The sequence below is a fragment of the Meriones unguiculatus genome, chromosome 6, assembly GCF_030254825.1.
Source record: "Meriones unguiculatus strain TT.TT164.6M chromosome 6, Bangor_MerUng_6.1, whole genome shotgun sequence".
NCBI lineage: Eukaryota > Metazoa > Chordata > Mammalia > Rodentia > Muridae > Meriones > Meriones unguiculatus.
The window spans coordinates 30,241,838-30,302,785 of record NC_083354.1 but is presented as its reverse complement, the minus strand read 5'-3'; the positions used below and the strand labels follow the sequence as shown (position 1 = coordinate 30,302,785).

At 48.9% G+C, this 60,948-nt stretch overlaps 1 protein-coding gene across 1 annotated transcript; it reads right to left on the bottom strand.

The window, feature by feature from the left end:
* Nucleotides 1–417: 417 nt before the first annotated feature.
* Nucleotides 418–34,012, bottom strand: Cdcp1 (CUB domain containing protein 1). The gene is made up of 9 exons (XM_060384996.1): nucleotides 33,846–34,012; nucleotides 16,995–17,204; nucleotides 13,195–13,557; nucleotides 11,885–12,253; nucleotides 11,139–11,360; nucleotides 9,305–9,685; nucleotides 7,915–8,280; nucleotides 6,196–6,280; nucleotides 418–3,442 (listed from the first exon to the last, which is right to left on the bottom strand). The coding sequence occupies exons 1-9, from the start codon at nucleotides 33,925–33,927 to the stop codon at nucleotides 3,019–3,021; spliced, it is 2,502 nt and encodes an 833-aa protein (XP_060240979.1). The 5' UTR covers nucleotides 33,928–34,012; the 3' UTR covers nucleotides 418–3,018.
* Between the last annotated feature and the right edge of the window lie 26,936 nt (nucleotides 34,013–60,948).

Below are 60,948 nucleotides of genomic sequence, written 5' to 3'. Positions count from 1 at the left end.
TTCCATGTTGAGTGAGCGACCCTGCCTTAAAGAACAACCGCTGCTGTGAGGGCGCCCACTGCCACGGACCTCACAGTGGACAGCAGACTCCGAGACGTTCTTCCTGCGTTGTAGCCCAGGCTAGCAGTGAACTCACGACTCTCCCTCCGTCTCCTAGTGTGGGATTGCCTGTGTGTACTACTGCACCCGGCTAGGTCTCATTTTTATTTCAAACAAACATGTCTGCTCCCCACTGGGCAGCACCAGGTAAAGAGATTGCAGCACAAAGCCCAACTTTCTATGCAGCAAAACCTTGCTGAACGATGGAAAGGGCAGCCTCTTAGCCCATGTGGGGCCTGTCAAAAGAAAGAGCTTTTGAGCAACGGGCCTCCACGGAAACTGAGCAAACAGCAGCATCAAACAACCGATATGCATCTATTTTGTGTATCTCTTTATTTATAAAAGTATAGGAAATTAATGTTACCTAAAGTGTCTCTACGTTAAATAAATTATTTTCATAATATGCATTGCAGGTGCATGGACTGGCCCTCCCACCTGTATTAGGGTCACAGCTGAAGAACTCTGGCCTGTCTGAATGGAAGAGTCAACCTTTCCCTTCCGTGTGCAGTCAGGAGAGCCAGGGTCGAGGCTACTGGGCTGATACACAGTAAGAACCAGCACACAAGACTGTCTCCCAAGGGGCACCTGAAGGCAGAAGCCAACGGAGATGAAGCACAGAGGCCCCTGCCCAGCATGGCGGTGCCAGGTGAAGGAAGGAGCCACAGGTGCTCCTGGCCCTGCATGGGGGGTCCTCAGCACCTTGGGTGGCTGGAGAGGAGACAACCTTCTCTCTTGGAAAGGAGAAAAGCTTTCGGACGGGAAAGGTGCATGAGCAGCACCAAGGTGTGATTAAAGCGTGAACTCTTCTTGTTGGAGAGAACTCAGAGGTCTGGAGTTTGACCCTCCAGGGGACCGGAGTGCCCTGTCTCTGGCAACATGGGCGTGGTAATGAGATACCTTTCCAGGGTCAGTTCCCTGAGCATTATGACACACATTTATTTCCTGAAGGTTTTGCCAGAGATCCTTGAAGCTACAGTACCACTGCTTTCCCTCTGGATCATGCCAGAACTCTGTCTCCTCGCTCTGTGCTTTTCCTACACTTCAGTGTCGATCCAAGCCACAAGCACACAGCCTCGGAGCGGAGGCAGCAGGAAAGATGGGGACTAAGTGGCCCTGGACATTGTATTTGAGGGCCAGAGCCACTGTGGTTCACTTTAGCTGCTGCCTCAGGCTAAGATGTATCCAGCACAGACAGGTCCTGTGAGCTGGATTGTTAGGGGAAATTTTTTTCTTTTTAAACTTTAAACATTTAGCTACAGGCTAAAGCAAAGCTTTTCAGGCTGGGCCATTTTGTATGGTCTCCTGTGAGTAACACAGGAGGGTGGGATGGGCAAGGCAATGTCCTCTCACCCTCGGAGATGCTTACCCCACCAGCCAATGCATGTGGTACCCGAAACACAGTGAAGGGTCTTTTCCAGGTGACAAAGTTAAGGCTTGATATGGGAACTACACTGGATTTGCAAGTGAAAGCAAGAAGCAGCTGAGTAAGTGACCAGCCACACCACGCGAGACAGACTTGCCCAGCCACGGATGCATCCATGCGCTGGGAAGGCCAAGGAAGCTCGAACGCCTGGGAGGCGCAGCTTTGTCAACATCCCGCTCTCAGTTCAGCCAAGCTAGTTTGGGAATCTTATCTCTAGAACTGTATTGAAGCTGCTGTTAAGCCACCAAAGGATGCGCTGCAGTAACCCTGGGAAGCTGATGCAGATGGCCACTTTCTGTAGTATTTTCTCTCTTCGGTTTTTTTGAGAAAAGGGTTTCTCTGTAGCCCTGGCTGTCCTGGAACTCACTCTACAGTCCAGGCTGGCCTTGAACTAGCGAGATCTGCCTGCCTCTGCCTCCCAAGTGCTACCAGAGCCCATATTTATGTATTTTTAAAGGATCAAATTATTCTAAAATTTCAGTTGACATGTCAAAGTATTGCTGCAGCTGGGAGAGCCATACACCACACAGCAGCTCAAGGGAACTTCTAGTATTACCGGGAGTAGGGGATGAGGGGTCTGTGATGGATTCTGCAGGGGGACAGCTGAATGCAGCCGAGGAGGACTGGGAAATTTCTTACTGAGTAATCGAGACACACACATACACATACACACACATACACACACACACACACACACACACACACACGCACACACGCACGCACGCACACACGCGCGGTCTTTTCTGGCTGGGCAGATCATCAATCATCTCCACAGGTGCACATTTATCTAGTGGCCTGAAAAACCAAAACACAGCTGTCCAAACCAGTTTGCATGAGTCAGTACTAGACGGGAGCTGTGCATGTTTTTAAGATCGACCAGGAGGGCCTCCAAATCCCTACATATTTGCTGATGACCCTGAAATTCTGATCCTCCCCTCCCCTAGAGCTAGGATTACAGGTGTGTGCCAGTATGCTGTTGTGTGCAGTGAGGGTGGAGCCCAGAGCTCTGTGTGTGCTAGGCAGGCACTCTACCAACCCAGCTCCACCACCAGCTCCACATCCAGCTTTTAAAAACATGCAGGAACACTAAACAAATACTACCACTGGAAAAGCACCTTGTCATTTTCATCCAGAGGCCTCCAGTGAGAGCAGAGACCTCACGCGGAGCTCCTGGGAATCCACTAAGTCTCAGCTTACCACTGGGAATCCAGTCTCATTGCAGTCCATCTGGGTGGACAATGTCTCTCTCTGTCCCTCAGCCAGCCAACACAAGCTTCGTTCGGGGAGGTCTGAGCTGTTAGGATGGCGTCCCCATCAGAGGCCAGGATGCGCTCATCACTGCAGTGTTCACCGGAAAACCAGGCATTGGTGGCCCTCACAGAAGCTTTCTTCTAGTTGATGGCTCTTCCATGTGACTTCTGGCTGGGACAGTTCTGTCTGTGTGTCTCACCGCCCGGGGCCATGCATCTCAGCAAAGTCTTTGGAATGGAGCCAAATTATTCTTCGGTCTCCACTGGCCCCTGGGTGTCAACTAAGGGGATGTCTGTCTCCCTGAAACCTACTTCCCCCTTGCTGGGGTGTGAGAAAGTGTAGGGTTCGCTCTCAGGCTCAGGAGAGCTCCTAGGGGCTGGCTCATCGGCAGTGAACTTTGCAGTTGGGGTCCTGAAGAACATAGGGGGTGGGGAGGGGGGGCAGTCCCCCACGGGGCCCTGGAAGGGCCGGTAGGTGTCCACCTCTGGCTGGATGGAGGAGCCGCCGGAGTCCTGAAGCAGGTGCCCATAGACCATGGTGTCCTCGATGACGGCATACACGTGGGAATCATTGTCCTTCCGTCTTTTCTGGAACTTTTGCATCTGGGGCACCTGGGTATTGACGTTGCCATTGTAGATGCCCACAGCAGGACCCTTGCTGACCCTCTTCCTGTTTGTAGAGATAAAACAGATGAGTTACACACGGGAGTCTCGGGGCTCTAAGCCCAGCTCACCTAACCCCTTGAAGGCTATTAGCATTTGGAAATGAAACTATCCTAGGGGCTACTTTTATTTATTTATTTATTTATTTATTTATTTATTTATTTATTTTGAGACAGGGTTTCTCTGTGTAGCCTTGGATGTCCTGGACTCATTTTGTAGACTAGGCTGGCCTTGAACTTACATATATCTGCCTTTCTCTGCCTCCCCAAGTTCTGGGATTACAGGCCTGTGCCACCATGCCCAGCAGCTAGGGACACTTTTAAGCAAACAGCCTTATCTCAGGTTTCCAAGGTGGCTACTGAGGGATCAAAAGGAAGATGTGGTTTAAGTGAACTTGTCTTGCCTCTGACAGCCTTCGAGAAACCAACAATGGAGACACCTGCTAACTCCTCCTCCTCCTTCTCCCAGGAATGGGGGTGCACAAGACTTTCAACCACACCAGCCCAGCACGCCCAGGCCAGCCTGCTAGAACAGTTAGTACTCCCCCGTACTGCTGCTGCTCTTGCACAGAGCGAAGCTGATCAGCTAATTCCACGCAGTTAATATCCACTCAGTGGAGAGAAGGGTGCAGACCAGCTAATTTTCTGCTAGAGTTGAGGACAGAACAGCTTGTCATTAGCTGAGTGGCTCTGTCCCATCTGATCAACAGCAGCAGCCACCTGGGAAAAAAGCTAAAGTGCAGACAAAATCCAGGGTTCCACAAGCCGATGTGGACAATTGTTGGCATGTCTGCCCTGGGCACACAGCTTTGCCTTCAGTGAACACAGCAGCAGGGACGTGGACAAGAGCTGACTCAAGCGGAAACTGTCAGTCCAATTAGCATAACAGGCTGTGGAACGCAAAGACTGGCAGCTCACTAATCCTGGACTGTGCTTTCAGGAGGTAAAAATCCATCTGGCGTTGACCAGCTCTACCAGCTCTTGCATGAAGCCTTCAATAGACACCCCACCCCGACCCCTGACCCCTGTCATGTCACAGTGTCTCACTTTTCCTTCTTCCCGTGGATTGTAGAAAAGCCTCTGTTTTCCCTGGTTTATCCCCAGTACATTATCTGGGTCCTAGTGCCAAAGGAGACCCTCAGTAAACAGCCACAGCAGGAACAAGGTCAGTGTCAGTATTTCCCCTTGTTCTTGCACACCCCCCCAACACACACACATCTTGGGGACAGGGGCTTCACACAAGCATGTCGGCCAGCAGCCTCATGCAACTGAAGACCACAGAAAGACCGCCTGTGCTGGCACATCCCAGTTCCATCTGGAACAGTCAGCAGAGGGCGTGCCAGCGAGACTCTTCCTCTCTCAGCTGAATCCAGATCTTCAAGAGGCTCCTGGGGGCTCAGTTGGGACATGCTGGGTACCCCAGACAAGGAGCCAGGCATTTCTCAGCAGACAAAGTCCCACTGCACAGCAGGAATTTGCCCAGGGCCAAAGTGAACTAAGAAAGCTTGGGGACTGAGGAGACAGTTGGTAAAGGACCGAGGTCAGATGCCCAGCATCCATGTGAAAAGCTGGGTTGGTGCATGCATCTGTAATTCCAGTGCAGGGCAGGAGACAGGCACAGAGGGCTCTCTGCTCAGCGAGCTTGATGAGTGACAACTGTGATCCCCAGGACTTACATGGTGGAAAGACAGACAGACAAGACAGACAGACAGACAGACAGACAGACAGACACACACACACACACACACACACACACACGCATAACTAAATGCGATAAAAATCATGAAAGTTTTTTGAAAGTTGAGGACACCTGATGTTGTTCTTCGGCCTCTGTAGCAAGGCCGGGAGGCTTCTCTGATTTTCATCAGACAAAGAAAAATGGATGATGTCTGATGTCCCAGTAGATTTTATTTAAAGCCATTTACCTTTCAAGCAAGCTGCTGGTTGAGGGACAGAAGAAGAGGCAGTTAACCAGAACTCACTTCCTCTTAGCTCTAGGGACACCTTTTGGAATTGGTCTGTAGTCCCACAGATGAGCAAAAAACAGTTTAAGAAACCAAAGGATTCAACCTATAGCACCCACAGAGCAGCTCACAACTGTCTGTAACTCCTGGTCCAGGGAATGGTACCCTTACACAGACATACATGCAACCAAAACACCAATGTAAATAAAATACAAATAAATAAATTGTTAAAAAAAAAAGAAACCAAAGGAGAACAAGCCTGGGCAAAATGCCTGCTTCCCCTCCAGCAGCAGACGGAGTGGCTCCTGCCATGACGGTGTCTAAATCTATCCCATTCTGTCCATCCATCCATCCATCCATCCATGCATCCATCTACCATCCATCCATGCATCCATCTACCATCCATCCATCCATCCATCCATCCATCTACCATCCATCCATCCATCTATCCACCATCCATCCATCCACCATCCATCCATCCACCATCCATCCATCCATCCATCCATCCATCATCCATCCATCCATCCACCCATCCATCCATCCCCCATCCATCTATCCACCATCCATCCATCCATCCATCATCCATCCATCCATCCACCCATCCATCCATCCCCCATCCATCTATCCACCATCCATCCATCTACCATCCATCCATCATCCATCCATCCATCCATCATCCATCATCCATCCATCCATCATCCATCCACCATCCATCCATTCATCATCCATCCACCATCCATCCAGTGTGTGAACTAAGGGGGCATCAATTCAAGGACAGCTGGAGAGAGTCCACCTACTTCTTTCTCACGCAGCAGATGAGGAGGCCCAGGGCAAACAGCAGCAGAGCCCCGCCTCCTGCTGCACCAATGATGACAGCCAAATCTGTGAGCAGAGACAGGAAGGCAAAGGAAGAGACAAGAGGGTCAGCACACGGAAGAACTTGGTATCTCCAGCCCCAGCTTCTCCCGCTTCTGCTGTAACACTGATGTGACTGGGTCAGCCCTGAGCCTGACCTCTACGGGAACTGCCAGCTGGTACATTCTCCAGCCAAAACACACAAGACTATGTGGAAGCCACCATGTTAGGCATGCAGTGCCTCCCGGACATACTCTACTGGGACGAGGGAAAACCAGGGCTGAGGTGCGTGTTCCCAGCTGAACTGTCCCATTTGAGTTGTTCAGGGTATGCACGGGACCACTGTGCTGTCTGAACTTCTGACCCACAAACGAAACAGTGACTGTCTAAGCCAGTGCAGTTTACAGTAGTTTGTATGTAGTAGCACTTAGATACATGCAACAGAAGGGGGAGAGGCACTTACCATAATGACCCACATTATGAGCAAACACGACAGCCAGTGGTTCTCAACCTTCCCAATGCTGAGACCCTTTAATACAGTTCCTCATGTTGTGGTGACCACAACCATAAAATTATTTTGTTGCTACTTAACTATAACTTTTCTACTGTTATGCATCGTAATGTAAACAAGTGATATACAGGATATCTGATATGTGACCCTTAGGGCTGCGACCCACAGGTTGAGAACCACAGGTCTAAACCCATACCCTCTGGAGTAGTTTGTATGCAGCACCTGAGGACATGAAACAGATGTCAGGGCACCTACCATCCACCTAATGGCTACTCCTGGCCTCCACCGGTGTGTTCCCTGGCCACCAGGCTGTCTTAGAGAAGGAAGAGCAGAGGAGCAGAGAGGAGAGCAGGGACTCAAACGTCAGAAGGAGCAAAGCGCCAGGTCATCTCATCTGAGTTTTCTTTTCCCAGACTGTACAATGGAAAAAGAGCACAGGTCTGAGAAGGGGTGCCACAGCACACAAGGATTTAGGGTTCCTTGCTTGCTCGCCAAGAAACAACACGTGAGATTCAGACAACACAAAAGTACATGACAGAAAAGGAAAGTAGAAAAGGAAGAAAGCCAAGTGGTGGCCTCAGAGCTGACAGTTCTCAGTGGTGGCTTTTGGCCAACTCTCTCCAGGTGCTCATATTTGAATCTTCATTACTGAATCCCTACGAGTCTCCATCCCTCATGCTTCATATCATAGGAGTAAAGAGGGATCATATACATGTGTACACACAGACAGAAAGACAGGCAGCAGAGTTCAGGAGTAAATAACTGTGGCAGACGGATCCAGGTGAGTCAAAGGAACATGGCAGATGGGCTGTGTACGCCCTTCTATGCTTCCTGGTCTCAACAGGGCCGGCTGTGCAGGAGAGTCAAGCTGCCTCAGATGATTTGGGCTGGGATCTTTGTGATATCCGTAAGCCGAGATCAGTAAGTCTTACAATCAACCTGTACCAGCTGCAGCTGAGTGAGTGAGCTGATAAGCCCCGCGCACAGACTCGCCCAGTCAATAACAGCGATAACTACCATACAACAGCTCACTGATACGTGGATTGCTGGGACACCATCCGTTTCCTGACTTCCTCCAAAGCTTGTTTCCTGCCCCCCAAGTGCCAATTTTCTTTCCTTCACCATCCTAAGAGACTCTGAAAGTCCTTACCCGCAGTCCTCGGGGTAAGAGTCACCCAGAAGAGCAGATCTAGCTGCTTGCCGTTCATGGGGCTGCAATTGGAGATGTTAACCCAGAAGTTGCGACGATGGAAACTTGGCTTAGGCAGCACTTCCTCCTCCAGGCTGAAGATCTCCTCCGCCCGGCTCTGCTGCTCCTGGATGATCATGAAGGCTCGCCCCGACTGGCAGACCACGCCAGAACGCTCTTTGAAGAAGGTCAGACAAGCCACTTGGTTGCTAGGCACACTGATGTTCCAGGACACGGAGGAGAGGGCGGGCAGGCCTCGATCCCAGTTGGGTGTTCTCAGGTAGACCTTGCTTTTTATGTCTGGGGTCACCGTGAAGATGCCTTCCTCTGCGGGGAAGGGAAGAGACTCAGACAGATGTTTGACTCAACAAAACAGAGAAGAAAAGGACAGTGTAACTAACAGTCTACACCAGCTCCATCCAACAGAGCTTGCTGCCGCAATGGCCACATCCCATGTGGTGCCTGGTAGGACGCCATTATTCATGTGCATCTGTTGAACACTCACTATGTGTGACTGAATGGCGCAGTCAGCATGCGAGCTAACCCTAAAGGCTGTGTGGCACAAGCTCAGCCACTAGTCCTCAGTGCTGTTGGAAGGTGACAGAACCCTTATGGGGGAGGTCAGGTAGAAGGAAATTAAGTCACCAGGGACATACCCTTAAAGGGGCCATCAGGAAGCTGTGATGACTAGGAGGTGAGCAGCCTCTCCTATACATTCCTACCATGATGTAATGCTCCAGCACAGACTCCCAAAGTAACCGTACCTGCCAGGGACAGCCTGTCTGAATCTGTGAGCCAAAATAACCTTTTCCTACATTAAGTTCATTATCTCACAGCAATGGAAAGCCAATACAACAGAGACTCCTAGTTTTCATTTATTAACCTTGATTCTGGTTTACATAATCACATGTGCTTGTTTTGGTCAGTCCAGCACACACACAGCCTGCTAGTCCAGGTGCCCAGGGTATTTTCAAACAAATTTCAGAAAGTTTGCCAAATGAGGGCCATGTTTCCAACATGGCAATCCCCCTGCCCCACTGTGCTGTGGATGAAAAAGGATGATGGCCTACAGACTGTGGTGCCAGCACCTGTCAGTGGAGGCTTGCTGGAGGAAGTGGGTCATAACCCCATTTGCTGACACTCTGCTAAGTGTGTCAGGCTCACACTGCTAGGATTTCTTCACTGTGATGGACTGTATCTGTAAGCCAGAACAAACCCTTCCGTCAGCCGCTTCTTCACATGTTTGATCACGCACCAGGAAAGTAACGAATACAGGTCTATACAAGACGCACTGAACATCCACAAAAATGGCTAAGAGGGGCTGGTGGTATGCGAGCGAGGGAACACCTACCTTTGAAATAGGGTATGAAGGACGCTGTCAGGGCTTGCCTGGAGACTTCATGTTGGAAGCTGGGAGCATACGTTCGCAGTGTCACCGAGCTGTTTTGCTTCACCTGGATCTTCTCGATGGAGCCTCCTGGGCAGAAGGAGCCAAAGTATAGGTCCTGGCTGGGGGTGGTGCTGGCCACAAGGTAGCCAAAGCTGGTGTTACAGGCCCTCTCGCGCGTGTGCTGCTGGAGCTTCTGGCCTGGCACCAGGAGAAGGCTGAGCCTGTCCTTCGGCACCTGCAGCCTCCAGGAGAAGTCGTGCAGCTGCACAGGCAGCTGGAGGATGTCCCGGGGCACCTGCAGGTTGAAGGACTTGCTGTAGCAGTAGCGATGGTCCAGACAGCCTGCAAGAGAAAGGCAGTGGTACCCACGCCCATGGTGGAGAGCACCTCCTGAGCACAGAGGCCGGCCCAAGGCCAGCATCTAGGACCGCCTGCTTCCTTTTCCATTCACGACTTCTCACTTGCTTTCCTGTCCACTCTTCTTACTGCCTACTTGCTCAGCCAAGCTTTGGTGAGCACTCAGGACAGAAACACCCTCTTCTCCTTTGTCTCGGATGCTAAGACACTAGCTTCTACTCCAACATGTCCCCTGTGTCACATTAGAGCTGGCAGTGACGTCATGGCCATCATGGCTTGCACTGCACCCTGTCACTTCCTAATTGGGTGGCTTCATGCCACTCCAGCTCCTGAGACGCTCAGCTTTGTGTCAGCAATCATGGTATCTCAGCAGGAGGTGACTGAGTTTTCTTGTCTGAGATTGAGTCTCTCTATGTTGCTCTGGCTGTCCTGAAACTCCCTATGTAGCACAGGCTGGCCTGGAATGCCCATCTATCTGCCCTTGCCTCCTGAGGGCTGGGATTAAAGGCGCGCTACTACATCTGGCTCAGCTTGTTTGTTTGTTTTGATTTTTTAAGGATTCTCACATAGCTAGGCTGGCCTGGAACTCTATGTAGACAAAGAAGATCTTGAACTTCTGATCCTCCCGCCTTCACTTCCCAAGTGCTAAGATTACAGGGGTACAGGCGTGGTTTACACAGTGCTGGGGGTGGCCCAGGCTGTTACCATGCTAAGAAATCACTGTGCCACTGAACTTAATCTCCAATCTTGAGCCTGAGGTTTGCTGCATGTGATAAAAGACTCTCACAAGCCACAGAAGGAGCCAGGATGAGTCCATTTTGTTTGTTTTACTTGTTTTGTGAGGCCCTCATTTTTCCCAGGCTGGCCTTGAACTTGCACAGTCAAGGAAGCATTCGTTTACGTGGTCTTAAGAATTAAACCCAGGACACAAGCATTCTACCAACCAAATTACACCTCCATGTCCCTGGAGTCTAAGTTCTTGACAGACGAGGCAGGAAGTAGGCACGTGGAGACAGGGATGGGGCAGCAGAGCAAAGGAGACAAGGACTTCCCCAGGGAGAAGCTGGCAGGTTGGGACACAGGGCAGCCGACACGGGCCTAAGGAGGCAGGTCGACACCGGCCTGTTCTCGCTCTTGCCCTCGGTGGCCACTTCAGACCACACCCCACACACCCACCTACCAAGCTCCACTGAGATAAGCAAGAAGGCTTGGTGGATAAAGGCACACGCCACCAAACTGCACAACTGAGGTTTGAGCCTTGGAACCTACATGGCCGGAGAAAACCGATTCCCTTAAGTTGTCCTCTAACCTCCTGCACGTACATGCGCACACACACACACAGGCACACTAAATAAAGTATTTTTTTCTTTTTGAAGAGGCTGATCCAGGGACGGAGAGCTTGGGCAGAGGTGTAGGCAGGACTCTGGTAAGGGCGTACTTAGGGTTTTCTCCACATTCGCCCACAGGCGTGTCAGGTCATCGCACAGGAAGGAAATCTTGTGTTTGGAGCCAGCTGTCAGGGTGACATTGGTACTACAGGTCCGGGACTCCAGACACACAAAGCAGCCAGGGACAAACCTGCGGCCATGTCTGACTGGCCGTGGCTCTATGGTTAGCGACATGGCTCGCTCTTGACTCAGGTCCACCACGTAGGTTTTACCTGAAACCACAAAGGGAAAAAGTGTGAGGCTCGGAGATGCAGCTACCGTGTGAGGTGGCCAAAGTGACAAGTCGCCTCTAGGGATAAGCTTATTCAGACACACACACCTTCAAAACAAAAACCAGTGGGCCTGGAGAGATGGCTCAGAGGTTAAGAGCAGTGCCGTTCTTCCAAAGGTCAAGTTCAATTCCCAGCACCCACATGGTGGCTCATAACCATCTGTAAATGCAGTCCTGTGCCCTCTTCTGGTGTGCAGGCACACATGCACACATGCAGGCAGAATAGTGTAGAAATAATAAATAACTGAATCACTCTTAAAAAGCAAACAAACAGCCTCTGACTCTGAATGCAGGACCATGCTCGCTTCACACTGTGCTAACGCGAAGCGCCTGTTCAGCGTCTCCTGGGAGACTGTCCCCACGCTGGCATGCACTTCCTGACACTCCTGCAGCACCCAGAGTCCACGGCCCGGCTGCTCTGTGTGCGGCTGAGGTACAGCAGGAAGGAGGCTACAGCTTACTCACTGCTTTCGTTCTGTGGGCGTTGGACCAGGACCTGAAAGCGGAGCCGAAGGATTCCTGGGCTTTGGGCATCCTGGTCACAGCCTTGCAGGGAGAGGTTGAAGTTGCCGGCCATGTTCCCGGGCTGCTGGTCCTCCAGCCTGAACACCTCCGGGTTGGTGGTGGACCCGGGGATGTAGTACTCCACCCGCTCCTCCTTCCTCTCACAGTTGGAGACGTTGAAGCTGAGGAAGGAGACGCTGGCCCTCAGGTGCGCAGGGACAACGAACTGCCAGGTCATGAGCTCATCCTCAGGGAAGCCTCCTGGGTAGTTGGCAGACATGAGGGTGGCCGAGCCTTCACCCTCAAACACCGACTCGATGATGCACAGGCCTGTCGGGGCAGATCCGAAACAAAGGGGAGATGCTGGCGCCTGTCCTGGCTGTCCACGGCCAAGGTCAGGGGCACTGAGGCTGCACGTGACAGTTGCACCGAGGGCAGGGATTAGGAACGAAGACCCAGCGTATGAGCAAATGTTAATAACTGACTGGGCTGGAGAAAGCCAATTTGTTCAGTGTACCATCTCTTTGGGCTTAAAGTAGTTAAGGCCTTAGTAGAGCTGAACAGTGATCTGATACTACACACATAGACAGACACACATGCACACACACACACACACACACACATCACTGAGATTATTAGGCAGGCCATAGTAGAATCATGAGGAAGTCATTACATTTGCATCTACCATGATTTACTTAGCTCAAGTTTCCATGATCTTATTTTTTGTGAGATTGGGCGGTTGAACACTGGCTCCGTCAAGATCAGCTCTCACGAGGCATAACAGGTGCACTGAGACGCTTGGAGAAGGCAGAGGCCAGGGTAGCAAAGTCAGGGATGTGCTCTGTGGGTCTATGAAACTGCCTGTGTCATTCTGTGACACAAAACAAACATCATGTGCAAAAGGGAAAAAGAAATAGCCTGGTCGTGCACACTTGTCATAGAAGCACTGGGGCAGGAAGATCAGGAGTTCAAGGCCAATCTGGTTTACACAATGAACCTGTAGCCAGCCTGGGCTACATGAGACTGTCTTAAAAAACAAATAGCTGTTGGGCAGTGGTGGTGTGCACTCAGGAGGCAGACGAAGGCCGATCTCTATGAGTTCAAGGCCTTTGCTTGGTGTACAGAGTAAGTTCCAGGAAAGCCAGGGCTACACTGAGAAACCCTGTTTCAAACAGACAGACAGAGAGACTGCTGGCAGTGAATGCTGAACACTCTGGAACACTCGCACACTCCCACCTGATCACAGAGAAGGAAGGGAGGTGCGTGCTCACGTTTTATCGACGACCGGTTTGCGATACTGAAGCCTGAGATGTTCCTAGAGTGGAACCAGGGCAGGTGCAGGGCCATCTTCACACCCTCCTGCATCTTGATACGGGACACAGTGCCATTACTGCAGAAGGTCCCGATCCTGACCTCGGTGGCATCTATTCGGCCGCTGATGGAGTGAGTGACCCCGTCCTCACAGCCCTCGCCTGGCCCGATCTGCCTCAGGCGAGGGGCTGAGAACTGCAGCTCCAGGCCGATGCGCTTATGCGCCCTGACGTCCCAGATGAAAGTTCTGTTGAGGGCGGGCAGCTCTGCTGTGGTCGGCTGGAGGGGAACCTCCCCAAAAGGACACGGGCCTGACATGCAGTCTGTAACACAGACACAAAAACAACTCCGATCACGGGCAGGCCAGGCCACACGCTACCTCTCCTCCCCAGCCCCTAAGCAGGCTCTTGGGAATTGTGCCCAGGCACTTTACCACCCCAGCTGCTCACTGGTGGCCTCTTTCTGGTCAGCGCCTCAGCTGGGGAGTGATTCTGGATTAGAGCCTGAGAGGCTTGGCTCTGTTCTCGTTCTGATTTGGGCTGCAGGACTGAGAAGCATTGGCCTCATTGCTCCTGACACAACCTGGGGCTGACACTGTGACAGCCCCATTCTTCTGTATGTTTCACCCAGGAAAGGCTGGACTTTAGCAGAAACAACCACCCCGTGTTCAGTTTCCTCCTGGTCCCTCTCCTTCTGGCTGGGCTGCTTCGGGGGCATTGCTTCATGGTGGTTAATCTGGACTGCCAAACTGACAGAACGTAGAATCACCATGGAAACAAGCGGGCATGTCTCTGGGAGACTTTCTAGATTGTATTAGTTTGGGGGGAGGCCCACTTGAATCATCACCTGGGATGGGCCTTGAGCTGACCAGAAAGCAGACTGAGCCCAGCACTGTTCGTCCTCTGCCTCCTGACTGGAGACAGTGTGAGCAGCTGCCTCCTGGGGACTGATGGAAACAAACCCTGCCCTCCTTAAGTTGCTTTCTTCCATTACTTTGTCCAGCACTGAGATAAGCAATAACATGGAGACCTCTCCCCAGTCCACCTTTGGATTGAAAGCATCTAACACCATTTCCCCCGGACTCAGTGCTTGGTATCTGCTTAACTGTCCCCAACCGGCCTTCTGAGCACTACAGGGAGCCTACACCCTGGGCTAACTCCCTTTCTCTATTGGATATTAATGTCATGGTTTCGAGGGCATTCAGCCAGGCTCCACCTTTTAAGCTTCCCTTTCCATCTACATCTCACTAACATACTGGGCATGTTCAGCGCAGTCCCCCTGACTGGCTGATTCTCCAAGCAGTGAGGTGCTGCTCTGAGGCCGCTCAACTCCAGCAGCACTACAGAGGAATCACCTTAAAGCTAGTAACTAATTAATCCTTTGATACTTTTGGTTCCCTAGCCTTTTAAAACAGCATGATTGTTACTATCAAGGAGGCTTTAGCAAAGTCTGAAATAACAGAAAGCAGGCAAAGCCACTTCCCGGCTTTTGTGTTGTGCAGAGAAGGTGTAAGGATGCAACAGCCCTTGGTCTTGCAACAAGAACCTGTGGGTCCTTCCTTGTGCTTCTCTTGGGTGTTTGAAAGCACTTGTTTTCTGAGCATGGGAACCTGAGTTCAAAATGCCAGTACCCCGTAAGAAGCTGGCATGGCAGTGCATCCCTGTACCGAGGAATTCCAATCCCAGTACCCAGGGCAGAGAGACAGGTGACCCAAGCTTTAAAGCCAGTGAGAGATCCTGTCTCAACGCAGCAAGATCAACATGGGAAGACACTGAGTGCCCTGCTCTGGCCTCTGCATGTGCACGCACGGGTCCGTGTATCTGCGCATTCATGTGCATATACCTTGTGCCCACACTCAGAACCTGGCTGAGCCGGTGAGTGCCTGTGAGACCTGAGAGGCAGACGGGAAGCTCCTGGGGTCTTGATGGACAGCCAGCCTTACAAACCGGTGAGCTCCAGTTTCACTGAGAGATCCTGTCTAAAAACTACAGTAGAGGAAGACACTGGACACTGATCTTTGGCTTTCACATTTGTGAGCGTGGACATGACACACATACACACACTGTCAACTCAAACAGAACTAGGAGAACACAAGAGCAGTCTCAGACTTCTGAGATCACCCACATCAAACCTCTCATTACTGCCAAGTAGCCCTGGATGGCTTGTACGCGCCCACTGTAGCTGCAGCTGATCCAGCCCTGAAGCTGGGCTGTCCGCGGCCGACCTGCATTCACGCCAGGGCACTACAGCCAGAGCAGTAAAAGAGAGTCAGATACAGTGGTGACTAATGTGGCTAAAATTAGACTTGTGTGTCAATAAAGAGCGTAGCTATTTTAGGAGCTCACAAACTTCACTGTGTAAGAGTACCTCTTAGCCTTCTACTGTGTGTGTGTGTGTGTGTGTGTGTGTGTGTGCGTGTGTGCATGTGTGTGTGTGCGTGTGTATGTGCGCATGTGTGTGCGTGTGTGTATGTGCGCATGTGTGTGTGTATGTGTGCATGTGTGTGTATGTGTGCGTGTGTGTGTGTGTGCATGTGTGTGTATGTATGTGTGTGTGTGCGTGTGTATGTGCGCATGTGTGTGCATGTGTGTGTGTGCGTGTGTATGTGTGCATGTGTGTGTATGTGTGTGTGTGCATGTGTGTGTGTGTATGTGTGCATGTGTGTGTGTATGTGTGCATGTGTGTGTGCGCGCGCGTGTGTGTGTGTGTGTGTGTGTGTGTGTGTGTGTGCATGTGTGTGTTTCTGGGCATGTGGAGGTCAGAGGACAACTTACAGGAGTTGATCCTCTCCTTCACCATGTGGGTTCCAGGCCAGCCTAGTCTACATAGTGAGGTCCAGGACAGCTAAGGGTTCACCGAAAGACCCTGTATCAAAACACAGAAAGCAAGCCCACTCCAGCCAGTCTCCGGCCGACTACTCTGTTCCTCATGAGCTGTGCTAGCTCAGAAGGCTCCTTCTGGTCTGCCTGGGTTCTCTTGAAGATCAACCATGAGCTCGTGGGAAGCACATGGGCTATGACCGGCCATGGAAGAGGCAGCTTAGAGAGCTGAGACTTCGGGCTGGACCCAGCACCAGACTGTAACGGCACCGTCCAGTGCTTTGTATCTGACTGTTAATTATCTTGCCCCCTGAGGTCTGCAGGCTTTCTTTTACGAGTAGACACTCAGGTACCCCCAAATCACACCTGCAATCCTTGCCTCCAAACTATCCCCGATTGCAGAATAAACACCTACACACCTGGGAAGGGCGGAAATGAGGTGAGCATGGCCAGAGTTCTCGGGCTGTGAGGACAGAAGGATCATGGGAAGGAGGGAGACAGGTGAAGGAGAAGAAGGAAGGAGGACCACCAGGAGTTAGCATGGAGGAAACTGCATGGCCGGGAGGAGCTGACTCTGGATTAGCATGGAGAGATGCAGCCCAGATGGAAAGCATGTGCAAGCATTTATGTGTTGTTGGACGGGAAGTGGCCCAGATAGGAGTGACTAAGGCACACGGCGTGGGATTCAGGGCTGGGGGTAACAGGGTAGTTTGGGGGTCAGTCTCTGCCCAACCCCCGGTGAAATAAGGCGTGTCTCAAGTCTATCAGGTGTCTGTGTCTTTTATTGATTATGATAGCAGGTTAGATAATACCACCATAATAATCAGGCTTTTAATAATAAACATTATTAGCAATTTCTGTTCTCTACAACACCGGAGCCTGGCCCAGCCAGGAGCGGACAGGCCGGGGCTCACACGGCAGCTCAACCAACACTAACTCACCAATACTCTTCTCAATCTTCAAGACAAAGTGCTTCTCCGGATTGCTGCAGCTAAAGGTGAAAGACCTCCTTTCTCCGGGCTTAACCAGCAACTCAGTCATATGCTGTCTAGACATGATGATGTAGCAGGCTTTCACAGGCAGGGCCGGGCTTGCCAGCCTGATGTGCACCGTAATCCCACTTCCATGGGGCAGAGCGATTTCAAATGCTTCTGGAGGAAGGAACAAGAGTGACATGAGCAAGAGATATGACCAGTAAGCCTGCTGTGGTCCCCCTGGCCCGAGAAGGGGCGTGCTGTGAAGGTAGGGATGTGGCCTCTTGCTTGGGCTGTTAATTTTAACACAAACCAAAAGCCTCTCTCAGCACACTGCTGATCTCCCGGGCTCATCTGCATATCCTACACATGCAGCAGCAACGACAGAGACACTATCTCGCCTCTTTACTTTGTGACTGGGGCTGGACATGACACAATGACGCCACACAGATGCCACCTGTCTACAGAGCGGCTGCGGCTGCCGCCTTTTGCCATAAATACTTCACAAGCCACGAGCATGCACTTGACCTACACGGGACCGTACGCCATTCGCTAAAATTAGAGGCAAAGCATTCTGGCCCAGAATAGTGCCTGTAGTTCCAGTACAGATGAACAGACCTATCTCAGGCCCCACAGGGTTGGGAGCGTTATTATTTTTAAAATTAACAAATTAGACTATTAGCTCCCTGGGGATAGGGGATCTGGATGTTCCTGTCAGTTAATTTTAAAAGTTGTTCAAGGCAAGGTCACACTGTATAGCTTTGGTTGGCCTGAACTTTCTTTGTAGACCAGGCTGGCCCTGAACTCACAGAGATCATCCTGCCTCTGGCTCCCAAATACTGGGATTATAGACATATGCCACCATGCCTGGCTTATCAGTAAATTATTTGCATTAAGTGTGGTCCTTGAAATGTGAACCCAGAAAATGTTTGTTGAATAAATATTTTATTTCAAATATTCTGAAAAGCCTAAATTTCTAAAAGACAAATTGCCAAAATTGCTTTGGGTCCTGGCCGTCTTGCAAAAAGGAGCTACCTGAGAGGGCGATTTTGGTGAGCTCAGCTTTGGTCTCCTCTTAATCTGTGTTGGAGGGATTTGAAGTGTTTTCATACACCTTGAAAGAAGATAGCCCCCACAAAAGAGCAAACTGTATTTTAGATGTATTTATGACTTTTTATGAACATGGTTTTAAAAATATATTAAGGTGTAGCAAAATGCCATCACATCTGGGGTAGAGTGAGGGGTCCTGGCATATACAACACAGGCCATCATCGCATGCAGGCAGCGGCTTCTGCAGTCTTCAGAGCCTCCTGGGTCCGCTGGTACCCGGCTCCTCTACTCCAGCCCCACAACTGCTGACCTGGCTGCTAATCAACAGCAACAGTAATTTTCAGTTATGGCTTGGCTAAAAGGTGAAAAAGCCAGAAGAATTAAAGAAGGACGTTGGTAGCCTCACACTTGACGTGGCTGCCCAGGCTGTGAGGGCTGAGAGGATGTACTGCAGGCTTTTTACAGTCACTGCGAAAGACATTTTTACAGGTCTAGAAAAACACAAGTGTTCTATACACAGCTCAGATAAAACAATTCTGAGTGTGGATCTCAACTTCATCTGATGTCTTTAAAAAGTCTGTCTTGGGGCCTGGAGAGATGGCTCAGTGGTTAGGTGTACCTGCTGCTCTTCCAGAGAACCTAGGTTCAATCCCCAGCACCCACATGGCTGCTCACAACTGTCCATAACAGTTCCATGGGGTCTGACACACTCACACAAACATACATGAAAGTAAAACACCATGCACATAAAATTAAAAAAAATATATATTTTTAAAAAGTTTGTCTTGGAATCAAATATCACACTATTTCAGGACAAAGCATTTGAGAAAACACATTTTGCCTCAGAAAAAGCTCTCTCTCTCTCTCTTTCTCTCTCTCTCTCTCTCTCTCTCTCTCTCTCTGTGTGTATGTGTGTGTGTGTGTGTGTGTGTCTTCCCATACTGGCCCAGAATAGTGCTACAGGCACTGGAAGCTCTTTTTAAAAACTATTTTACTTTATGAGTATGGGTGTTTTTCCTGTTTGTATGCCTGCATGTCATGTGTGTGCCAGCAGAAGCCAGACGATGGCTTCACATCCATTCTGGACCTGGAGTTAGAGACAGCTGAGGGCAGCCACGTGGGTACTGGGAACTAAACCTGGGTCCTCTGAAGAACAACCAGTGCTCTCGCCTACTGAACCTGGAAGTTGTCTGTTTGTTTCCCTGCACATCGGGATTCACTTTTAGTTATTTCTTTTTTCATGTGAAAAGGCAACTTCTCCCACGTAGTGAGCCCAAAGCACAGATGTCCCGACCGCTGTGGACATACATACACTCTATCTGGGGTCTAGACAACCTAGATTTTCACTCAAATTCATTATGATCTGATTCCAACCACCCAACCGAGTCCCACCCTCTGGTGCATTCTACCGCCCAGCTGCTGTGTTTTTCTTACATATAAAATGTTCCCAAAGGTCCACATGGCTTGGTTCTGATGAGTACTATTTTGGAAGGTTTTGGAAATGTTAGGGAGTAGGACCTCCCTAACATCTTGTCCCTGGCCCCTCCTGTCTCCATGTGCCTCCTGGCCACCATGAAATGCAGAAGTGCCTCTGCCCATCCTCCTCCTGCTGTGAGGTTCTTCCTACCTAAATACAGATGGCCAAGCAACCATGGGCTGAGCTCTCTGGGACTGTGAGACAAAATAAATCTTTCTTCCCTTAACTCGTTTCAAATGTTTTAGTCACAGCAGTGGGAAAGGGAGACAAAACATTATCTTTCACTGACCCAGACCATTAGATCCTCTGAGTCCTACTCAACTTCCAAAGAAAATACTGAGTTAAATACTTGTGTTCAGCATGGCCAGTTCCCAGACACATCTGCAGCAGAAGGATGGGGCTTAATTCACAGGCTGCTTTCCAGAGTCATAATCAAGGACTCTTCACTCACATGGCTGCCACCTGTCTCTGCTTCCCTCATTCTGAATGATCTGTAATGCAGCAGGAAGGGCAGAGAGGGAAGGCTTCCACCTGGGGCTCAGTGCTCTAGAAGCCATTACTTCACCATAATGAGGGATCATGGGAACAGTATTGGTTGCATTAAATGAATCAGAAACTCACTTGATCACAGATACTTGGAATTTGAAAACATTCTGTTTACATGGTTTTTCCTTGTACCCATTCAACCATTTATCATACCTTGTAATTGGAAAAACCAACACTTGGAAGTAAAACCTCCGCCTTCCCGCCCACTCCTGTTGGGCCTGGCGCAGCAGAGCCCTTGATGAAGGCACTACAGTTTGGAGGAGAGTAAAGAGACTTTCCTTCTGCATTTCTTTCATCTCTGCAGGAGTTATATACATCATTTGTGTAAAGTTTGGGATGCCAGTCCACAGAAATGCAGAAATCAGTCTCAATACTGGTATGATTTATAGGTCTTCTGGGCTGAAAGAAATCCAAGCCAAGCTTCCTGGGAACAGTGAATGAATGCGCAGGCGTGCGGCCCCAAGACAGCTTCTGAGTCACAGCTCTCTTCAGCTCCCTGTGGTCCCAGCTCTCCTTATTAGGACACCTTCACTCATCCCACCTCGCCCGTGCCTGCCAGGCGGGAGTTTCCAATCATCACTCATTATTCACGCATCACGGGATACTTCACAATTGCTCCTGGTTGTTCCCCTGCCCACCGTCCTGTTTTATTGCAATTCTCCACAGCAGCGATTTAAGTGCTAAGGAGCCTTTCTAAGATCGACACACTCACAGTGTGAACACACTTGGTGTGGTCTCCTCTGGGGCTCAGCCCACATTCCCTTTCTCCATCCAACCATGATGCACTAGATAGGGACCAGCCAGGGACAAGCTGAGCCCGGGCACCCTTCAGGCATGTTGCCCTGCAGGAATGTCCAGAAGGGTGAAAGACAGGGAGTGTTCAAAGTGAATCGACCGATCAGTCACAGCTTGTGTGGGAGTCAGAGTCCAAAGCCGGTCCAAGGGAGGATGATGCGTGTGTGCTGCCCCCTCTTAAAAGGTGCCCCAATGTGGACCAACCCTTTACTCAGCGGGTTCACCAGCTGGGGCTTCCTGCTTCAGGGCTTCACATCAAAGATTGGTTGAATACCAGGTAAAGGCGTGATTTGCTTCTAGAACTGGGTTTGCAGAACACAGTTCATTAACGGATAGCTTGCTCAGAAGATAGAGCTCACACTAGGAGGGCCCAGGGGCATGGCTCCAGCCCAGTCCACCACAAAGGAACACTCACACCGGATCCATGTCTTCTCCTACCCTCACCCTGACACCAGGGGATAACTCAGTGTGATCTTAGCTATCAGACCCCATCAGAATCAGCACCTTGAGGCCACCTGCGGATACAGGGTTAGCCAGCAGCTGTCTGAGGGTTCGTGGAGCTCCGGCTTCCCTTGCTGGGACAGGAATGTTTCACAACTGTGTCTTGGAGTGAAGAGAGTAGGTTAGAATTGGGTTGCTCTACTGCTTGTTTGCTGTGTTTGCTTGGGCAAACTGCTTAGGGATAAAAATTGAACTATCTTGAGGCCCAAATGAGTTAAGGGTTTGGGGAGCCGATCAGTACACACCACGTCTCCTGTGGAGAGTGTGAACAATGGAACATTTCACTATCAGTGTTAGTGATGGGGACTAGGGAATGGTGTCCAGTATCGTCCAAAGCACAGAATCCCGACTAGTGGGACAGGGCCTGGTGATGGCACCTTCAGGACAAGCTCTTCGCACACTGTCACCCTGAGGCTGTGCAAATATGCAGAGACTCACACTCTGCCAGCCCCCTGCTCTGTTCACTGCTGTGAAAGTGTTCCCATACCTGCTGACTCACGTGACTCCAGGTCTCCTGGAGACTCAGAGACATGACCTCACTTCCCTCTGGAGTCAGCTGGACAGACACACCTACGTGCCCTGCTCAGGGACCACAAATGAAGTGTCCTCTGCAGGCTGCCAAGCTACCCAGTGAGAGGATACGACTGCCATTCTTAGAGTTTTTGGCTGCTGCCAAGAGGCTGGGGTTACCACCATGACCCATTCTAACAGGACCTGCTTTGGGAGAGAGTGGCCAGTCTCCAGCCCACAGACAGGACTGAAGCTCTTCTCACAAGGAAGTTACCAGGCTCTATGACTAAGAAGAGGCACGGCCAGGCCAACACCAGAGACATGATACCGGAGATCAGGGCGTGCTGAGCGAGTACACACAAAATTATGCCCTACGAACTTCATGCACAGCCAGGAACTTTGTGATGAGAATGCTTCGCTTTCATTAATGGTAAATCAAGGCAGAATGAAACATTTCTGAGACTAGAATTCCCCAGCCAACAGCCCCAGACATTTTGTTTTGTTTGTGGTTGGTTTTTATTTGTTTGTTTTGTTTTTCAAGACAGTGTTTCTCTGTGTAGTCAAGGCAACAGATTTATTTTTAATATGCCAGGCCTCCGGTCTGGCAGGAAATGCTTCTTCCCAGATTAGAGACCCCCATCTCCTGGGTATATGGCCTGTGAAGCCCCTTGTTCACTGGGTGGGGGTCAGACAGGACCTGGCAAGCCATGCTAATCACCCTGCCCTGATCCCCCACATTACTCCCAGGAGTGGTTTGGAGAAAGCAGGACAAACCTCTCATTCTCCTCAAACCACACCATGTGCAGAAGAGAGATCAAAAAATCGCAATGATGGGAGCAGGAAAGTGGGGACCGCAGGTTAAACAACTACTTCATCTCCACAGCCCAAGTGTCACATTCAAAGACCACTGGGCCTGAAGGACAAGAAGTGCCTACGCTCTTGGCAGAGTCCCACAGTTTATGCTGTTTCCTCAGATCACAGACCCTCAGCTATCTTTAAAATACCCTACTATTTCCATGGCCCTTAGAGCGATGGTAGAGCAATGAAGTTCCCCAGTGATACCAGATCCCATGTGGACGCCTCCTCAGGTGACCGACCAGTCCTGTCAGGGAAGCTGTTTATTCCTCTCTTCATCCCTGAACTCTCAGCGAAGGAAATAACAGTCAGTGATGTAAATTATCTACTTTATAAAGTTACTGAACCATCTTGCCTAAGTGGCCAGCTGTGAAAGGGTTTGTGCTTTAATCCATCCCCAAAGTGGTGTCAGGTTTGTGTGGGGCCATCCAGACCCTTCTGTAGTATTTATGGCCAAAGACACAGGGCAAATACGATGGTGATTATGTACTAGAGGAGGCTGGACCAGTCTGCAACAAAGGGACACAGCCATGTCTACTTCTTCTCAGATGTGGCCTTCTTAAGGCTCCTGTGCCCAGCTAAGTCCTCACTGTAGCTCCAGATGGAATCAAACCACATCAGGGGTGAAGAGAGATCAAAGAGGATAACCAAAGTTAAAAGGCTGTGCAATATTAGGACCAGGAAATGGGGACTGCAGCTTAAGTGACAAATACCCCAGCTTCTGACCACTGCCACAGGACAAGTCACCTCAGCACCCCATGAAATGTTAGGAAGACTCACTCGGTCACACCTCGAAGTGGGGGTCATGAAAGCCCCTGGAAGCCACACTGGACAGAAGCCACACTGGACAGGAGCTCAGACATAAATAGCACAGTGAGGAAAAGGCTACTTGTTGAACACACAGCATTTACCCTATCAGGCAATTTGCAGTTCTGATTATTTTTCTAAAACACGTCATATAATAGACTGTAACCCCCAATCTACAACCACTGGTTATGTATTTGGGACCATCAGGAATGTGACCTTCGGGAGCAGGAGGCCAGAGCACACAGAAGAACCTCTAGTCTATAGGCCAAATGGACCTTGTTACCAAAATACCCTGGGGCTGGGCTAGATCTTTCCAAGACTTTTCAAACAACATCAAACTCCGAGTTGGCTCGGTGCTAGGCCTTATAAAAGCAGACAGAAGCTAAAACCAAATTAAAATGACTCCATTAAATAGTTCTTTAGGGAAAATTTCTCCAAGGAGGAAGGCAAGTCTGGCCATCCTTTCTCAATTCCTCGTAACTTAGCACTCTCTCCTTTCTACACAACCACGTTTTGTTTGTTTGTTTTTTGAGACAGGGTCTATGTTGCCCAAGCTGTCCTTGACTCTGGATTCTCCTTTCTGTCTCAAGAGGTCGGCATTGCAGGCATTACAATGTCATACTACCGGGCTCCAAAACCAAGTTTAAAAAAAAAATATTTTGTGTGTTTTGCTGTTTTGTTTTGTTTTTTTTGAGGCAAGGTCTGTGTGGCTGTAGACCAAGCTGGCTTTGAATTCAGAGCTCTACCTGCCTCCTCAGCTCTACACCCGCCCACTAAAACAAATTCTTCCAGAAAGCGATCTCAGACTTTTTAAAAGATAAGGCCATACTTCAGAAACCCATCTCAATGTAGCAAAGTTACTGACTGCTAGCTTTCATTTTTTTAATTTAAGAATATCTTAGTTGGATGTGGTGGCTCATTCATGGTGGCTTCCAACATGTGGCTGGTGGACGCAGGAGTTGAAGATCAGCCATGGCCACAGTAAGGTTGACAGCAGCCTTGGCTGACTGTCTACATGAAACCGTCTCAGATCTGTTGTTGTTGTTTTACTATGGGCAAAACTCTGATCATAGAAGAAAAATCAGTGGCTGCCAGACAGGAACTAATTGTAAAGGGGTCAGGAAGAACATTCAGGGGAGTGTTTCAATGTAACACACACTCAGCAGTACCCAGACAATTAAGCCATTGAGACCGAAGAATTTTATGGCCTCATGCCTCAGTTTAAAAAAAAAAAAAAAAAAAAAAAGCAAAGCACCTTTTACATTTAGATAAATAAAACATAAAGCTTAAAATTACGTGGAAGGCTCTCTCTGCTTCAGTTTCTTTCCCCTTCCCTCCTCTCTGACTTTTCTCTCTCATGCCCCTCCCCACCATGCTCCTCTTTTTCTTCTCTCTTTTTCCCTTTCCTTCCCCCAAATAAATCTCTTCATATCCAGAAGAAAAAGTTAAGTGGAAGGCCTGACCAGCCAAACATCTCTCTTATTCTTCTGCCTCTTTTCCCAGAAGCCATCACCGCAGCCGGCATGATCTTCCTGAGCTGATCTACCGCTATGTGCGAGTATGCCTAGTCCGCCTTCGTTTAGTTGTTGCCAGAGGCTGCCTGTCATGGCTGCTGTTCTGCGCCTGTGCTTCCTGCCTGGGCATCACTCCTCAGCAGTTTACACAGTGCCATCCCATTCTTTCAAAGACTGCCTGGGACTGCTCTGGATATTGCAGAACAGAATATGCTGCTTGCCTTCTCATGATGGACCTGTTGGCTGTTTCTAATCTCTAGGCACTGGGCAAGGATAAGATGCTTACTTAGAGTTGGAAGGTTCCACTCGGACACACTTCTCCCAGCTGCCCTGGCTCACTGCTGGAAGGAGCTGGAACAGAGCACAAGCCTGAGTCTAGAAGATGGTAAGACTCAGCGAAAGGGGGTGGGGATGCAGCTGAGCTGGTACAGCGCTGACCTAACATGTATGAAGCTGAGAGTTCAGTCTTCACACTGCATAAACCAGGGATGACAGCACATGTCTGTAATCTTAGCATTTGGGAGGTGGAAGCAGGAGGATCACAAGTTCAAGGTCATTTTCAGCTTCATAGAGAATTTGAGACCAATCTCAGCTACAAGAGACCCTACCCTGTCTAAACAACAACCATCACCCCTCAGTTGCACCATACAGGCATGCACCATAAAAATCAAAAGATAGGACCAGGTCTTCATTCCTGCTAGGCAAGAGGCTCTGCCCCTGAGTTACACTGCTAGCCCCTGCAGCTGGCTTCTGCAAGATGGCCCAAGCACTGTTCACTATATAAATCATGTCTCCTTGTCCTAACAGAGTGCGCTGCTGAAATCTGACCCAAAGGCTAAAGTGTCGGATAAGGCCGTCAGCATCCCAGGCCCATGTCTCAGCGGGGAGGGATTAAGGGCCAGGGTTCTGAGGGACAGCCAGCTCTGGCTTCAAGCGCAGCTTGCTTGAAGTCTGGGAGACTTGGGCATTGCAACTGAGTGTGCTGACTGAGCTATACAGAACCCCGCCTCGTCAGTTCCTTGGCTAACAGGAAATTCGTGCGTGAGTAGACACTTGCTTAAACAGTGTTTAAGAATGCATTCTGTGTGTCATGGGAGAGCTTCTCATTCAGCACGTTCGCCTGTAGGGATTTCCCTGGGAGTCCTCTTACTTGCACAAAGTGAGCCCCAGTGGGCTGAAACACATGCTGAGCACTCCCCCTCCAAGGTGAACTGGTCGCCGTGACACGGTTATCTCCGCTGTCACTGAGGGATCTGTTCTAGGGCAGCAGGGCTGAGTGACTTACACACTCCCTCCAATGCGACCTTGGCCAGCACCCAAGTATGACTGCTCCTATGCTGTCCCTCAGGTCACTCTGAGGCTAGGTACCTGCCCAGCTGACCTGGTTAACAAGCAGTGGCGTCATGATCTGAATCCAGTTTTACTCGGTTACTGTGCAGATGAGATCCTCTGTTCCGGAGTGAAGACCCAGGAACCTTACCAGGCTCCAGAAACTCTGAAAGTTACAGCTTTCAAGGCTCCCACCCCAAGGCTGTGAGCAGTAAACACCGCTGAGAGAAACTCTTCACTTCCCTGCAACTTGTAGAGGGAGCTCCAGAGACGCAGCATTCATGAGCCATTTCCCAAGCTGGCATGAAGCACCCGTCTGAGTCACTCATGTTCCTGTAAGTAACCCCAATAAACTCACTGGCTCACAGGGCTACACCTGAGTGGAATCAAATCTTTGGCCTATTACTGATATGCTATCTGGGGTGAAGAGGCATCTGTTCACATCTCCAACTCCAATGTCGGTTGCTGAACAAGATGGCTTCCAGGAAGAGAGACAGGCCTTTGCCACCATGTGGGACACTGTACAAGGAGGTGGTGAACTATAACAGTGAGCAGGATCCAGAAGCAAACCCCACAGTTGAGGAAGGCTCAGCTGCATCCTCTGCGATGCTGAGCTAGGCTTCTCGGTTGGACTGTGAAGAGCAGATGGCCTGTCACCTCAGACAGACCCTGGCCCCACACGGCCTCTGTGGCTTGGCACCATTAGCAGGGGCAGACTTCCAACACCCACAGAGGCCGTGAGGCTCTTTTTCTCCACTCCCAAGAGCGCTGCTCCATATGCCCCAACGCAGGGCTCTATGAGTGCCACGCGGCTGGGGGCACGTGTGTGGATAGCTATTCCGAGCCGTGTTTTCAGGGGACTGCAGTTGCAATAGGCTGATATTTGTGCCTCGGTGAGTAAGTAGTCCAGGGGTCTGTTTGGATGACTGCAGCTCATGCCTGCAGCTTTCCTACCCTGTTCGCAGCCCCAACCAGACTACTGGTGCCAGGAACCACAGACACTCTCACAGTCCCAGGGTTTTATGACACGGCAGGCAGCCAGCAATGGACAGAACCTGCTGCTTGAAGCAGGTGAACACAGAAGCCACATGCTGACAACGGGAGAGCCAGAAAGCGGAAGGGGCCTGGGTCCCCTTACCCCTGCCTAGAGGACAACCTGTTTTGTGTTTTCCGTGAGCAAGAATAAACGCCTATGTCTTAGGAGACCTCTCAGAAGGTACCGTGCTTGCCCTGCATGTATGAGGACCTGAGTTTGATTCCCAAGAACCCACATAAAGAAGAGAAAACGGAACGGAAAAAGGCCAGGCATGGTGGCACATGCTTGCAATCCCAGCAGTGGGGAGTCAGAGATGGATTCCTGAGACTCGCTGGCCAGCCAACCTTGCCCATTTGGTGAGTTCCAGGTCAGTAACAGACCCAGTCTCAAAAACACAAGGTAGATGATTCCTAAGGAATGACAGCCGAGACGGACCTCTGGACTCCACACGTGCACAAACGCAAACTACACCTGTAGAAATTTACATTCCTCCCCCGACACACAAAGAAAGAAATGTGGGAGCCAGGACGCACCTTTGCTGTTGTGAGTTTCAGCAGCTTAGGGTGTGCTTCAGTCGACCTGTTAGACCTAGCTCAAAGCTAAATGCGCATGAAAACTCTAAGCCACTAGAGCCCCAGGCCTGAGCGCTGCCTACGATACACAGTGATGTCCTGAAATGGCCCAGAAAGATGAGGAACACATGAACTGTGTCTGTGGAGGACAACAGAGCAGACAGAAGGAGCGAGTGAAGTGAAGGGGTGAAGACCAAATTCAAACACTTTAGACAGCTGTCGGAAGAAGGAGAGAGGTCAACAGACAGGGACACACCAGGCCTCGGGTGTTAGTGAAACCATTGGAAAGCTAACAGCCAGAGGGTGGGAATGTGATGTTATGAATGAGAGGCTCCCTCACAGGCCCACCGATCTGAGGAAGTCCGTCACTTGGGGATAGGCTTTGAGGACTCACAGCCTGCCCCACACTCCCGCTCTCTCTCTCACTCTGCTTCTGTGTGGCTGAAATGTGCTCCTGCCACCGTACTTCCTCTACCTGTTGCCACGCCTTCCCTGCTCCAGTGAGGCTGAGCCCCCTGGGGTTGCACATCACTTAGTGGGATGCCTCCTGGAAAACGTGGCCATTCCACTGGGTCTCAAATGCCACTGAGCGTATCAAAGCAAACCTAGAAGGCACAGAGCCACTGCACGGCCTGGTTCTTGACATCAAGGAACACGGAGCCGACGGCGTAACAGGGACTACTGCAGTGCTGGGAAACAAACACTCTAAGGTAACGACACACATACAATCAAGTTCTCGCCCTGCTGTCCACCGCCTCATTCATTTTCCAGGCCACGGACACTATACTTACTCAACGGCGTGTAAGCTAATGTCACCAAGTTAGCACAAACGAGTGACAGGCACCGCTTAATGCGGGACCCTTGTGACATCACTATGCAACAGGATGCTTTGCTTTGATCTGTTTGAGTCTTGCGTGCAGACTCTCCTGCCTCTACCTCCTGAGTGACAGAAGCAACTTCATGACTGTGATCTCAGGGGCTGGCTACTGTTGATTGTTCCTCAACCAAACCTGTTTCTAAACAGTTTTAAAATTCTTGAACATGAACAACGACAACAAAAACCCACACACAACCAGGTACAGTGGTGCATATGTGTAATCTTATTTCTCAGAATGCTGAATCAGAAAGTACAAGTACAAGCTGGAGGCCAGCCTGGGCTACAGGGGAGTTCCAGTCAGCCAGGAATGCATAGCGAGATCCTGTCTCAAAAAACCCACCACCACCAACACAACGCACACAAGCACCCCCACTGGCAAGCAGCCAGAAGAGAGTTGCAGATGTGTATCAACCTGGTGTCTCTAAAGTGTCCACAGCAGCACGTGGCTCCGGCCGCCAAGGCTCTGAAAGCAAAGGAATAGCCTGTTTCAAGGAGAGCACCTGGATGTCCTGCTTTTCTGATACACCGAAGACTCTCAGCGAATTCAGAGGAGTTCTGCTGGGAGAGGCAGGACAGGAATGACTCACAAATAGTGCACACTCGTCATTCCACACTCGGGAGATAGAGACACACACCTTTAATCTCAGCACTCAGGAGGCAGGATCTCTGTGAGTTTGAGGCCAGCCTGATCTACAGAGTAGGTTCTAAGACAGCAAGGGCTGTCTTATAAAGAGACCTTGTCTCAAAAAAACCCAAAAAGACAAAATTAAAATAAAAGAAATGAAAGAGAGAGAGAGAGAGAGAGCACATTCCTAGGATAAATACAAACACAGCACTAAGTCCAATGTGGATTTTTGTTGCTGTTGTTTAATTTATTTATTTTTTAATCAAGGTCAGTTTCTGGGATGCAGACAATGCCTCAAAGCTGACCAAAAGTCCTGGCCACCATCTCAGTATCCTGCAGCCGGCTGGCAGGTTACTAACTCACCTCTCTGTACGACGCCTCTTTGGGAACAGACGCGTCCATCAGGACAGAAGGCCCATTTGTGCCTCCCTGTCTGTACTTCCTCAGGAGAAAACGAGCCTCATTCCTAACTGTTCAAACATTCTGACTTCTGTTTCCCCATCAGAGTTACTCTGACCGCTGCCTATGTTGGAAACATGTTTATAGCTCTAAACAACAGTTTTAGAAAGATGAGCCAGGCGTCTCTGCTTGTGTTCCGTGTGGCATGGACCCAAGAAGGGCAGGAGCCATGGAGACCGCCTGAGCGTCCACGGAGGGAGGTAGCCTCTGTTAGGAAATGTCAGAGGCTAAATGGGTTAGCCTATGCCAGGAAACGATCTGTAGTATGGCCAGGCAGTCTCCAGTTACTGCTGCGTGGACTTCGCACTCCACAGCCTTAGTTGTTAATTACATCCGAGAGTCTTTCAGTGTGCTCACGTTCAAACCGCTCGGGGGTGCCGCCTGGTTGAGCACCAGGTTAGTAACTGCCCCACCACGCACCACGGAGCCTTAGGGCACCAGTGTGTTCACAATGCTTGGCTGTCAGGAAGGGAAGACTTAAGTAGAGACACTGAACACCCATGAGCAAAGCAGCCCGCACCGGAACTGCTCTGGCTGCTGGGGGAGCAGCCGGGAATTCCAGAAACTACAGACCAGGGATCTGCCTAACGCTGGCGGGCCCTCACAGTGATGCTGATAGTTAACACTTATTTAAGAAAACAAACAAACAAAACTACTGAACCAAATACAGACCCAGGCTGTGAGGGGGAGGTGGAACTGGATTCTCCCTGTCAGGTTGTCTGCAGTGTTTTCACGTTCGAAGAAGGAGGTGAGGGCTAATTACAAGGTTGTGGTGAGCGGCTTGACACAATCTGATTTCGGGATAATTTTTACAGTTTGGAGTTACAATTAAAGGGTGTGAACGTCTCTTAATTAACAAAGCTGAGGGCCTCAGCCACAGTCCCCCCATTAGGGGTCTGGCTACTTTCTACACGGTGCCCTAGGCCTTCCTTCCCATCCCCATTACACTGCTGGGCAGAAATGAGTCGAGGTTTGTGCCGGAAGTGAAAGTGTGTGGATGTGCGTGCAGTGCACATGTGACTGCATGCGTGCCTATGTGTGTGTGTGGGTGTGCATGCGCACACATGGCTGTGTAGGTCAGAGGACAACTTGGGGAGTATCTCTTCATTACTACGTGAGTCCAACTCAAATAGTCAGGCTTGGTGACAAAGGCCTTGTTATTTCACTGGGTAATCTCCTTGACCTGTGCTATGTAATTCTTTTCTTTTTAAGATTTTGAGACAGGTTTCTCTGTGTAGCCCTGGCTGTGCTGAACTGCCTTTGTAGACCAGGCTGGCCTTGAACTCATGGAGATCTGCCTGCCTCTGCCTCCCAAGTACTGGGAGTAAAGGTGTATGCCACCATGCCTAGCTGCTATGTAATTCTTAATACCTTTTCACTGAATGGACCTATCAGAATAAAAACTGTGGGCCTGTGTTGGCTCATGTAGCCCAGTGTAACCTGGAACTTGTTATGTAGGCTAAGCCAGGATTTCTGATTCTCCTGCGTCTGTCGCCCAGCCCCTGGGATCACACCTGTGAACACCATGCCTGGATCATGCAGTGCTGGGGATTAAGCCACGGCCTTGCGTGATCCAGCAAGAGCCCTGCCAATGAGCACCATTCCCCACCTTCAAAATTCTAGGAACATTTGTGATATACATAACCAAAGCGAACAACAGTATCTGTGAGCAAAGGTGAACCGAGAGAGCCTGTGGTGACTTGAAGCCCTGAATGTCTGTGACTCACTCCAGCGCAATTTGTGGGGTGCGGGGAAGGGCTGTGGGATTCCCCTTCCTGCTAGTAACACATTCCAGACAGCGGCCAGGGTCCTCATCTGGGTTTGTACCATTTTGGAAGAACAGTGGCAGCAAGACACTGACGCAGACTCTAGCACAAACAGCAGCTCAGAGGCCGAGCCGGAGCCTGACTTCAGGAAAACCAGGCACAGCTGGGTCAGCCCTCACAGGGTCACAGAGGAAGAAAGTTGAGTTCTGGTGAAATTCCTGGTATTTTCACACACCTCGGCTAGCACAAAGCTTCCTGGAAGACAGGGCTTGAGTGGCAGTCCTGGGACTAAATGACAGCCTCCTCCTGCCTGTGAGACAATGTGACTTGCAAGGGAAGCCAGACACCCTGCAGACGGAAAGGCTGTTTCCAACTTCCCAACTATGGAAAGTTGGAATGTTGCAGACTGAGAATTAAGATTATCTTGGACAAGCTGTTAGTCCCTTTAACAGCCACTTATCACCCACCTCTGTATGGGACCTAACATCTTTCTTACTATCAGGTAAAAACAATTAGATTATATTAACTCAGGACCATTAGCTTCTACGAACCCCACAGCCAAGACTGTCATGGGATAGCATCTGAGACCAGGAGGTCGCCCCTTGGCTGTAAGCACCGCTTTGATGGCCCCACCAATGTAGTTAGTAAGTGCCTTGATCTAGAACTTCCTTTTATTCTGGGACTGTGAAAGTTCACGTACCCACCTCAAGAATAACGTTCCCAGGCTAGGATCCCTCCTACGGGTCTCAGAATAAACTCTGGCGGAGCAGCCGGATGGCAGGCAGTACAGAACCTCCTCTGCACCACTGACTGGACTCACACCGCTTTCTCACTGACGTTTTCTACTCTTATCCTAAAACATCAGGAACAGCTCAGAACAATTCCTCGAGTGTCACCGCCCCCACGAGCGCTGGCGCACACCACACACCAGTGTCACCGCCCCCACGAGCGCTGGCGCACACCACACACCAGCCCTCTCTCACGCACACATATCTTCTGTTCCTATTTTTTAATTCTTAAGACTTAAAAAAAAACCATTTCACACATCCGGGGCCTGTAAAGAGCTCACTGCGAAGCTGAGACTGACCTTGCATTCCTGATTCTCCTGCCTCCAGAGTGCAGGACAACTATGAGCCGCCGCGCACTTTATAGAGCGCCGGGAACTGCGCCCACGGCTTTGTCCACGCAAGGCAGGCCCTCTACAAGCTGGACTACATACTGTGTCCCTTAAACGGCCTGAAAACTCACTCGGAGGAAGTCGTGGCCCACATCTGTAATGGACTCCAGCAGTCTGGAGGTGGGGGCAAGAAACGCAGGCGGTTCAAGGCCCGCCTGGTCTACACTGCAGTAACAGGTCGCCGAATGTTGGAAAAAGGAACCAGGAAGTCTTCCTGCGGTTTACGCCCAAGTTCAGTTTTATTTACCGTTTCAGTTTTATTATTTAATTAATGCTAATCTATACACCGGTCAAAACAAACACCCTCTTAGGAATTGCAAAAGATATCACGGACCCCATTCGGACAGCACTACACTGTTTTTAAAACACAAAAGCCCGTGCGAGTCTGCGAAAGAGCCTCACGTCAGCGCAGACCTCCTGTGACTCAGGGCGGCCTCCACTCCCCACACAAACTACTCGAAATTCACACGCCCCGTGGAACTACCCTCCGGAGGCGCAGGGAAGGGAAGGGGCGCCCGCGCGGGTCTCCGGAGCCGGATGCCCGTGGCTGTCCCCTCGACGGTGGCCGAAGCCCGCGGGATGCTGGGGCGCGCTCAGGTAAAGAGCTGACCCAGGCGGCCTCCAGCCATCGTCCTCCTGCACTTACTTCACTGGCCCAGGCGGGGAGAGGGCCCGGGGAGGACAGCTGTCCCACGCCCGGATCGGGTCCCTGAAAGGCTCAGTGAGGACCCACGGCACAGGGCGCTACCCTGAGGCTCGCTCCGCGCGCGCATCTGCCCTGGTCTAGCGGAGCTCACCCAGCCCCGGGACTCTCCCACGTGCCACGGCCTGAGCTTGGGACGAGCCGTCCGGGAAGCTCGCGCCACCAAAGCTCGGCGACCCTGCTGCCCCAGCACCCGCGCCACCTCCGGCTGGCTCTTACCTGCCCCGCGCAGCAGGCAAGCTGTGCCCAGCAGGAGGGCGCCCAGCAGCGCGGCCGAGAACCCGCACGCCGGGCGGGCCATGGCTCGGGGGCGCCTCGCTCTCCGCAGGGCGCGACCGTGGCCTGTGTCTCCAGCGGCCTCCGCGGCGCCCGGGAACCACACGCAGGGCGCCCCGCCCTGGCCCGCGCTCACCTGCGCGCCCGCCCCTCCCGCCCGCCCGCTCGCTCGGCAGCAGCCAGGGTGACCCGTGCTTCCTCCCGGGCCTCCTCCCCTTCCTGCCTCACTCAGGTACTACCCTCACTTGCCCGGTGGCCTTGAGGCAAGTTTGTCCCCGCCTTCCCGGGCTTCACTTCCTTTCTCCAAGTCCAGAGGACCTTGATTGCGGCCAGCTCCTCCTCCCCGCGCTGTCCAGGTGTGCCTGTGACAAGGAGGGGAATCTTCCTGGGGCCACTGATCCCTAACCTTTCCGATTCTTCTGCTTCTGGGCTGGCCGGGAGGCCCACCCTAGCCTCTCCCCTGCAGTGTCCACTGCTCACGTCAGCCTTTCCCGCTGACAGACAAGATACGCTTTTCTATTTGGACAATGAGCCCCAAGTTGCCAGGGCAGTTGGTGAAGTTAGGACAGATGTGCTGACGTGAGGCGAGGCGGGTTCTACCAAGTTGCTGTGCTTTTCTCTATTGACGCTGGGGTTTCACAGATGCTACCAAGGATGCTAGTACTGAGATATTCCGGAACCCCGAGTTGAATGTGGGAAGACAGATTTATCTGAGTGAGTGCATGAGGCTGGAAAGGCCCAAGAGAAGAAACCCAGAAGGCCCGTGAGCCTCGCAGTTGGGCTGTGAGTGGGTCAGTGTGAGCTATGCTGCTGAGCTGTGCAGTGTGAAGGATTCAAGTTGGAAGTTGGTCTGCCCTTCCAGTGTTGCTGGCATCCCGTCCCTTCGCAGATGTAGCTGGGCCACTGCCTCTGTTTTCAGAAGTCCCACCGGGTCCCTTTCCATCGTATAGATCAGTGGTTCTTAACCTTCCTAGTGCTGTGACCCTTTAATACAGTTCCTCTTCCTATGTTGTGACCCCCAACTATAAAGTAACTTTCATTGCTACTTCATAACTGCAAGTTTACTTCTGTTATGAATCACAATGTAAATAACTGTTTCTAATGGTCTTAGACAATCAGTGTGAAATGACCCCCCCCCCCCACACACACACAAAGGCATCTCAACCCACAGGTTGAAAACCACTGCTCTAGGCACTACCGTGTCCTGAATCACAGGGGGTGAGGGTAGATGGTCCAGGAGCTCTTGGCTGGCAGGACTCTGTGGCCCTATTGGTCTACTGTGCCCATGGGCCAGGATCACTCAGACCTCCCAAGGAACCGAGGACAGGCAAGAAGCCCGCGCCCCGATTCTCCAGAGCTTCATCCCTCCTTCTCAGTTTCCACTGAGGAAAGACTGTGCTACTCCAACTCCGAGCAGCCTGAGCAGGACTTCAGCACAGCTCCACCTACAGAAAAGCCTGTAGGGGAATCTCCACGTTCACTTACTCACTGGCAATTCTTGGTTATCCCTGCTGAATTAACAGAAATCTTGTTGTTTTCCAGTTTCGTCTCTCAAGGAAGCCAGGGCTAGCAGGGAACTATGTGTAGACCAGGCTGTCTCAATGCAACATAGATTTACATGCCTGTGCCGTCTAAGTGCTGGGATATAGGCCAGTGCTACCATGTCCAGCAAGAAGTAGAAATCTGAGGAAAAGCTAAACTTAAAAAAAACATGTTCATGGCCAGGCATGGTGCCTTTGATCCCAGGAATTGAAAGGCAGAGGCAGGCAGGTCTCTGAATTGGAGGCCAGCTTTGTCTACAGAAACAATTCCAGGAGAGCCAGGGCTACACAGAGAAAGCCTGTCTTGAAAAACCAAAACTAAAAAAGTGTTTATGGTGACCACACTATGAAAGTGAAAGGAGCAGGCCCCAAAAGTCATTAGTCCCAGGAACTAGGCCATAGGTCACCAATTCCAAGATTAATAAAGCCATAAAATTCCCTAACCTAGGAATAGCCTGGAGGTAATCACAGGAACGGGAAGGTATCTTGTCTCAGGGTGGACGTCTGTGCTGGGCAGCCCACTGACCTAACGTTCCTCAAGTCTGTAGATAGCTCACTCAATATTAGTTATGTTAGTTGGCAATCACTTTGTAACAAGCCTGCCCTTGCTGAATGTCACCCAATCGTGTGACTGCGAAGCTGGGAATCCTGGGTTATTGCTCAACCCCCAAATAAAAACCCTGCCATGTAGCTGCTCAGTGCTCTCCTTGTTATGCCCAGTTTGTGAGACCTCCAAAGACTACTAGGAATCGAGTCCTGCACAACACATGAGGATCTTTTTATTACAAGCTTGAGCCCAGGTTACAACAACCTCCCTGGTTGAAAAGGAGGAGTGCAGTCTAGGGGAACAAGGTTTTTAAAGGGAAAAAATGCAAGCAGGGAGTTACATGCCTTGGCGTTACATGATTGGATAAGGGAAATTGACTTTTGAAATTATTGGTTTACTTTAGGTGCCAAGTCCATAAACAGTCCTGGCCTGGCCATCTGGGTGGGTCTCCAGGAGATGGTATCTCTTTAAGTGGTCCTGGCCATCCGGGCCAGTTTCCTAGCACCTGTATCTCTGGTGGGCAGGAAAAGAAAGCATTAGGTTAGTTTCTCACCTGCAGGTATCTGGACATGTCTCCACCTGGCTGGCCTTTGTTCAGGCTTATGCTTTAAACTGTAAACAAATACCCCAAAAAATCTAATTTTTAAATTTTTTTCTCTCTCATCCTGTCTGATCCACTGCATCAGTGATGGTGGAGAGACCAAGCTTAAGCTAGAAAAAAGGTCTTTGCTCTTGCATTCGTGGTCTGGCTCCTGGTGGTCTTTGGGAATCTTAAGATCTGGGCACAACATTTGGGGGCTTGTCTGGGATTCTCAACACAACCCCACCCCTGGACTCCCGGCACATGGAGCTGAACACCAGCTGGTAAGTGAGCACTCTGTCCATGTGTGTCTGTGTCTCAGGGATATTGGTTTATGTTTTTTGTGTCTATGTTCTTGTTTGTGTGTCTGATTTCTTGGTTTTGCTTTCCTTTTGCAAGGGGAGCTGGAACTGGTCCATGAGATTGGTGGACTCACTGTAAATCCCCCGGCCTGAGGTTCTTGCCACCTCTTTACGAGAACCTCAGTTCTCATTGGTTTTGGTTTTGGGGAGAGCCTAGAAGCTCTCAAACTGGTTCTTTGGTTCTGGATCCAGCAAACAGTACTGCTGCAATTCTCTGGTCAGCCAGGTTTTCTCCAGGAACATTTGTGTCTGTTTGTGAATGTCCTTGTCCTTGTTTTTCGGTGGGTCTTCTTAAATTGATTTAACCATGGGTAAAACTTGAGTTTAGTTCTAGGCCAAAAGAGCCACGGGGCTTCGAGGTTCAAGCACAAGCCTCAGGTCCCTGGCAGGGCGGCTCGAGCCATGGTCCACAAATCTGCTCCTCTAGCCTTTAGCTGTAAGTGGGAAAGAGCCTGCTGGGAAAGCAGGCTGGCAACAATGGCTGTAGGTGTACAAGCCTGGCCTCTGGGAAGAAAAATGGTGGTGGTGGCCATTTTTCTTCCAGGGGTCAGCATGAGAGGGCAGAGGAGAGGAGGCATATCAAGGATGGCTGCAGCGTGTGGCACCCCAGCCACACGGCCAGCCAGTAACAAAGTGCCCAAAATTACAGCTGGAGGAAGTAAGGAAAATTCTGTCTGTTTGTTTTAAATATATATATATATATATATAGCCATTACATGTTTATTTCTGACTGTTCTTAAATGGTTTATATGCTCAGTATGTTTTGGTTATAGATTAACAGTTATTGAATATGTTTAAAGTTTAAATTCAAACTCTAGTTTGAAACATATATGTGTGTGCATATGTGTTTGTAACATCTGTAGAAACACAGGTGTTTTTAAATAGCAACCATGTGACTTGCCATGTGATGTGACTCTGCCTTCCTGAAATTGCCATGTGGTTTGGGGTAAGGCAAAGAAAAATTACAGAACCTCTTAGTCGTAATTAATTCTGTTTATCATGCTATCTCCTTTTAGACTAAGAAGACAAGTCTCATTTTAAATTGGTATTGATTTTAGAGATTGAATTGTTTACATTGGTAAAATTTGGTTTTGACTTTTAAAATTATGGTTATGCTTTGTGATTGCACTCCTAAAGGGGGATTTTATTTTGATATTGCAAAAAACAGATTTCTTCTAAAAGTGTGTTTCAGGGCTATGAAACATTTTAAAATTTATCAGGTATTTTTATAATAATGTCTATGGATTTCATATATATAAAATTCAAGGTTGTATTTTTGCGGTATGCTGTATATGTGATTCAACCCTGGTTTGTGAACATCTGTTCAGACTAACAGGCTGATGTGAAGTGTGTCTGGCTGCCTGTGTTTTTGCCAGTTCCTGAATAAATGGATTAATGCTGTTTCTTTCTGGCTGATAGGTTTGAAATGGCCAGAATAGTTCAAGTACAGTTTAAAGTTGTTCTATCCTGTTCTGTTATGCAGTTGGTTCTAAGACCTGTTGATTACAATGTTAGGACTGTAAGTGCGTCACAGTGCTCTGCATCACAGTGCTCTGCCATGGGAGGTAGCAACACTGTCAGGGACATCTGATGGCTCTGTTTTACGTTGCCGGCCACGGCCTGTAACAACATGTGGCTAGCTGCCATGTTAGGTCAGGAACAAAGAGGGTGGAGCCATGTTTTTACCGCCTTCTTTGCTGAGGGCTGCCAGCTGTGTTCAGTTCCCTGCTTAGTGCTAAGGGCAACTTCTGTCCTTTAAGCTTTCTGCTCTTCAGTCTTAATGCAATGTGGTAGGATCAGCAAGATTTGCCAGCCCTCTGAACTGTATGATTGAAAGTTTTGCTTTGATTTTAGTTCAGAAATACTTAAAGTTATGCTAATGACTGCAGTTGGTTACAAGATTGAGCTTTACCTAGTCTTTTGTTTATGTTTTCAAGGTTAAGCCTAGGGTAACTACAAAGTTTCCCTATGTAGATCTACTTGAAATAGATATGGTCCTAAAACACTTATATAAGGAATATACCAGAATTAGTGAGTATAGCATTCTGTTTTACAGGATGCAGTTTAGAGCAGATAACTAAAGACAGACAAAGAGTAACTCAGATATGCTGGCCCTCAAGCTTGTCAGAGATGAATATGGCATCTAATGTATGTAGGTTTTATTATGACAGAGAGTCCCAAAATCCTGGCAGTAGCTCCCCAAGGTCTCCGAGAAGATTTAGACACAACAGATGACTTCATCTGTGGATTGTGGTATCCTAACCACTGGGCAAAACTGCCCCACTTGGCCTAGCCTTAAACTGTGAACAAAGCTTTGGACACCTGGAGAACCATTATTTCATGGTGCTGAAAGCAACATGAGATCAGTCTGTCATGTTCTTTTTTCCACAGAAACAGTCTGTCATCTGTGCCTGATGGCCAGACTGCCTCTGCTCATGATGCTATAAGACCACAGGAGCCAGGGACAGCTGCCTACGTGCTGGACTGACTAGTCGTCTCTGTCATTTTGATTGGTACATATATTCATTAGCTTATAATTTATCCTTCTCAGGTCTCTGATCACATTGATGGCTAAGCTAATGGTAGCTTTGCAACTAAAGAGCAGACAGTTAGATCCACTGTTAGTTCATTAGTTAATTCCTTAGCTAGTTAGAACTACTGGGTACTATATTTCTTATTTAGAAAGGCAAAGTGGTTCGCCTTGCTCACAGGCTTTCATGTTAACCTGTGTCTTATGGTGAATAACTGGATAAAAAGATGTAAAGTTAACGTAAGGTTTGAGTATATGAAAGTTTAAGTTGTGAGGATCTAAAAAATTGAGGATCTAAGAAGATGTTTCAAGGTTGGTAAATGAAAGTTATGAAGGAAAGCCTCTGTAAGAAGGTGTTCAAAGTTGGTAAATGCAAGGAAGATTGGAGGGTCTAAGCAGGTATTTTAAGGTTGGTAAATGCAAGCTGTAAAGGACTTGTGGGTCTAAAAAGGTGTTTTAAGGTATGTGAATGCAAGTTGTAATGATATAAGAAAGTAATTTAAGGCATATTGAAAATGGGAGTGATTTCAGATTTCTCCCCATGTCTATGCTATTGTTGTGCTAATGTTGTTTTAAGATTTTAAAGGTTCAGAGTTTTGACATTGATCAATAGAGTTGGGATAAACTGATGGCGCACTGACTGCTTATTATTCAGCCACAAGCTTGAGATTTTAATTTCCCTTTGGCTGACTTCTGGAGATAGACTTAAAGGTGCTTCTCATCATGCTAAAAACATCTCTGTCTAATTTGTATATCTGACCCAAAAGCCATCGCCTTTACTAGGTCTTAATGGCATGAGTCTACTGCTGTCTTGCAGACACCTGTTACATGCTTTTTCTAAAGTATGGATCTCAATACAGTGGTGATACTAATATACTTCCTTTTGTAAACTAAAATTCATATTGTTATACCCAGTTCACGAGCCCCAAAAGACCTACAGGAATCGACTTCATTGCAAAACACATAAGGGTCTTTTTATTACAAGCTTGAGCCAGGTGGCCGCTCTTTACAAAGACATAGGGGCAAGTGATCCCCAGCTCCAGGAGATCAAGATTTTTAAAGGAACAAAAATGCCAGTGGGGTAGTACAAGCCTTGGCATTACAGGATTGGGTAAGAGGAACAAAACACAAGCGGGGTAGTCTCTAGGGAAGCTGACCTTTAAAATGATTGGTCTGTTTTTAGGTGCCAAGACTGCAAATGGTCAGGCCTGGCTACCTAGGGGACATCTGACCTCTGGTTCTTAGGGGCTATGTGACTTCAGTCACATTCTGAGTTTTATCTGGGTTGGGGGCTGCTGCTGGCCATCTGCTCTGAAAGGAATGTGGTCTGGTGATTCTGCCCCAGCCCCAGGAATTAAGGTTAAGTTTTTTAACCTTTCATCCCCCCCCTTTCCAAGAGGATAATTTCTCGAATCTTCGAGATGTGCCTGAATCATTTAGCATTGTGTTGGGGGATCATCTTAGCTGCCGGATGGGATCAGGGACCAAGAGCCTTGTCTTCTGTAGTTGCTTCGATGCTGACCGTGGGGCCATTGACAACAAAGGGGCAGTCATGTGTGGTCCGCAGCTCCCGGCATCAGTCTGGGATGAGTCCTATTGATTTGTCGGCTTACATGAATGTCGCACGCTGGTTCCATCGGGTGTAAACCTGTCAGACTAGACACAGACTAGGCACAGAGTTATTGGTTTGGAGGGAGGGGGATTTATAAGTTGGTGTTGCTCTCAGTCATGGTCAGGTGTTACTGCAAACGGAACACCATTAGCTGGATAGTCCCCAGTCTCTGCCTGATGCAGGCCGTTAATTGGTTCAGCAAACATGGCCCAACAGTAAGTAATAACATTAGGACTGTGAAAGGGCCTAAGAGAGTGGTATCAAAGTTGTCAACCATGGAGACGTGTTGAACCATCCAGCTTGTCCTCTTTCTCCTTATGCCTCTGTTCTAACCTTCCCTGACTTTTGCCAATGACTCTCTTATCACACCTGACTTATTGACATAGAAACAACATTCTTCCTTGAACGCTGCACATAGCCCTCCTTGTTGCAGAAACACCAAGTCAAGTCCTCTCCTAGTCTGGAGGACAACCTCTGCCAAGGAGTCAACGCTCTGTTCAAGGTCCGAGAAGGAGCCCTCCAATATTTGGATGTCTAAATCTGTAGATTGCCTCAACCGTCCGTAACGCTTATCCTAGAGGGCCACGGAAGTAATATCTGTTCCTGCTCCTGCTGCTCCCAGCAATACTGCTAGGGTGATAACTGTAGCCATTATGGGTTCCCTCTTATTTCGTATGTGATTCTGGTACAGTTGATCAAGGGCTGTGAGGAACTCTGCATTGCTATGGTAGATTAGTCGGGGAACCAATTGCACCAGAACACAGTAAGAATCTGAGAGCAGCTTACCGTAGGTGCAGGGAGTCAAGCCAGAGGAACAAGCCCACCAAGCATTATTGGGAGGTACTACATACTGATCCGCTCCCAGCCCTGGAGTTAAGGTCTGGCTGCAGAGGCTCTGATGAGTGTCTGGAACTGTCCCCACACGAGTCCTGCTTTCGGAAACTAGCTGGAGAGTAAGTCTGGCTTTGGAGGTGGTTGCCATCTGCAACTGGTCATATCTGTGGCAAGGGTATAGTTGCTAGTGACTGCCACAGCCTCGTAAAAAGGGGGTTGTGAGTCATAACATAACCAACAGGATTTAGTGAGGTCTGGGTGAGTCCTGTTTAGGGCTACACAGGTGTTAAGCATTAATTCCCAGAGAGGGTCAGACTGGGGTTCCTGGGAAGGCCTCATAATTTGTTTAATTTTGGGGGAAGCAGCGAGTGGAAGTTTGGGTGTTTCTTTTCTCTTGGGAGCGTTGGTAGTAATTGGACCTAAGGGGAGAGTCTGCAAGGGGTTAGGGCCAAGAGCCTTTGGTGTAATATCAGACAGGAGTAACCTGAGGTGTATTATTCCCCCATTCCTTCCCGTCTTCCATTGTCACGGCCCAAAGTTTTTCCCCTGCAGCCAGTTGGGACAGTTCTTTCTCTCTCTGGTGAAGGAAAGCAGTAGCTGATTACAGGGTTGGGTTATAGGGCATCAGGCAAATCACTATTCATTGCATATGGGCAGTTATCATATTTGGGGTCTCTAGTGAACTGGATAAGTCCAGATGAAATAAGTTTCCAACTGGTAGAATATTCCTCACAACCCCATTTTGCACAATATAAATCAGCTGAGTTCCACAATTTTCCCGCCGCCGTGGAGAATCAGCGGGGGAGGGACACACATAAAAGTTACCTTTACTTCCTGAGCGAAGTACCTTGCGCGGGATCCTGAAGGCATGGCGAGTGCCAGGTTGAAACTCAGTTCAGGAAACCATGGCTTGGGAGGAGCTGCCCGGGAGGCTGTGGCTATACCATATTCATCCCACAGGATCCAGGTATTGTTTACAGGGGCATGTGGGTTCCAGGCAATAGTACACACTGTTAGCAGACCTAGGATGATGGCGAGGCTTTGGCTAGCCTGACACGTGGGGGGTTGTCTGGTTTGCGGTGTGCTTTCCATTCTTGGGCAGCAGGAGTCAGGGAGTCTTCTGGGGTTGAGAACGGGTTGGCCAGCCTAGTGTGTGAATAGTGAATCCAAGCTGCAATTCCATCGACTTTGATGGCAGTCGGGGTCATGAGCAGGATGATGTATGGTCCCTTCCACCTGGGCTCCAGTGTGCTTTGTCAAAACCGTTTCACATAGACCCAGTCTCCAGGCCGGAACTTGTAGGGTTCTGGGACCGGGCCTGCCTCACAGAGAGCATGCAGTTTAGGCCAAACATGTTTATGAGGCCATTAGGTAGCTCTGACACGGAAGATCAGGTCTTCCTCATCTATCTCAGCGATGGCATCAGGCTTAAGATTAGGTACAATGGGGGCTGGTATTCCATACATAATCTCAAAAGGAGTCAGTCCCAATTGATAGGGAGAATTCCTAACTCTATACAGGGAAAAGGGGAGAAGCATCACCCAGTCACCGCCAGTCTCCAAAGTCAATTTAGTTAAGGTCTCTTTTAATTTCCTATTCATTCTTTCTACCTGACCTGAACTTTGGGGTCTATAAGCACAATGTAACTTCCAATCTGCCCCAATACATTTGGCTACACTCTGACTTAACTTTGGCATAAAAGCTGGCCCATTATCTGACCCTATCAGATTGGGGAAGCCATACCTGGGTAAAATGTCTTCCAATAATTTCTTGGCTACTACCTGAGCAGTCTCGTCCTTGGTGGGGAAAGCCTCAGTCCATCCAGAAAAGGTGTCCACAAACACTAATAGATACTTGTATCCTTATCTTCCAGGCTTGATCTCACTGAAATCAACCTCCCAGTAGGCTCCAGGTCTCTTACTAAGGCGTGATCCCGGGTGTTGTGGTCTGTTGGTGGTGTTGGTCAGCTGGCAGGCTCTACAATTAGCAACAGTGGTCTTATACATGTCTTTAAAAGTTACTTTGGATTGTCTCACAGCACCTGCCATTCTCTTGGATCCCATGTGAGTGACTGTGAATTTTTCTGAGAATAACTCTAGCTAAGGAGTTGGGTAAGATTAACTTACCTTCAGTTGAGTGCCACCAATCATTCAAATATTGACTCATGGGTTGATTTTTGGCCCATTTTATTTCCTCTTTAGTGTATTGGGGTTCCTCCGGCAAATTTGGGTTAGGCAGCTCTGGCAACACCATTGCTTAAATAGTGGCTTCTGCTTCTTGCAACACAATGTCCTTGGCTCCTTATCAGCCAGATTGTTGCCCCTGGCTATTCTGGTGGTGCCTTTTTGGTGTCCAGGGCAATGAATAATGGCCAGCTTCTTGGGAAGCCATAGGGCTTCAAGGAGTTGTAAAATTTCTTCTTTATTTTTAATAGTTTTCCCTTCAGCCGTCAAGAGCCCTCTTTCTTGGTATATGGCTCCATGCACATGGGCAGTTGCAAATGCATACCTACTGTCCGGGTAAATATCGACAGCTAGTCCTTTGCCCAGAGTAAGGGCTTGGGTTAAGGTGATTAATTCAGCCTTTTGAGCAGAAGTCCCAGGGGGAGGGATTGAGCCCAAATTACCTCAGTCTCTGTGGTCACTGCCGTGCCTGCTCTCCTTTGACCCTCATGGATAAAGCTGCTCCCGTCTGTGAACCAAGTGTGCTCAGCATTTGCTAACGGGGCATCCTTTAAGTCAGGTCGGGTGCTGTGTACCTGAGTCAAGATCTCTCCACAGTGGTGCAGTGGCTGCTCCAGTTCTGGGTCCAGCAAGAGGTTCGCTGGTTTCAGGGAGGGGGGCAGAGCTGGAAAACAACTCGGCCAGGATTAATCAATAGGGTCTGATAGTGAGTCATGCGGGCATGGCTCAACCATTGATCGCTGGCTGTGTGAGTACCCCCTCAATGGCATGGGAGGGGGTCACCATCAGATTCTGGCCCGATGTCAGCTTATCGGCATCCTTGACCAGTAGTGCACAGACAAAGGGGCTATCTGGCCACTACCGGGTCCAACTTTTTGGACAGGTACACCACCGGACGTTTCCAAGGCCCCCATATCTGAGTCAGGACTCCCTTGGCAACCCCTTTCCGTTCATCCACGAACAGGTGAAAGGGCTTAGTGATATCAGCAACCACAAGGCTGGTGCCGACAGCAGCGCCTGTTTCAACTGGTGAAAGCCTGTTGCTGTTCTAAAGTCCAATTAAAATGTTCAGTCTCTTCCGTGGCTTTATAAAGGGGCTTAGCTATTTCTGCAAACCTGGGATCCAGACTCTGCAGAATCCAGCCGACCCTAGGAACTGTCTTACCTCTCGGCAACTGTTTGGGACTGGAATGCTGAGAACAGTATCTTTTCTGGCTTTGGAGAGCCAGCGTTGTCCTCCTTTCAGGATGTAGCCAAGGTAGGTCACTTCAGTTCTGTAGAGTTGTGCCTTTTTGGCTGAGGCTTGGTACCCTAGGTTTCCCAGGACTTGTAGAAGCCTCCGGGTCCCTTCCAGGCAGCTTGCTTGGTCCTTGGCTGCCACCAGGAAGTCATCTACATACTGGATAAGGGAAACATCCGGGTTGTTAACCCAGTACTCACCTCATGCAGAGCCTCGTCAAAGATTGTGGGTGAATTCTTAAATCCTTGAGGTAGGCGCATCCAAGCCAACTGTCTGTTGATGCCTGCCTCTGGGTCATGCCATTCAAAAGCAAAGTATTCTTGGCTTTAGGTGCCAAGGGGAGGCTAAAGAAAGCGTCCTTCAGATCTAGGACAGTGTACCAGTCTCTTTCAGGTGGTAGGGAACTCAGCAACCTGTGCAGGTTAGGTCCAGTGGGGTCAATATCTATCACCAGCCAATTGACTTCCCTTCGATCTTGGACCGGCTGATAATAATTTGGATTTGCTTTTTTACAGGCAATAGTGGAGTATTCCAGGCAGATTGGCAAGGCCTGAGGACCCCAAGACTGAGTAGTTTACAGATATGAGGAGTTATTCCCCTTCTTGCCTCCAGAGATATTGGGTACTGTTGCACCCGGGCGGGATCTGCCCCTGACTTGAGTTCCACAAACACAGGTGGCCGGTGTTTAGCTAGTCCCGTTCCCCCTGATTCTGCCCAAGCCTGAGGAAATCCCTCCAGCCAATGATCCAGATTTTTCTCATAGCCAAGGGTCTGTTCATATAATTTGTATTCAGATTCTGAGGCCAGGTTGACTGTTAGGACTTGGACAGGCTTCCCTTTATCATCTAGTAATTGGGCTCCTTCTGACCCAAAATGTATCTGGGTCCTCATTTTGGTCAATAGGTCCCTCCCCCAAAGTGGGTAAGGGCATTCTGGGATGGCCATGAATGAATGGGTTACCCATCCCATTCCCAAGTCCACAGTTCTTCAAGTAGTCCGTGAATATTATTTAATGCCAGGGGCCCCTTGATTTCTTTGAAGATAGTGCCCCCCCGGCCTTCAGGAGCACTGAATGTTGGGCTCCAGTACCTACCAGAAAGTCCAAGGGTTTCCCCTCCACCTTTAGGGTTACCCTGGGTTCGGGGAGGGGATCCGAACCCCGATCCCCCTCAGTCCTCCTCCTTCTCCGCAAATATAACCTTAGTTTGCCACTTTTTCTTGGGACAATCTTTTATCCAGTGTCCCTCTTCTTTACAACAGGCACACTGGTTCTTACGTAATGGTGGTTGTTGGTATGATGTTCTTTTGAAATGTACACACCTTACCCTTGTTCATTCAGATGCTGATCCCCCCCCCCCATTTCAATCCGGATATTGCATTGTGATACTTATTCTAAGCATCCTGTCTCAACTGTGTGTAAACAGGCCAAAATAAAGCAACTAGCTACAATGTTATGCAATGGGAGGAGCCAGAGGACAGGAAAGAGGGGAGGAGCTAGAGGGCAGGAAATGAGTGGGAAGAAAAAGGCAGAGAGCTAGGAGATAGAGCTGGAGGCGAGGTCTTGGAACTACGTGGAGAGATGGACTGGACCTAAGATATCACTCAAAGCAAGTATAATGTGGGAAATCTAAATGTTAGGAAACTATGAGGGCTTGGAGGTTTAGGATGGAGTAACTATTGCCCAGCATTGTGTTCTGGGTTAACTAAATAAACCCAGGCTCTGTGTGGTGATTTGGTTATACAGCTGTTTAGGACTAACAGTAAGCTTTACTAAAAGATAATCATTAGTAAATATTAATTGCCACTTACAACAGGTGGTCTGTTGCATCCCTCTGGCTCCCTTCTTCCCGCTACTTGCTGGAGTTGTCTTCCCTCGCTTGGATCGGAGGCAGTGGCAGCCAGGAGTACTTTGGCCAAGTTCCTATTTTGCCTTTTCTCTGCCCTAATTTGCTTCACTTCTGAACTTTCCCTATTGTTATACACCTTTTCTGCAATCTCTACTAAGTTCTGTAGCAACTTTTCTCCTAATCTCTCCCGTTTCTGTAACTTTTTCTCAATATCTGTTGCTGTCTGATTAATGAAAGCCAGAGCTACAGACAACTTCTGGTCTATAAGTTTCCATAATCCTCTTTAGAAAGGCCACTGGGCTTTCATTCTCTCCCTGTCTAACATCGTAGACCTTGGCCAAATTAGTGGGTCGCCTTGCAGCCCCTTTGAGACCGGCCAACAGAGCCTGGCGGTACCTCATACCTTAAGCTGTATTGTAATCCCAGGTAGGGTCGGGTAAGAGGAAATCCAGCATCAATATCAGCTGGGTTCTGATTTGGAACACCAGTATTTCCCAGGATATTTTTCCAGGCTTCTAGGAGAATGTGTTCCCTTTTCTCTGTGGTGAAAAGAACCTGTAAAAGCTGTTGGCAGTCACACCAAGTGGGCTGATAAATAAAAAGAACAGTTTCAAAGAGGTCAATTAGGTCCCTCGGATTCTCGGAAAATTTACCATTTTGAGTTCTCCGATCGTAAAGGTAAGCCGTGGCAAACGGACAATACTGATGGATCTGATTCCCATGTTCATCTGCGGGCCCAGTGGCACGCAGAGGCAGAACCGTGGAATCTGGTTCTGGTTCCCTAAATGGGGAAGCCAACCGCTGGCTCCAGGTACCCTGCGCCAGTCTGTCTGATAGGTCTAGGGGCAGGCGGAAGAGGGGATGCGGATACCGGTGCCTGCCGCGGTTCTTGGGCCGGTGCTGGCAGTCCTTGGGGCAGAGGAGGAGGCCTGTAAGGTGGGTGTGGGAAAATCTCATTCTCTGGTGTGCTGCCCTGTAAGACAGGGTAGAGGGGGCGGAAGGCTTAGGAGGCCATCTTGGTCTCTGCGCCCAGTGTGATTGCAGGACCCGAGTCTGCATCTATAGTCACAGGAGTCTCTGTAAAAGGAGGATTGTTAGCAGGGGGAAGGAAAACTTTGATCCAGGGTAGGGTGTTCACTACCAAATCCTTCCAGACCACTAAATAAGGAACCTGGTCAGGGGATCCCTGTGCCTTAAGAAATACTTTTGTCTTCTACGGCCAGAATGGTGGGGTGATGGAAAGTGCCTTCTGGTGGCCATTTGACATTGAAGGTCAGACACTCCGAGCTGTAACCTCTTTGAAGTGGATGAGAACCAAGTCAAGGGGGCGGGAAGTCATCTGTCCCATAATGTCCGTTGCAGTCCAGCAAACACAAAGACTCACAAATGCAAGAAACACAACAGTAAAACAAAAATGGATAAAATATCTTCTCCGAGTCTGAAAACAGAGATGTACTGCCCCCATTTGTGACAGGAAAGGCAAAAACAGCAGAGTCAAGGAGCTGTTGGGGTCTTGCTTCCTCTATCAAAAATTCCTCCAGAACAGGTCCAGAGTCCCTTCCTGAGGAAGGTGCTGTATGCACCCAGAAAAGATTTCTCAAAAAACAGAACTTCAGATTCCTCCTCTGGCTTCTCTGCCACAGAAGCCTCAGAGTGGTAGGTGGTTCTAGACCACCTCTTGAAATTGATGAAGTGGGGGACATCTACCCCACTTCAGCAACTGTGATTGTTTTGACACGTTTGTCTAAATCGCATTTAATCACTCATACAGATACCTCGAGGCAGAACAGAATACAAAAGATAGGCGCCAACAGGAACATTGCACACCGTACAAAGCACAAAGAGACAAAGACGGAGACATGACACTTACCAGCTAGTATGAGACCTTCGGGATCAGTCCTGAGGTCTTGGGGGGCCTGGAATCTTGGTGGGACCTCAAAAAATGTTATACCCAGTTCACAAGCCTCCAAAAGACCTACAGGAATCGACTCCATTGCAAAACACATGAGGATTTTTTTATTACAAGCTCCAGCCAAGTGGTCGCCCTTTACAAAGACATAGCTGCAAGCGACCTCTGGCTCCAGGAGATCAAGGTTTTAAAGGAACAAAAATGCCAGCGGGTAGTCTCTAGGGAAGCTGACCTTTAAAATGATTGGTCTGTTTTTAGGTGCCAAGACTGCAAATGGTCAGGCCTGGCTACCTGAGGGACATCTGACCTCTGGTTCTTAGGGGCTATATGACTCCAGTCACACCCTGAGGTTTATTTGGGTGGGGGGCTGCTGCTGGCTCTCTGCTCTGAAAGGAATGTGGTCTGGTGATTCTGCCCAGCCCCAGAAATTAACTCTTAAGTTTTTTAACCTTTCAACATTAGTTTCAGGAAATCAGAAAAGTCATAAGACCTGGCTCAAACAAGCTCCAGATGAGTTTTTCCCTTGATCTTGGGATTCCTTACTTTCCCCATTTACTAGACAATTTTTAACTTCTGTTTCTAGTCTGAATTTGTCTCAGCAGGTTTTCACCTGGCTGACAGACTCCATTCAGGGATCAGCTATCGACTGCAAGCTGAAATCTGGAGTTGCTGAAAGCTGAATTAAACAAGTCCAGGCGATGTGATGGCTCCCTGTCCCTTCAACTGGATTGTTAATTAGATGGTACCCTGTTGCCTAACTTTTGACTAGCCTTTCAGCCTTCTTGGGTCCCCAATATCTCCACCCCAAGTCAGCTTGATGCAGCCACAGAATAAGAGAAATTCGTTGGCCTTTATCCTACCTAACAGGCTGAAATGCTAAATCAAAAGGAGTTCCCTGACGTAAGGAATGGGTTTCTATAATGTCAGTTATACTAGATATACTACTTATACTAGATATACTAGTCAGATATATTAGAAAATTGGCCCTTAGTTCTATCTCTTCTAGTCATGCTTTGTTCCCCTTGCATGATTATGCCTAGCATTAGAAAAAAGTCTCAATACAAGCCCTTGGTTTCATCTCAAAGACCCCCTCCCCTCAAAAAGTCATCGGCCTCAGGAACTAAGCCATAGGTCACCAATTCCAGGAATAAGAAAGCCATAAAATTCCCTAACCTAGGAATAGCCTGGAGGTAATCACAGGAATGGGAAGGTATCTTGTCTCAGGGTGGGCATCTGTACTGGGCAGCCCACCAACCTAACATTCCTGAGGTCGATAGATAGCTTGCTCAGTGTTAGTTATGTTAGTTGGCAATCACTTTGTAACAAGCCTGCCCTTGCTGAATGTCATCCAACTGTGTGACTGCAAAGCTGGGAATTCGGGTTCTTGCTCAACCCCCAAATAAAAACCCTGCCATGTAGCTGCTCAGGGCTCTCCTCTGATCCACTGCATTGGTGACGGTGGAGAGACCGGAGCTTAAGCCCTAATAAAGCACTTTGCTCTTGCATATGTGGTCTGGCTCCTGGTGGTTTTTGGAGACCTTAAAATCTGGGCACAAGAAAAGCAGATTTTCATCTTTTCCTTATTCTAAGCAGACTTGCATATCAATAAACAAAAACATTGTTTCCCAGAAAAAATAATGAGGGGGAGAAAACTATCAAAAATACTGCTTGACTAGTTGAGCCTAAGGAACAAATTATTTCATTTACAGCTCATTTCTCCAACATTTGGTCCACTGACTTCCGTGGTTAGGACAGTTGATCCTGACTTTCTGAAAATGAGTCATTCCCGGAAGTGGAGATTAGTGATAGTCCAGACAATAGCAGCAACAAGATGATGAGGAAAGCAAGGAGTCATTTGTTTGGTGACCAAACAGTACCAAATCAAGAAGGCCTGAGGTGACATTCCGGTTCTTGGAAAAAAGTCCTGACCAGCCATGAGTTTGCTGTCTTCTTCACATGGTGGAATAGGAAAAGTTGGGGAAGGTTAAGCTGCCAAACCTGCTTGCTGCAGGAGAGAAATGGCAGACTGAGAAGTGAGTTTTAAAATAGATCCTGTGGGTTCTGGCAGGATGGCTCAGTAGGTAAAGGCACCAAACCTGATAATGAGGTTTATTTCCAGGACCCACATGGTAGAAAGACAGAACTGACTCCTGGAGTTGGCCTCTGACCTCCATATGTGTGCTATGTCATTCGTGCCACACAAAAGAAATAAATACATGTATAATTTTTTTTTAATTTAAAACAGACCCTATGTATAGCTGCTTATGCTGAGACTGATGCAGGAGGTTCACAGGTTGGAGCCTGGACTATACGTAGTGAAACTCTGTCTCAGATAAGAAAACAAAGAACCTCATTTTGACTTCTCCTGAAACTCGTTTATAGAGACTAAAAGAACAGAGATTTTAAGAACACAAATGTTTACACAGATGTGGAGAAAAGAAACACAGCAGCAAATTGATCCTAGAGGCTGGAAAGAGAATGAACAGGCTGTCAATGCCTTGGGAGCCTAGGGAAAGTAGAACCTTGCTCTAGCGAGGGGGTGGTTGATACTGGGATTTACACTGTGAAATCCTCAAAAGAAAAGAAAAGAGAAAGAAAATCTGCTCAGGAAATGGCAGCTCCAATTCTGAAACTGGTGGTGAGGGGGTGTTTTTAGCCGGAGCTCAGCTAGGAAGGTTGGGAGAGAGCTGCAGAGAAGTCCTATAGTTAGCTTCTGGAGCCATTTCCTGCCTTCTTCCTGGCTGAGCAGCTGCTTCGTGGAGACACAGAATCCTTGAGATCTGTGCCCAGAGCTGCTGATGTAGCTGAGGGCCTGGGATGTGATCTAAAGAAAGATTCAGAAAATGTGTACGTCTAGAATCTTGGGAGTCCAGGGCCTGCCAAGCGCACATCCTCCCTGCTGGACCGAAAAAGATATGGGAATCTGAGCAGGCTGGCGATGCTGACTGGCCCTTGGCCAGCTCCTCCTGGGAGCTCCTCCTGCTAGCTCCCCCATCCACCCACAATACAGCTCTCACTTCTAAACTCTGACCGCATCAGCCATCGGAGGAGAACTTTTACCAAACAAAAAAATGTAACATGGTGGGAAAAGACTGTACAGGAGCAGACAAAAGAGCAAAGCCAGGCAAAGAGATTGCTATTCTCTTAGCGAGACGTTGTGGCATTCTATCTATGGAACAGAAACAGGTTGTAGTAAAACACTGTTGAGAGAAAATTATTTTGTTTGTTTTTTTCCAAGATAGGGTTTCCATGTGCAGCCCTGACTATGTAGAGCTCACCCTGTCGAGCAGGCTGGCCTCACCACTCAGAGATCTACCTCTCTGCCTCTGGAGTGCTGGGATTTAAGGCGTGGGCCACCACCACCCAGCTAAACTTTTTTTTCCTGTAGAGGAAAACAAAAACTGTTGGAAAACCAGCACTCAGGAGGCAGAGGCAGGCAGATCTCTGTGAGTCTGAGACCAGCCTGGTCTACAAAGTGAGTCCAGGACAGCCAAGACCACACAGAGAAACCCTGTCTTGGAGGAAAAAAGAAAAAAAAAATTGGGGAAAAACTCAACAGTAGTACATATTTTTAAAACAAGCAGAGACTCTGGGTGTGTATCTCAGTGGTTGAGGGCCTGCCCAGCACACACACACACACACACACACACACACACATCCCTGAGGGAAGAATATTGAGCTGCAGGTCATGAATTTCAGCAGGTTCCCTGGAAAAGAGCAGAAAAACAAGAAGCCACCAACATTGTTATTCAGTCCTGCCCAGGCAACAGTGGCATGAATTTCCAGATTTGCTGTGTCAACAAATATCATGGGCTCTCATCAAGACACACGCAGATTTTAAAAACCTCCGATAGATTCTGTCACTCCAGAGGCAAGAAAAAAGAGGCCTTGCCAAAAAGAACAAGCTTGAAGGTGGCTTGGATTTGTTTTTCTAGAGCAACCCTGGAAGCTGGAGGACTGGGAAGGTGGAGGAGGGGCCTATGACCAAGATGCAAATTGAACTAATTAATTAACAACAAAAACTACTGCAAAGCCACGGTGTGGTCTGACTGCAAACGGGCATGCAAATGAGCAGTGCACTCTGGACGCAGAGTGCCTGTGAAATTCTACCTGCTGAGCCGTCTCTCCGCTCCAACAGAAGATTATTTAAATGCCCTCACCACAACAAAAAGGTAAGTATGTGAGGTAACAAATGTCAATCAGCTTGATTCAATCATTTCATAATACATGCATATGTCAAAACATCACTCACATAATAAATATAAAGAGTTCTATTAAAAAAAACCGTGAAAGAATTTAGCATCTTAAAATTATAGGCCTGGCAAAACTACTGTAAGTGGTAAGACAGAAAAAAATAGGGGGTTGGAGGTGTGTTCCATACAGTTTTTCATAGGAAAATACTGAGGGACACATCCCATCAAAGTAAGAAATACACAAGGGCTGGCAAGATGGCTCAGTGAGTAAAGGGGCTCTTGGCCAAGCTAGACACCTGGCTCTCCAGATTGTCCTCCTACCTCCATATGTGTGTCATGATCTACTTGTGCCTGCACACACATGTACACACAAATAAGTGCAATACATTTTTTTAAAAAGAAGTACATGAAAAACAGACAGGGTGGACACACGTTTCTAGAAGTTAAAATTGATCAGCTTACACACTTTAAAATCAGACATAAAAAGTGGTTGTTTAGAATAAGGAAAGAAATTGCAACAAATTACAAACTTGAAAACAATTTAAAAAGATCACAGATGTCTCCAAATCCAGAGAGTAACAATGCTTTTACCAGTAAGTGCTTGTTACTTCAGGCGGTTCTTCTTCGAGGTGTATCTTATTTAATTTGTTTATGGATTTGCTAAGATTGCATGTGGACATCAGAGGATAATTGGTTTTCTTTTTTATCACATGGGTTCTAGAGATTGAACTCAGGTCCTCAGGTTGCTTTGTTTTGTTTCGTTTTTTGCTTTTTTGAGACAAGTTTTCTCTCTGCCCTGGCTTTCCTGGATCTTGTTATAAAGAAAGAAAATCCATGCAGTGTGGTGGCACAGTCCTGCAATCCCAGCACTGGGGAGGCAGAAGCCGGCACTATGAGTTCCAGGCCAGCCTGCTCTACAAAGTGAGTCCAGGACAGCCAGGGCTACACAGAGAGACCCTGTCTTGAGAAACCGTGTATATGTATGGTTCTGGAACTACCCACAGACTTCTGTGTTGGCCACAGTTGGGCAGGTCATGGAGGATGCCTTTCTGGGCTTGTTCCTGTGATTCAGCCCAGTGGGTGGACGGAGGACTCATTGGAGCTGTTACTACGGTAGTGGTAATGACGAACTGTAATGTGGCTATGAATTGGGTAAATACCTCTTGCCAAATCTCAGTGAAATGTATTTTCAGGAATTTAACAGTCCCTTAGTCAGGCCCCAAATCCCCTAAAGTCATTCAATGATACTATATTCCATATAGAACTGTCTGATGGTGTGGAGGTGAGCGAGAGAGCGAGAAAGAGAGGGTGTGGTGTGTGTGTGTTCATGGTGCTGTATGGAATCCATTAGCTAGGATCGCTCACCGGCTTGGAACTCTCCAGTAGGCAAGGCTGGCTGGAAGTAAGCCCCAGGGATCTGCCTGTCTCTGCTTATCCAGCACTGGGATTTCAGACGGGTACCGCCAAGTCTGGTTTTTATTTAGTCTTACCTGGGTTCTGAGGCTGGAACTCAAGTCTTTGTGCTGGCAAAGTACATGCTTTACTGACTGAGCTACCTCCTGTTAGGCCTTGGGTCTATTTATATTTTATTTTATTTATTGTATTTCATGTGTGCCTGAGTGTGTGTGTGCACACGTGTATGTGTAGGAGACAGCTATCAGAAGACCTACCGCACCCCTAAATGCTTGTGTGGATGCTGAGGACTATACCTCTGCAAGAGCAGTAAATGGCCTTAACCCTGACCCACCTCTCGGGCCCCGCCCCTTGCCTCTCTTTAAAAACTTAGTCATTTGCCATGAAGCCTGGCCTTAAGCACAGGAGCTGCTGCTGCTGCTGGGAGCACAGGCTCCAGCCCTCACAGCAGGGAAGAATTAGCCTGAGCAGGCTGAGATGGGGTGACTCAGCAGCTGCTGACATGGATGTTCCAGGTAGGTTTTTGCATTTAGAGGCTGACTGCAGCTTCCTGGCTGTCTGGGCTCCTTCGTCCCTCAGTCCCTCAGTCTCTTCCTTCCTGAGCTCAGACTATGACAGAACGTCCTTGCAGGGTTCTGGAAAGATGAATGCGCTCCTGTCTGCCCCTGACGCGGTGCCTGGTGGGAAGGCACACAGCACAGCTCGCTGGGGTCGCTGTCGCCATGGCAGCAGTCACATACATGGATATGGAAGCTAGGGGTGTGGGACTCGGATAAAGAGCTCTGCTCCCCACAACCCTTTGGGGTTTTTTAAGACATTGAGGCTCTCATTGGCCTGGGATTCGCTTTGCCGCAAACTCAAACAGTCCTACCTACCTCAGCCTCTTTTAGGTACAGCCAGGATGGAAAGGGAACCACAGAGACAAACTTCTTTAAAGTCTCGTTCATACCTAGAAGTGTCATCTCTCAGGCGGGAAGCTGTCTTCCTCTTACTCATCTTTATGTTCCTCCTTAACAAACCAATGCATGGCTTGCCCTGCTACCCCACTGTTACCCTCAAGAGCTGTGTGAACTGAAGGAGTGAACACAGCTTTCACTTTTAAACAGGGCAGGGCTGGGACACTACAGGACTAAGAATATTTGCGGGTCTTCTAGAGGACTGAAGTTCAGTTCCCAACACCCACACTGGACGGCTCACAACTACCTGTAACTCCAGCTCCACAGGAGCTGATACCCTGGCTTCTTTGGGCTCCTGCACACACACACACACACACACACACACACATTATCTTGGGTTTACTCAGTAGTAGGCTACTTAGGAGACACATTATTTGCTCTGTATCCCCTCCCACAAAGAAAAGGAAAGGGTAACAGAGCCCCTGGCTTCCAAAACAAGGCCATGGTGGTCCTCTCTGGACCCTGGCCTGTGGGAGACAGCAAGGCCAGGACTTATTCCAGTTGGAACAAGGAGAGGAAGGTCAGTCTGTCAGGAAGCTTTCCTCAGTGAAGTGGTTCAGTCTGGTTAGCAGAGAACACAAATAGTTCTTAATGTTGCAAGTGCCCAGTGCAGTTTGAGATGAAGGGTCAGAGTTTGGATGAGGGCCTCTTCCTGAGCCTGACACACAGGAGTTTGTTGCATCTCTGGATGATATTGGGGGTTCGTGGCACTAACTTTGCTGGTAATGGCACCAGAGGAGCCATCTGGTGCAATTTAAGTCATAAGGTGTGTAACACAGGTTAAGAAGAATGTGCCCTGAGCCTTGAATGCAGGGTCACTGGCTGCAGGCTCGGTGAGCTCATCAGTGTGGCTCAGGAACCCCAAGCAAGGAGTCCCTTCTGTGGTCACCGCAGAGTGACCCAAAGCCCAGAGATGCGCACTGCTCCCTGGATTGCACCGTCCAAGAGGTCAGTGAACCAAGCCAGGGGCAGAACAGGGAGCACAGACTGGAGACGCCTTCCTAAGCCTGTCAACTGGCTCTCAGTCCCCTGCTCACGGAGGAGACGGGGCGAGGCCCGTCAGCGCTGGAGACCACAGTGCCGATAGATATGGCCCAACCTGCCGGGCTCACGTCTTCCTTTGCTGCTGTTCCTTTGCATTTGGAAGGAAGATAACTTTTGAGTGAGTGTGCGGCTTTCTGGGGTTTTTCTCCTGGCAGAGAGGGAGTTAAGTGGTATAACCACAGGGCTTGGGGCTCAGTCCAGTTGTCCCCTTCCTGATGCGCACGGCTCTGGAGAAGGTATGTGGCAAAGTTGGGTCACATCTCAGGTAACCTTCGGAGTAGAACCCAGATGTCACTTTCTAGGACCCATTCCAGTAGTCCACAAGCTTTCTTTCCTAAAACAGCGTGGCCCCAACTCAGCTGGCACATCTGGCTGGCATCCTGCGTCTACCCCGTCCTGGCATCATTGCAGCCTGCACTGACACACCTCACAGCCTGGCTTCTAAAGCAGCTCTGCTATGACTTTTCTCCCCAGACTGGCCAAAGACCCTCATTGCCTGAGTCACCTCAGTGTGGAGGCTGGTGACAGGAAGGCTGCATCAGAGTGAGAAGGGGCATGGTTGGGTGAGGTGGTGAGACGTCCTCCTGGGAGCCGGGAAGGGTGGGGCCAACAGCAGTGGGGATGGGCCTTTGCCTGGAATGCTCTCCTACCCCTCAGACTTACTGAACCCCAGCCCATGGCTTTGGGTGGCTTGGATGTGTTCTGGGAAGCCTCTGCCTTGAGCATACACACTGGCTACCTGTTCTGCCCGTGGAGCTAACAGCATAGTGACCACTGTACTTATCTCTGCAGCCTGAGCAATTCATCAAGACAATATTATAGGTCATCTAGGTCTTATCTTTCCCTCTGTCACTATTTCTTTTTTTTTTTTCCTCAACAAAACTATGACTAGTTTTTTCTCTATGTTTTATTCCCTGTTTGTTTTAAAGCTTATTGGGTGCATGGCTTGCAGGGAAGCTTGGCTGTAACTGTCTACTCTAAACTTATAGTTTGGGTGGCTTAGCAGAAATTGTTTGGGGTGATAGCTAAGTTAGCAGGCGTCAACAAGGGTTCAGTATTTTTTATTTATATTTGGACCTAATCTGACTCAAAGTATTTTTATTTTGAAAATGAGTCATTAGATCACTCCTCATTTTTTTCTTTTTCAGACAAGCTCTTGCTTCAAACTCAGACCTGCCTGTCTTTGCCTTCTGAGTGCTGAAATTGAAGGCCCTTCCATACCCAACGCTTTTTTTTCAGACAGTGTCTCATCTTGTAGTCTCATGCAGTCTTGGCTGGCTGGGAGCTCAATATATAGATCAGGCTGGCCTTGAACTCACAGAGAACCTCTCCTGCCTCCGCATCCTCTGCTGAGATTGAAGACAAGGCTTTCCTGGCAAATCTTTGTTTGTTTGTATGCTTTGTTTTTTGAGACAGGGTTTCTCTGTGTAGTCTTGGCTGTTCTGGGCTTGCTTTATAGATCAGGCTGGCCTTGAACTCATAGAGAACCTCTCCTGCCTCTGCCTCCCAGAGTGCTGGGATTACAAGCATGCGCCTGGCTATCCTCCCAGCAAATCTTATTTCCTGCATTCTGTATCATACCCAATCTAGAGAAGGTTATATAGAGGAGGAAGCACACAGGATAAATGTGGACACTGTGCCACTGGACAGGAAGGGCTTGAGTGCCAACTGATTCTAGATCCCTGGGGTTCCTGTAACCGGTGTATTGCAGCTTTTCCTCCTGGCCCCAAGCTCCCGGAATGATGACTCAAAATATATTTGCAAATACCTAGGCCATATAGCTGGCTTCTCAGACGAGCTCATAGCTCAAAATAACCCATTTATACTAATCTACATCTTGCCATGTTGCTGGTTACCTCCACTCAAGGGTGATAGCTCCTGGCACTATCCCAGAATCATTTCTGCCTGCCAGATGTCCTGCCTCCTATTTCCTGTGTAAGCTATAGGCTATCAGATCTTTATTGGCAGGTGTTGCAGCCATACAGTACACAAGATACTCTCTCAACACCAGGGTCTCTTGGATGCTGAGAGGTACTTCCTGCACTGCTGTTGTAGGAAGGAAGCCAGCAGTCAGTCAGTGGGTGTTTTGTGAACAGTTATCAGGAACAGGGATGGGTAGAAACCAGTATTTAGAAGCTCAAGCCCGTCCTCTTCTCTTCAGACGTTCTTTGCCTTTCCACAGTCTGACCACAGTTCTGTGTTCTCAGCGGAGACCTGGTCCTTGTCAATTGTTTCTGTTGTTTCCCGTTTCCACGCGAACAGTGAAAACATCCATCCATCCGAGGTATCCCACCAGAGCCCTCACTTGAAATGCTTTTGGTTTAGGGTACCTGTATAATTTTGCGGTCACATTAGTGACAGCTTTAGTCCACTTCTCTTCATGGACTTCTGACGGCTCAGAGGTTTCTCCTGAACCACAGGGGCCTGTGTCGGGACAGTGGCTTCTCAGCTGTATTCAGACTGTAGTCTCATCCCCCCTAAACACACACAAGTAAACAGTCTTCTCTTTAGAATTATTTTTCGGGGCTGGAGAGATGGCTCAAAGGTTAAGAGCACTGTTTGATCTTCCAAAGGTCCTGAGTTCAATTCCCAGCAACCACATGGTGGTTCACAGCCATCTATGAGAGCGGATGCCCTCTTCTGGCCTGCAGGTGTACATGCAGACAGAACATTGTATACATAACAAATAAATAAATCTTAAAAAAAATAGAATTATTTTTCTTTTGATTAGTAGACTTCGTTTTTCAGAACAGTTTTATGTTCACAGGAAAGCTCAGTAGATGGCTAGAACTCTCTCCTCTTCCTCCAGGGTCCTGTTGTCAATGTCTCACTTCAGTGCGTTGTTACAGTGGTTGAACTTAGTGATTCAGCATTATTATTATTATTATTATTATTATTATTAATGAAAGGCTGCATTTGTTCCCAGCTGTGACCTGATGTCCATTCTCTGTTCCAGTGTCATCTCCAAGACAGCAAATGACCTCCAACTGTTGCCTCTGCTGAAGTTTCCCAGGGCTGGGGCAGTATTTTGGTTTTGGTTTTTTAACAGGGTTTATTTGTGTAGCCCTGGCTGTACTGGACTTCTCTTTGTAGGTGAGGCCAGCTTTGCAATTTTAGATGTCCCTCTGCCTCTGCCTCCCAAAGCATGCCACGCCCTGCACCTTACTTTGTTTTTGAGGAGCTCTGGCTGGGTGTGTTTTAGAAGGTTCTCTATTTAGCCCAGGCTGGCCTTGAATTCATGGTGATTCTCCTGCCTCAGCCTCCTCCAGGCTGGGGCTGTAGGTTTATCCATGCCTGGATGTCTGGTGTTTTTCTCTTGGCTAGGCTAGGGTCACTGGCTCTGGGCCAGGAAGACTGAAGAAGTCAAATGACATCTTGAGTTCATCTTCCCAGAGCACAAGCTATTAACATGGCCTTGCTGTTGCTGGACGCAGGCCAGGGTGCTGTTTGCCGGGAGTCTCTGCCTTTCCCACGGCAGTGTTTGAGAGGAATTTGCCACATCCCTCTCCTGCTGGATTCACTTGTATATGAATGAGAGTGTAGGGGCCAGCAAAGACACTTAGGGAGGCACTCTACCTTAATTTTTATGTTTCTTTCCTAAAACTAATTTTACTATCATAAGATAACGGGTTTCCTTATGACATTCTCTCCCTTTTTTCCTTGAAAATTAAAAAATAATTTCATTTGCTTCTTTTCTCTCTGTGTGTGGACATGTATGTGCCGTGGAGGTCAGGACAGCCTGTGGGAGTCAGTTCAGTCCTTCTACAGTGTGAGTGTGGGGTCTGAACTCGAGGCTGTCAGACTTGGCAGCACATTTTCACATGTGAACATCATTGTATCTTGCTCACATTCTTCATATTCTCTTGTCCTTCTTTGCAGTTTCTTTCTGGTTTTGTAATTCTCAAATAGTCTCTCTTCTGCTTTCATGTCATACACATACTGCATTGAGAAAAAATATTCCCCCATCATCCTCTTTTGTTCCTTCCTCCCCATGGACCTCCCAACCACCCATAGTCCCCAGGTTCTTCCAAGTTCCGCATATATATGTGTGTGTGTGTTTATATTTAAATATAGATTTTACAAATGAGAAAAGAAATCTTTAAATGAAGATGGGAGGTGGAGTTGTAAGACCTGGGGTCTCACAGCTCAGGAGTTCAAGATCGCGCCCTTCCAAGAAACTCCCCCAGATCAAGACTCGTTGCAAAAGCAAGAGGTTTATTAACCATTGCATAATGGGGTCACCCCTGCCGGTCAG

Bases quoted from the DNA above. Each gene is read 5' to 3' on its own strand.
- Cdcp1 (XM_060384996.1), bottom strand. From the start codon at position 33,927: ATGGCCCGCCCGGCGTGCGGGTTCTCGGCCGCGCTGCTGGGCGCCCTC. The intron at 17,205-33,845 runs GTAAGAGCCAGC...TCCTTCCTCCAG, and splicing joins TTGCCTGCTGCGCGGGGCAG to AAGCATTTGAAATCGCTCTG. The intron at 6,281-7,914 runs GTAAGGACTTTC...CTCTGCTCACAG, and splicing joins TCTTACCCCGAGGACTGCGG to ATTTGGCTGTCATCATTGGT.